The 68,495-nt window shown below is 41.6% G+C and overlaps 2 protein-coding genes across 4 annotated transcripts; both read right to left on the reverse strand.

Moving 5' to 3' along the window:
- Positions 1-19,263: 19,263 nt before the first annotated feature.
- LOC138750417 (uncharacterized) lies at positions 19,264-25,180 on the reverse strand. The gene is made up of 2 exons (XM_069912463.1): positions 19,968-25,180; positions 19,264-19,862 (listed from the first exon to the last, which is right to left on the reverse strand). The coding sequence occupies exon 1, from the start codon at positions 25,162-25,164 to the stop codon at positions 24,250-24,252; it is 915 nt and encodes a 304-aa protein (XP_069768564.1). The 5' UTR covers positions 25,165-25,180; the 3' UTR covers positions 19,264-19,862; positions 19,968-24,249.
- A 5,204-nt stretch (positions 25,181-30,384) lies between these two features.
- On the reverse strand, positions 30,385-60,509 carry LOC138750416 (microtubule-actin cross-linking factor 1-like). Of its 3 annotated transcripts, none has more exons than XM_069912461.1 (8): positions 56,604-57,495; positions 49,555-49,764; positions 45,107-45,335; positions 44,558-44,874; positions 43,529-43,696; positions 40,728-40,851; positions 39,106-39,201; positions 30,385-34,350 (listed from the first exon to the last, which is right to left on the reverse strand). In XM_069912461.1, exons 1-8 carry the CDS (start codon positions 56,742-56,744, stop codon positions 34,343-34,345), a joined length of 1,293 nt encoding a protein of 430 aa, XP_069768562.1. In that variant the 5' UTR covers positions 56,745-57,495; the 3' UTR covers positions 30,385-34,342. The 3 variants fall into 3 exon arrangements, with proteins under 3 accessions (XP_069768562.1, XP_069768563.1, XP_069768561.1); XM_069912462.1 differs by lacking the exon at positions 56,604-57,495 and adding an exon at positions 55,247-55,303; XM_069912460.1 differs by lacking the exon at positions 56,604-57,495 and adding an exon at positions 60,136-60,509 and having other exon boundaries at positions 30,387-34,350.
- Positions 60,510-68,495: the final 7,986 nt, after the last annotated feature.

Consider the following 68,495-nt stretch of genomic DNA (forward strand, 5'->3'; position numbering starts at 1 on the left):
TATTGCCAAATCAGCTTCCTGTAGAGCTTTTCAAATCCAACTGCCTGAGTCACCTGACTCCAGGTGCTGCTTTCAGATAAAATCCTTGCTGACATCTGATAAATGATTGATGTATAAAGAATTATACTGAACCAATTTATTTCTTACATTGAGATCCTTATATGGATCTGCCCATATTAGCCAATCATATACAATATTCAGATCCATTTCCCACCTTTATCTTGACTCATGAACTCCTCATTTAAAAGTTCCTACTTGTAATAAACAGGACATCAGAGAAGTAAATTTTTTAACAATTCGTCTTTATAAGGAATTTCTATTTCAGTACAACATAGTTGGTCCAAACTTATCCTTCAAATATGCTCTTTGTTGGAAATAGAAAAAAAGATTGCTATGAGTTATAGATATTTATTTCTCAATTGCTCAAAGGACATTAATTGACCCCTTTCATAACAATCTTCCACGTTTATAATCTCCTTACGAAACCAACTATCCAGAAATTGATGATCCTTTGAAAAAGAAATGAGGATTTTGAATCAAAGCTATTCTGGGTGATGTACATCCACTTACACCAATTTCATCATTTATTTTATTCAATATATTAATCAAATGTTTCAACAATGGTGTATCTTTATCACCAACCATTAATTTCAATTCCCACTTTTATATAAATTCTTCTGCTTTTCACTCTCCTATTTTATTTGATTCTATTTTAACCCTTTCAAAAAAGAACCAAGAAATCTCATTTGAGCTGCTCGATACTAATTTTTTAAATGAGGAAGCTGTAATTCTGTCAATGTAGAATTTGCATTGAGAGAAACGCAGCGGTCTTTAGCGATCTTATTGAATTGGTTAAAATGGCATAACATGAGAGCAAATATTCCGGAGGAGTGTGGGCCACGTAACATGGGATTCACTCGGAAATGGGTTCACATAACATAAAAACATGATGCAGAAGAGGTTGTCTTGGTCTTCCGCATGATATAAATCACAAGATATAGGAGCAGAAGTAGGTCCATCGAGTCTATTCCACCATTCTTCCACTCAGCCCCACTGACCAACTTTCTCCCCTTAACCCATAATTACTTGACTAATCAAATACCTGTCAATTTCTTCCTTAAATAAACCCAATGACCTCAGTTCCACAGATTCACGACCCACTGACAAAATTTGTTTTAAATCGACACCCTTTTATCCTGAAATTATGCTCTCTTGTTCTAGAATCCCCTACCATGGGAAACATCTTTGCCATATGTCCTCTGCTCAGGCCATCCAGCATTTGAAATGCCTCTGAGGTCCCCCTTATCCTTCTGTACTCCAACTAGTACAGTCAAAGAGTCAACAAATGTTCCTCATACACTAACCCTTTCATTCCTGATATCATTCCAGTAAATCATCTCTGAACCTTCCCCAACACCAGCACATCTTTTCTCAAATACGGCACCCAAAACTCTAAATCTGATTGAATGGAAAGGTAATTCTCCAACGACAAATAAACAACAATTAAATGATATTATGTCTGTTGAAATTTACAAAAAATTATTAAAGAGTCAAATAATAACTTTCAAAACATGCCGGAGCCCATTTATGGACAATTATCATAACCTGAAGCTTGGTGCTGTGTTACGAGAACAGAGGATCCCCAAACCCAGCAGCAATAGATATTCACCAAGACAAATGGTCACTTAAACAAGAGTTGATTTTAATTATCTTTAAACATGAAAACAGAATTACACTTTAACTGATCACTATTTTACTACTTGAATTTACTTTATCTAACTTAGCCCCCTTCTAATTCTAAGTGCACGTGTGTGTAATATGTCTGTAAGTTCAGAAAAGTTCTTTGGTTCACAGTTCAATCTCACTTCTCATTCCTCCAAGTTCACTGGTTGCAGGCCATTCTTATACTGTGTTCAGAATTTAACATATATAAAATTCATCAGGCTTTGGTGCTCTAAAGGTGAATGATTACCACTCGGAAGGTTCTTGTTGGTTTTCAGAGAAAGGTGTGTTGTTCAGGGAAGCATTAGTGTTTTTTTTTTGACAAAGTACCAGATTCTGACGTCCGTTATCTCTTCAGAAAAGCTCTGATAGCTTAAGAATGGAGCAGAGCTGAGCCGGGACTTTTCAGGTATTTAAGGGAGTGTGTAGGGAGGGTTTGTTCTGGACCAACAATCTCACCAAATGACTCTGCTTGAAATCAAGATTCAAACCATTTTGAGGAATACAACAGGAATGGTTCAACAAGAGCCTGGTGTTCCCTGATCAGTTTTCTTTCAATAGTGGAAATGATTTTTTTTTTAAAGCCTGTTAATTTTCCTGATACAGATCTTTGTGTTTAACTTTCAGGTTGCTATCTGTTGTTAACTTGGAGGCCTTTAATGGGGTGACTGGGTGGAATCTTTGCTTTAACCCAGCAGTTCTCTTGCAATTTTCCAGCTGTTGGATGCAGTGCAGTTGCTTGCAAGTTTAGCAAGAGGGATTATGATGTGAAACTGCAAGTCACAGCGCCATTTTTGTTTTTGAAAATGCAAATATGAAAATTTTAACTTTGGTCTCCTTGGTTTGCTTAAGTTTACAGAGGGGACGTTGGGTCAAGCTGAGAAGAGAGAGTTGGATGCCCATTTGGTGAAGCTGAACAGGCAAAAAAGAAAACACAAAACAAGGGACTGAAAAAATAATGAAGCAGACTGAAGAGCTGTTGCAACCAAACCCAAGTAAAGAATTTAATTTTGTGCAGCGTACTTTAGAGACCAAACAATTTCAGCTTTTAGTGGTGACCTATTTAAATGAACAAAATCTGATTAGAATTGAAGTTTATGGAATGTTCAGAAGTTGCCACAAAAAGAAATGAGCATATAAATTAGATATTGTAATTAAGATAAATGAACAATACAATGAGCATGGTGTCACAGTATCTTCCTCACTCTACCATACATTACCGTTAAAAGTTCTCCCCAATATGAACCGATGTCAAAGTATATACCAGAATTTATCATACATCACTGTTAAACCTTCTCCCCATTGTGAATCCGGTGTCACAGTATCTCCCTCAGTCTTCCGTACATCACCATTAAACCTCTACCCACTGTGAATCTGGTGTCACTTTATCTGCCACAGTTTATTTTTTTAATCACCATTAAACCATATTCCCACAGTAAACCTGGTTTCACAGTGTCTGCCGCAGTTTATTGTATATCATTTTTAAACCTTCTCATTACTGAAAATGCGGAGTAATAGTATTTGACTCAGTCTACCGTACATCAACGTTAAACCTTATACCCACTGTGCACCTGGTGTCACAGTATCTGACACAGAAGAGGTTGGACAGGTATATGGATGAGAAGAAGATGGAGGATTATGGGCATTGTGCAGGGAGGTGGGACTAGAAAGGGGTGTTTAGTTCAGTGTGGACTAGAAGGGCCTAATGGCCTCTTTCAGTGCTGTAATTGTAATGTTATATATGTTATGTTATGTTATATAGTTTATAGTATATCACTGTTAAACATTCTCACTACTGTAAACTCGGTGTCACAGTATCTGCCAAAGTCTACTGTACATGACCGTTAAATTTTCTCCCCACTGTGAACCTGGTGTCACAGTATCTGACACAGTTTATTTTACATCACCATTAAACCTCCTTCTTACTGTGAACCCAGTGTCACAATATCTTCCTCAGTCATCAATACATCAGCATTAAACCTCTACCCACTGTGAATCTGGTGTCACTTTATCTGCCACAGTTTATTTTTTTAATCACCATTAAACCATATTCCCACAGTAAACCTGGTTTCACAGTGTCTGCCGCAGTTTATTGTATATCATTTTTAAACCATCTCATTACTGAAAATGCGGAGTAACAGTATCTGACTCAGTCTACCGTACATCAACGTTAAACCTTATACCCACTGTGCACCTGGTGTCACAGTATCTGACACAGTTTATAGTATATCACTGTTAAACCTTCTCACTACTGTAAACTCGGTGTCACTGTATCTGCCAAAGTCTACTGTACATGAACGTTAAATTTTCTCCCCACTGTGAACCTGGTGTCACAGTATCTGACACAGTTTATCGGACATTACTGTTCAACGTTCTCACTGCTGTGAACCCAGTGTCACAATAACTGTCTCAGTCTCCCGTACATCATCGATGAACTTTCTCTAACTGTGAACATGGTGTCACTGTATCTGCCTCAGTCTTCCGTACATGACCATTAAATTTTCTCCCAACTGTGAACCTGGTGTCACTGTATCTGCCTCAGTCCTACCATACGTCACTGTTAAACCTTCTATCTTCTGTACACCTGGTGTCACATTATCTACCTCAACATACCATACATCACCGTTAAACCTTCTCCCCACTGTACTCCTGGTGTCACATTATCTACCTCAACATACCATACATCACCGTTAAACCTTATTCCCATGTGAACCTGGTGTTACAGTATCTGACACATTTCATAGTATATGACTGTTAAACCTTCCCACGAATGTAAATCCTATTATAAAATAATGCTCCCCTTCTAAATCTCGCAGTATTCTAATCCCCACCTATTTAAAATATTCCAAAAAAAAGAGAAAAATCAATCCCCAAACGAGCTACTCAAAAGTAGTAGCTCCCTAAAAATCTGGGTGTGGTAAAGTCCACAAATGGCAGGTGACTAAAGGACTCAGTGTCACCCACTCCCCCAGTCAGACTTTCACAAAGTATTGAAACAAAAACATTCAACCCAGTGATTCCAGTCCCAATGATTGTTCCGGATCTTCAATATCGAGAAGACTTTGCGTCAATTCAACTTTTTCATATTCTCTGCATATTTTCCAATCTTCCCATTTCCATTACCATTGACCCTTCTCTTCGGTGACATTGGTGACGATCGCCCATTTCCTTGTACATCTGGCAATGAATCAGCAAATAATAATGCATCATGGTCATTTTCAAAAAACTGAGATTGAAAATTCCCATAAAAAGCTTTCAATACTGCCGAGTAATGAAAAGCAAATTTATATCCCTTTCTCCACAATACTTTTTAAGCCGAATTAAATTCTCAGCATCTTCTGATAATTTCTTGACTCAGATCTGCATTAAAAAAAAACCCTATTATTTTGAACCATCGTTGGAGCCTGATTTTGCCGTGCTTTCTGCACCGCCAATTGGAATATCATCTTCCTGTCTTGATATTTAAAACAGCAAATAAAAACTGCTGGTGGTAATTGGCCTGGAAATGGTTTCTTCCTTAACACTCTATTTGCTCGATCTAATTCCAGTCCATCCGGAAAGAATTCCCAGCCCAACACTTCCGGGATCCATTTCTTAAAAAACTTCACCGGATCCGAACCTTCCATATCTTCCAGAAGACCAACTATCTTAACATTATTTATTCGACTTTGGTTTTCCAATGAGTCAAATTTCTTCAATAATTCCTTCTTCTGAATCCCCCAATCTACAAAAGGATCTTCCACTTTTTCCACTTTTTATCTATGACGCTCCACTTGACTCTTGCATTCAAGAAACCCTCCTCAATCTTTTTAAAATGATCTTGCACAGTATCCACTGATCGTGTCCATCTCGTAACATCACTCTTAACTGCATTAATATCTTCCAGAAGAGTTACTTCTTCACAAACAGAGTTCATTTTAGTTTTCATTTCCGAAAATCCTTGAGTCATCTGATGAGACATCTGCATTGACATATTTGACATATCGTCCATGAGCTGAGCAATCCCTTCCAGAATTGGAAACACAGAATCCAGTCCAGGATCGATCACCTCCCTTGAGGCCGACCTTCTTTTCCCTCAGTCCTGAGTTCTTCAAACTCTAATGAAGTTGAGCTTTCTTCTTCCTCCAAAGCAGTAGGTCCTCTTCCAGTGCGGCTGCAGGTCTGGACACCCAACGACAGTGTGCCAACCTCATCAGCTCACCGTCGCTTGGGCTCCCCCACAGGCCACACCTTCTCCAAAGGTCCGTGGACCCTTGACACATTGCGCTTGCCCGGTAGGTCTACCCATACGCAGGTGCGTCATCCCCGGACCACCAGGCAATGCTGTGGGCTCGCGGGCCTGTCATGCGCCCGGGTTCACGAATACACGATTCGAAATTGGGCAAACTCAATGCTAAACTGGCATAATACTTAGCTGGGCAGGAGTTCTCTGAGGCTTGGAGACTCCAGTCGACAATTCTGTTGCTTCAACTTGATAGGTAGGCCTCAATTCTTTAACACTTTTGTAAGGTAATTTCTTCTGTAACTGAGTTTTCGATTTTTTTCACATTTGCAGCCGTTTTGATAGTTCACTATTCCAACGTCTATGAACAGTATTTTAATCACTTTTACAACTTCAAAAATTGACCATTTTATAGTCTAACTGGGGAAGGTGGCTTTTTGTCACAGTAGCTGACACAGTTTGGAGTAAATCACTGTTAAAGCTTCACATTACTCTGAATGCTGTCTCACAGTTTCTGCCTCAGTCTACCGTTCATCAACGTTAAACCTTCTCCCCCTGTTAACTTGGTGTGAAAGTTACTTTTTTAAGTTTACCACACATCACCATTAAACCTTCTACCCACTGTGAACCTGGTGTCACAGTATCTGACATCACTGTTAAACCTTCTCACCACTGTGAAAACTTTCTCACAGTTTCTACCTCAGTTTAATGTACATCTACTTTAAACCTTCTCCCCCTGTGAAGCTGGTGTTACAGTATCTGCCTCAGTTTCCCGTAGATTACCAGTAAATCTTCTCCCCATTGTGAGACCAGTTTTACTGTATCTGCCACAGTTTATCGTACATCACTATTATACCTTCTCATTACTGTGAAATCGGTGTTACAGTGTCTGCCAAAGTCTACCGTACATCACCAGTAAACCTTCTCCCCAATGTGAGCTTGGTGTTACTGTATCTACCACAATTTCTTGTAAATCACCATTAAACATTCTCCCTTTTGTGAACCTGGTGTCACTATATTCGCCAAAGGTTATCGTACAGCTCTGTTAAACATATTCCCCACTATTAACCCGGTGTCACAGTAACTGCCTCAGTTACCCATACATCACCAATAAACCTTCTTCCCAGTCTGAGCCCAGTATCAACGTATCTACGTAGTCTCCCTTACATCACCATTAACCTCTTCCCCATTGTCAACCAGGTTTCACAGTATCTGCCACAGTTTATTGTAGATCATTTTTAAACCTTCTCACTACTGTAAACCCGGAGTCACCTTATTCTACTGTACATCTCTGTTAAACCTTCTCAGTACTGTAAACACGGTGTCACACTATCTACCAAAGTCTACGGTATATCACTGTTAAATATTCTCCCCATTGTGAACCTGGTGTCACAGAATCTGATACAGTTTTTTGAACATTACTGTTAAACCCGCCGGATAAGTTCCAGATAGCAAAAGAGTAGTTCTCGCATCTGCAGGAACTGGGGATCATTCGACGCTCCGACAGTCCTTGGGCTTCACTGCTCCACCTGGTCACGAAAGCCTCCTGTGGCTGGCATCTCTGCAGAGATTATCGATGGCTTAATGACATGACAATACCTGACCGTTACCCCATCCCTCACATTCAGGACTTTACAGCCAATCTGCATGGCGCGAGGGTATTCACCAAGGTCGACCTGGTGTGCGTGCATCATCAAATCCCATTGCACCCGAGGACATCCCCAAAATGACCATCATCACCCCCTTCGGCTTGTTCAAATTTCTACGCATGCCTTTTGGGCTCAAGAAAACCGCCCAGAGCTTCCAGCACCTCATGGATAAGGTGCACAGGGATTTTAATTTTGTGTTCATTTATCTGGATGACATTCTTGTCGCCAGCAGAGACTGGGCACAACACAAGTCTCACCTGCACACCCTCTTCTCCCGACTGCCCAAATTCGGCCTAATGGTCAACCCAGCCAAATGCCAGTTTGGAAAAGAATCCATGCAGTTCCCGGGCCATCACGACCGAAGGAGCTACACCAGCTGCTATGAAGGTCACTGTAATCAGAGAGTTTCCACGCCCAGACAACCTCAAGGAGCTACAAGAGTTTGCAGGTATGGTCAACTTCTATAACCGATTCATTCCAGCCGTTGCACACATCATGCAGCCACTCTTCGCCCTTATCGCGGCCAAGAACAAGATACGCCTGGACTCCAGAGGCGACGAAAGTTGCCCTCGTGAAGACTACCCTACTCGTCCCCCCACACACCGACCTTCCTATGTTGCTCTCCGTCGATGCCTCTGCCACCTCCGTTGGTGCCATCCTGCAGCAGCAGGTTAATGGACAGTGAAAACCACTGGAATTCTTTAGCCAACTTCATCGTCCGCCAGAACACGTATAGTGCTTTCAACCATGAGTTGCTGGGCATGTACCTTGCTGTGCCTCATTTTCACTATTTCTTGGAGAGGAGGCCTTTCACCATTTATACCCACCCCAAACCCCTCACTCAGGCTCTCGCTATGGCTAGAGATCCCTGGTCGGCCTGCCAACAGCGTCACCTGTCCTTTGTGTTGGAGTTCACCGTCAACATTTGGCACAAGGCGGGGAAAGACAATGTGGTCACTGACACGCTGCCTGACTATGACCAGCTTGCCCTGGATCAGAAGTCCGATGATGAGATGCAAGCCTTCAGGACGGCCATCACGGGCCAGCAGTTCCAGGTCCTCCCGATTCTTCTCGGTGATTATACCATCCTGTGCGATGTCTTCATGAGCACCCCATGACCAGTTGTTCCCCAGCAGTGGTGCAGGCATGTCTTCCACCATATCCACGACCTTTCCCACCGTTCCATCAGGTCCAAGGTTCATATGGTGGCAGAATGCTTCATTTGGCACGGGCTTCGAAAGCAGATTGCAGACTGGGCCAGAACCTGCACCCATTGCCAGCTTTCCAAGGTACACAGGAACACCAGAGTGCCTGTGCAGGATTTTGAACACGTCCGAGAATGGTTCAGCCACATACATGTGGACATTGTCAGCCCTTTACCCGTTTCCCGAAGTAACCGTTAACTTTTCACGGTGGTAGACTGCACCACTCATTGGCCTGAGGTTATCCAGAAGCCTCCACAGACTCCTGCTCCCGAGCACTTTTGACCGGTTGTATTGCCTGGTTCGGCATGCTGACCCACCTCACCAGCAAACGTGGCACGCAGTTCACCTCTGCACTCTGGGCACAGCTCACCAACAGACTGGGACTGGTCGAACGATTGCATTGCCACCTGAATTCGGCACTTATGGCCCGCCTCACCGGCCCCAACTGGGTGGATGACCTGCCTTGGGCATCGACTTGACACCCAAAAAGGTCTGCAGGCGTTATCGGCTGAGCTGGTCTATGGTGCACCACTAGCCCTGCCTGGTGAGTTTATCAATGCACCTCACAACTTGCAACAGGCACCGCATGGTTTACTTACCATCTCCGGGCCCAGTTGAAGTCCTTCACACCCCCACCACCGCCCAGACATGGCACACGCGCCTCTTACCAGCCCAGTGAGCTGTATTCCTCAGAGTATGTTTTTATCAGATGAGACCCTTCACAGCACCCCTTCAAAGACTGTATGAAGGGCTGTACAGAGTCATCCAGCATTCAGGATCCACCTTCACACCAGACATTAATGTAAGAGGGAACTGTTTACTGTGGACAGATTAAAGCCAGCACACCTCAACCCCAATGAGCCAGTGGTCGCGGCTCAACCCAAGAAGCGAGGCTGCCCGACAAAAAAGGCCATTGGCACCAGTTCTGGGGGGGCTGTGTGGCGGCATGCCATTAGGCATGTGATCCAGCCCCTCATGTCATGCATGCGGTGGGGCAGCCGTCCAAAATGGCACCGTCGCGGGTTTCTCCCCTACCTCGGCACCAGGCTCAGAAGCCCGTGAACTGCGGCCCACGTGACCCCCCGGTACGCTTCTCAGTCAAGTCTGGGCTGGGAGCATAAGACCAGCCATGCAAACCTGAATAAAGGAATTTTTGCTCACTGAACTCAACCTGTCTGGTTGTAGCTGCCGCTACAGTAGTATCTTAGTTTCTTTTCCTTTCTTTTCTTTTTTATATATTATCAACATATATTTGTAAGCTCTGTAACATTGTGATTTGATTTTAATTGTTATAACTTTCATATATATGTTGATTTAAATAAAATATTCAATGAAAGAAAATTCTTCAAGAATTGTGCAGAAGAAAATTTGGATGGGATGAAACTATCCCAGAATCCATCGCACAAGATTGGAGAAATTGGATTGAGTGTCTTCAAATACTTGGACGTTTGAAGTCAACAGACTTTGGATTGGCCACGTTTGCTGTTACACCATTTTGCTGATGTAGTGAAGGTGATTTTGATCCTGTCAGTTACTGAGTCCTGTGAAAACCAAGTGTGAGTACATGGTGGATTTGTAATGGGAAAAGCCAGAGTGGCTCCATTAAAGTCAGTCACCAGACCTTGAATGGAATTGACTGCTGCTACTACGGTGAGCAAAATGGACACTATGTTAAGCAGAGAATTACAGATGGAGTTAGCAGATTCTGAGTTTTGGCCTGATAGTACATCAGTGCTTAAATATATTAATAATGAAATCATGAGGTTTCATATCTTTGTGACTTACAGAGAGAATGAAAACCTGGACAACAACAAATGTCAGATTTACCACAGGCCAGAGTTTCACCTGATGAATTCCCTTTTACATACGTGGAAGTTGATTATTTTGGTCCTTTTATATCCCAAGATCTTCCCATGATCTTCCAGTTTAGAGTGTAGTGTTACCAATGAAATTGCTGGGTCTGTCAAACATATCAGGACATCATCTGCAAATAGATTAATCTCATCTTCTTCCTGGTTTATTTACCCACGATCCTTTAATGTCTGGATCTCAGTGAATATCTTCCACCAACGGTTCTCGAATCAAAATGAAGAGAGCTGGAGATAATGGGCATCCCTGCCCACTAGACCTGGTTAATGGGAATGCTGAGGACATTTGTCCATTAGGTACAACCCTAACTTTGGGCTTATAATATAATACCCTGATCTAATTTATAAAATTGGACTATTGTCTGATTATTTTAAACCCTTTTCTGTTTATTTAATAAATACATAGAAGCCCTTCAGGTCTGTAATATTTCAATATTATCTATCTATTATAAAAGCCCTCTCTGCTCAGCAAGTTTCTGCCATTAAATACTGGGCCAAAATAACAAATTAAATCTTGCTTTGGATCCTGTTTTTATCGGTTCATTTGATCCAAGATAGACCTTTGCTCCAACTATGAACTTTACGGCCTGTGTGAAGAGGGGATAACAGAGCCAGTTCCTTGTTACTAGTTGTAATTCCCCAACTTCTGCTGGGAATGTAATAAATGGAAAGAGTATAGCATTTGGATCAGGCTTGCTTTAGATAATTTTGGAAAAATCAGTGAATCGCCCTTCATGGGCCATGACAGAATTACAGTTTTCCAAAAAAGTTCTACGATATTACCATTTTCCAAATTTGACACATAATCCATGATTGAAAAACTGATTGAGAATTTTGGCCAATTTAGGAACTGTTTTGGGCTAAATGGTTTTTCATTGGGCAACCCTATGATAGATAACCATCTTTTTCCACCATCCTTGTTGGATGTAGATTTCAAGGATGGTATAGAATAGGTATTCAAAGTTTCAATGACCCCTTTATTTCAGTTAATTTTGCCACGTTCAAACAATTATCAACTAAATTTTGAACTTAGTTATCACTCTTTTTTGACATTGAAAAATTAGACATTTTCTTCAATCTAAGATTTTGGATTTTCCGTGAATTTCTAAGACTAATATTCTTCATCTATTTTTTTAAATTTACGGCTTTATGTTCATGGTGGATTAATAGCATGAATTTATAATAATGTATTGGTTTTAAAATCCAAGATTAAGAGCAGTTGTGAATGAGATTTAAATATAAAATTTCCAGAAGTAGCTTGGTATTCTATTCTCAATTGTATTAATGACTCTTCACTTTATGCTAGGCATTGATTTTTACAATTTAAGGTGGTACAGGAATACATCTGTCCAAACTGAAACTATCTCGCTTGTATGCAGATGTTGATTCACTATGTGAGAAATTTAAAAAATTCCAAGTCTCTTTAATTCCTCTGTTTTGGGAATGCCCAAACTTAGAGAAATTCAGGAAAGGCATTTTTCAAACTTTATCAATGGTTCTTAAGATCAATTTTGAACTTGTCCGTTAAATTGCTCTGTTGGGTTTTTCTCATGATCCAGATAAACCATCGTCGGCAGCTCAGAAAAAATTTTGAGCTTTTGCTACGTTAATAGCCAGATGAGCAATGTTATTGAAATGGAAAGATGATTCTTCCCCGACTCATACACAGTGATTACATGATGTTATGTCCTTTTAAGTTTAGAGAAAATCATATCTTATATTAAAGATAAAAAGTTCCAATTGATGAAATAATGGGGCACATTCCTAGAATTTTTCTACAATTGGAGGAACTAAATGTGTGGTTTGGCCATTCATCGCCTGTTCTCTGGGGGCTACCAGTGGTTCTACACTATTCTTCTTTTCTTCATTACATAAGATAACTTTGATTAGAGGGAGAGGTTGGATTAGACCTAATTTTTAGGTTTTTTTCGTTTTAGCAGTTAATTTTTTTTCTTTTTTCCTTCTATTTAATTTATTTCAGTTAATGGGTTTGACGGTGTTCTATAGATTATTTCTGATCAATTGTTTTTGAGGTTAATGAAACAGTTTGCCATTGTGTTCAAGATGGTTAAAGGAGAGAAAGAGTAAACACTCTTTATTCTGAATAAGATGGCATCTAAAAGATGACATGGTTGGTGTGGAAATTAGCACAACACCTTTACAGCACCAATGGTTGGGACCGGACCTGGGTTCGGGTCCTGCACTGTCTATAAAGAGTTTGAAAGTCTTCCCTGTATCTGCGTGGGTTTTCCTCAGGGGCTCTGGTTTCCTCCATCCATTCAAAATGTGCAGGGGGTGTAGGTCAATGGGGTGTAAATTGGGCAGCATGGCTTCAGGGCATGAGATGTTCTGCTACCGTGCTGTATGTCTAAGATAAAAATTAACCGAATATGCAATATAAACGTAACTCATTTTATGGCATCACACGCTCATGTGCCTTCTCATAACATTTACTGGGTGATCTCTAAAATTTCTTGATTGATCAAGAACAGTCTCTACTCCTTTCTGAAACCTCTCATGCCTGGGTTCATCCCGATATCCATGTGTGTGTCCTCTCACCAAATTGTTTAAGAATCAGTGACCATAACTAAATCTTTCAGGTTCACATCCTTCCTCCCAGTTTTGTAGTGGAGTCTAATTCTTTGAATTATATTGCCATTACATGTACAATATAGATGTTGTATTTAAAATATAAAACAATCCACATCAATCATCAAGCTGCCATTTACACCTACCTGAAGGATGTGAGAGGACGTCAGTACCCAGAGGAAACCCATGGAGTCAAAATTGTAAGGTTTGGAGTAGAGTGGATGAAAAACCAGAAGGCAATTGATGTGTTATGTTGTCTTCTGTTCAATGGATGAGCCTGGCTCGACATTTATCTCGATGCAGTTTTTTTGGAAGTTTATTGAAGAATTTTACAGAACCAAGAAAAAATACAAAGTTTAATCTAAAACTACCCTCTGCTACCTCCCTCCTCCCCCTTCTAATCTATCCCAGCCCCTATAACCCTCACCCCTACGAAGCTTATATTAAAAAACTCAATAGCATCGTATCATAACAGACTGTTACGGTGTGACATCCATTTACATCTTGCAACATGTATAAGGCTTTTACTTAACATCTCAACCCATACATTCCAAATACCAACTTCACATCTTTATAAAAAAAGAATAATTATTTTGCAAATTATACGTTATTTTCTCTAAGTAAATACATGATTGAATTTCATTGTGTCATCTATAAATACTCAATTCGACATCATTTTTCCAAGTTGCAGCTATACATTTTCTAGCCACTGCTAATTCTAAACGAATATATGCAATTTGAGGTTTCTCCAAGCGTAAATTTGCCATAATTGTATTCATGTATCCCAGTAATCATACCCATGGATCCACATATAAATCTATTTGAAAAGAACTCGCAAAAATTTAATCACTTTTTACCAAAAGGGCTTCAACTTTAAACATTCCCACGCTGAGTATAAAAAAAAGTACCTGTCTGATCACCACATCAAAAACACAAATCTGACCCACTAAATCCATATTTTGTCAGTTTTTCAGGAGTTCAATATAACTGATGCAGAAAGTTATAATTAACTAAACTATATTGTACATTAATTAATTTCATAACACTAACCAAACACATGTAAGACCACTCATCCACAGAAATAGGAACACATAAATCCTTCTCCCATTTATCCTTTATTTTAAGTATATCTACCTTTTTCATCTTTTCTTGTAATAACACATCATTTCGGAAAAAAATCCCTTTTTTCCCCTTATAAACAATTAATCTCTCAAATTTCATTTGACCAGGTTATATTAAAATTTCTACCAAAGCATTCTAATAATAAATCTTGTACTTGATAGTAAGCAAATAAAGTATTTTGTGATATTCCAAATTTCTCTCTGTCTATTAAACCAAGGAAGTGAATCTACTTCAAAACAGTCCTCCAATAATATCACTTCTTTTGATTCCCAATCTTTCAAATAAGAATTATTCATAGAAAATGAAATTGTCTGATTCTGATATAATGGTGTCTTAGCTGAAATCTTACCTTTCGATCCTATAAACTGATTCCATTTATACCATACTCCTATCAAATGTTTCAATACTCTCAGTTGATACTACTGCAAAAGCAGAGGATTCCATTTATATATAAAATAATGTATTGTTCTTTCTTGTATTTGATCCATCTCCACATTCACCCACATCGGAGGTTGGTCAATATCAAACAGTCTATTCATAAACTTTAATTGTGCTATTTGATAATAATTTTGAAAATGTGGAATTGATGACCTCCCAATACATACCTCCATGTCAACTTTTGCATAGAGACTCTAGACAACTTACCTTTTCATAGAAAGAAACAATCTGATTAATTCCTGAAATTAATTCCTGAAAGAACTTTCCCGGTATAACACTCAGAATAGATTGAAACAAATACTGAATGCGTGGATATATACTCATTTTAATACAATTTACCCGTGTTAACAGTGACTCCTTCCATCTATTTAAATCAAACTTAATCTTATTTAATAATGGTACATAATTTAAGCTGTATAAATTTTGATACTCTTTATCCATTATTATGCCCAAATAATTTTATTTGACCATTTAAACTTCATAAGTTGTTTACAATCTGAATAATCTCCATCTGATATTAGTAATATCTCACTTTACTTTATAGCCTGACATTACCCCGTATCTTTTCAACAAATTTTGTAATGGTTCGAAAGAATTCTTAGGTTGAGACAAATATATCAACACATCATCTGCAAACAGATTAATTTTATACTCTTGCCCACCAATTGTAATTCCCTTAATATTCATTTCTTGCCTAATTGCTTGGTTCTATAACTAATGCAAATAAGGCTAGTGACAGCGGACGACCCTGTCTAGTGGATCTAAACAAATTGAATGCCTGCGAAATCTGTCCATTTGTCACCACCCGAGCAGGAGTATTAGTATATAATGCCTTAACCCAACTGGTAAAGAGTCGTCCAAATTTATATTTTTCTAACACCTTAAATAAAAATTCCACTCCACACTGTGGAAAGCCGTTTCCACGTCTAGCGCTAATATCATTGTCTGGTTGAGTTGTCTTGAAGCATTAATTATTGTAATTAATTTAGTAATATTATCAGCTGAATACCTGTCCTTGATAAATCCTGCTTGATTCACATGTACTAATTGCGGTAAAAGGTTAGCCAATCTGTTTGCTAAAACCTCTGCTACAATTTTGTAATCTACATTCAATATTATTATTTATTAATATTAGTCTGTATGACACAACTTTTAATGGATCTCTGTATTTCTTTGGGATGAGTGTTATTAATGCCCTTGAAAACGATTCTGGAAATAAACCTGTATCAGTGGCGAGCTTCAGTACATCAGAATATTCCGGAAATAACAAATCATAAAAATTTTTCTAAAATTCCAATGTAAATCCATCTTCTCCAGGTGATTTTCCACTTGGCATAGATTGTAACGCCTCCTTAAGTTCCAAATCAGTAAATGAACCATCCAAAGTCTTAATATCCTCTTCCTCTAATAAAGGTAAATTTAAATTTGACAAAAAACAATCAATCTGCTCCATATCCGAATTCCCTTCAGATAAAGTCCCGATAAAATGTACAAAATTCATCATTAATATCCTGTGGTTTATGTTATCTCTGAATTTCTCCTAACTGCATTCTAGACACTTGTTCAGTTTCCAATTGCTAAGTTAAAACCGTATGTGCTCTCTCCCTCAACTCATAGTAGAGCTGTTTCCATCATTGAATTATTTTTTCACAATTGTATTATAACAAAGCTTCAATTTGGACATCTGTATTTTATTATCCTCAGTTGAATTTTTCTGAAATGTCTTCTCTAATGTTGCAATTTCTTTCTCTAAGTCCTGAATTTCTGCTATATATTGTTTCTTCACTTTTGCTGTGTAAGTAATAGTTTGACCTCGTAAATATCTTTTTTAAAGTATCTCATAACATAAACTTACTTTGAACTGATCCCTTATTCGTTTCTAAAAAAACCTAATCTGATCTCTTACAAGCGTAATAATTTCAGGTTTTTTTTTAACAACATTTCATTAAATCACCAACAATAACAAGTTTCCACCATCTCAGCGATACTACGTGAAATTAACAATAATGAGTGATCTGACAGAATCCTACTCTTATACTCAGCCTGTCTGATTCGACCCTGCAAATGGGCTGATACCAAAAAAAAACTATTCTTGAAACCGAATCATGACGTGCAGAATAAAAGGAAAAATCCTTTTCGGTTGGATTCCTCCGTTCCCATATTTCCACTAAATTTAAATCCCCCATCAACTCAGTTATTCTTTTCGCCATTTTGTTTTTTTTTCACAATTTTTTCGAGATTTAATCAACAATGGATCCAAACAACAATTAAAATCTTCTCCAACCATAATATTCTCATTGATTGATTCAAATATAAAAATGCATCAGGAACAAAGTGAACATCATCTTCATTCAGTCCGTAAGAATTCATCCATGTCCAAGCCTCTGAAAATAGTTTCCAATTAACCTTCAAAACCCTCTCTACATGAGCAGAAAAAGATTCTAAAAAGGCACCTTTTTATGTATCTCCCGATAGTTTTTACCTGGCCCACCAGGAGTCACTGTTTTCACTTTTGTACATGGTTTTTCATTGTTTGAGAAGATTTTATAATTTGCAATGTTTTCCTGGGAATTTTAACAGCTCTTGGCTAATATTGTGAACTCCGAGTTGCGCACATATTGAAATATGAAAATAAAGTATCTATTTTGAGGAACAGAAGGAAAGGACACTGCTGGTGACACATCTCGGAGAGCAAAGGTGCAGGAAGGGGGAACATTGCAGAGTGCGTCGAAAGAACCAAACACTTGTTGATCCAAACCAAGACTTTTATTAACTAAAAGACTGGAGCATATCATAAGTGGGTCGACCAGTCCAGAATGACCTGGTCTGGCTAGGAGAAATCCTTTAAGACCTGCCAGTAGGTGTGGCTACACTCTCAACCAATCACAGTCATCCTACACTACACTCTGGACAGATACACATTGGTGTTAGAATCTGTACTATCAGGGGGAACGACCAGAAGGCATTTGCTGATTTATGTGGCTTTCTGCAGGTGTGCAGAAATGCTGGGAAACAATTCTGGGGGCCATCTCTTTTTCTTCACCCGTTACAGAGCAGCAGGTAGCTGGGAGAAAACAGCAAGGCTGCAGAGAGACAGATACATTAGGAGAATGGAAAAAGAAGAGGCCAATGAATTACAAAGTAGGAAAATGTCTGGTCATGAACTTTGGGAGAAGGAATAAAAGGGCAGATTATTATTGGATAGGGTGAACATTCAAAATTCTGGGGGAGATGGACCTTGGCATCGCCGTGCAGGATGCCCCATAGGTTAACTTCCATGTTGGTGGTCAATCAGCTGATTGGAATGTTGGTATTCATATCGCAAATAATAGGATATAAGAGCAGGGATGTGATGTTGAGGCTTAAGAAGGCACTGGCGAGGCAGCACCTGCAGTAGCGGAGAGAGTTTGGGGCTCCTTATTGAAGAAAGGATGTGCTGGCATTGCAGAAGATTCACAAGAATGATTCCTGGAATGAAGGGATTAATATATGAGGAAGGTTTGATGGATCTTGGACTATACACCTTGGTGTTCAGAAGAATGATGAGTGGTAGGGGTCCTAAGAAGCACTTCGAATGTTGAGAAGCCTGGATACAGTAGATGTGGTAAAATTATCTCCCATGTTGGAGGAGTCAAGGATGAGAGAGCACAACTTCAGGGTTGAAGGATTCCCACTAAAAACAGAGGTGCAGAGGGATTTCTTGACACACAGACTGCAGAACCTCTTGAATTTTTTAACTGGTGGCTGCAGTGATCAAATCATTGGGTGCATTTAATGCACTTCAACTCTGTCTGCTGCAAGAGGGTGGATCTCCCAGTGGCCACCCATTTCAATGCCCTATCCCATTCCCTTGCTTACATGGCTGTCCGTGGACTCAAGCACATTTAGATTCTGATGAAAACAATTCATTAAATCAGTAAAAGTTCAACCACAGCAACTGCTGGAATATAAGTTATACAAAACTGCTGGAATATAAGTTATACAAAACTGCTGGAAAAAGCAGGTCAGGAAGCAGAGCCCGGATTTTCAGTGTCCATAGGAGATCAAGATATATTCCCAACATTTCAGTCCTGAGCCCTTCTTCAAGGAATGAGCCAGATACAGGAACTCTTAGAAAAGGCACTTTCAGGTGGCCAAATGCCCCACTTGTAAAGCCGCATATAATGGCAATATGGGCTGCCGGAAGGCCACCTGAATGCGCAGGATGCGCCTGCCAAATGAACTTGGTAACCCTCCTCCGAGAGGTATAATCGGCACAACACAGAAATGCTGTGGTGCCGGGTGGAGGTGTTTGTTGTGTTTACCATTTTTGTTTTTGTTCTGCGGTGTTCAAGTGTGGAGTGTATTTGCAATGTGATTTGTCCGTTCCATGGTTTACATCTAGTTTAAACATAATGTGAAATGTTTACATTGCTATATCGAACTCAGATATTTATGAAGCAATAAGATTTCTCAAAAAATGTTTTTTATTACATTTTTGACAAGCACACAAGTCTCATTTATATGCAACCATTACTTCACGAGAACACATAACATGCCAGGCAGTAGGCTCATGTTGTCGCATTGGGTGGGGAGGGTGGAGGGGGGAACAAGTTGTGGAGATTAGGAGGTAGGTGGCAGGGTCATACCCTTACAGGATGGACAAAATGGCAGAATGGATGGCCTGGTGCCCATGGGCTTGCTGATTGCGACAATCTGTGCTAATGGGTGCAGGACCATCTGCTTCAACCAACGTCCACTCTGACAGAAAGGCTTCCTTGTTAATCTCACATATATTGTGCAGGACACAGCGAGCAAACACAACACCTGGGACTAAGGTGGTAGAGATATCCAGACGGTTGGACAGGCACCACCGGCAGCCATTTAGACGGCAATATGCATGTTCCACCACTATCCTTGCAGAATTAAGGGCCTTGTTAAATCTTTGCTGATCCAGATCCAGTCCTTGGTGCTGTGTGAACCCCTTCATCAGCCAATTTCGTAGTGGATATGCCAGATGACCCACAAGATGCGCTGGAACCTCCACTCCATTAACATCCTTGGACACCTGCAGGCACAACAATGGAGAATGTTGTTAATTCATACACATGACCGTTGACACAATAAGCATACATAAGATTGACACATGGAGCTTTGTAGGGTGAACACTCACATCAGGTGGGAAGTGGTATCCGCCCTGGTCCTCTTCCTTTCTATACAGAGGAGAGTTGGCAAGCACTCAGGCATCATGGGTACTGCCCGGCCAACAAACACATCTGAGAAGCTGTAACGTGAATGGAAAGCACAGTGAAGTTATAGACATTGAGATGTGATGTGATAAAGACCAATAAAAGCTTAGCTCACCAGAATCTGTTGTCGACCACCGCTTGCAGAACCATTGAATGCCAGCCTTTGCGATTGTAGTAGGCTGCAGCATGCAAGCTGGGGGCAATAATGGGAATATGTGATCCATCAATGGCACCGGCACACATTGGGTATCCCCTTTGCACCAAGCTGTCATTGGTCTCCTGGAGACGTGTTCCAATGGGCAGGGGCATGAGACGTTTACCGAGGAACTTCGTCAAGGCGGCCGTCACCTCCTGCACCACCATGCACACGGTGCTGATGCCTATTCCAAAGATGGGACTGATGGATCGATACTCACAAGGGGTGGCATACCAGCGCAGAGCCACAGCTAATCGAAATCCCGGCTCCCTGGTTGCTGCGCCTGGTCTATGCGGCTTCAGGTGAGGTTCTTAGAGTTCCAGCATGAAGTGAAAGGTGCCATGCGACATACGAAAGTGTTTCCTCCATTCAGCAACATCAAATTTGGTGTGGTCATTTCTCCAGAACTCAGCGCTCTGGGATCAGTTCAACCTCCAGAGAGACCCGTGTGTCACTGACAAGCAGCATTCACCTTCGTCTGTGAACAATGGTGGGCGAAACCTCTGGGCAGAAACAATTTCAAGCTGGCACTGGAAGGTGTTGTTAAGGTTACTGAACGCTTACTGTAGCTTTTGACAATTCACATCTGATAGGTAATAGACTCAATCAGCTGTGTTTGGGCGGGAAACCAAATATGAATGGGCTGCCTTTTGGCAGCACATTGACTCGATCGGTAGTCAGTTAGCGCTATTGTGTTAAAAATATTAAGGAAGACATCACAGATTTTGGAGGTTGGGACCCTGTTGGGAAGAATTGATCATTGATCCCTGTCTGGAAGATTTGCTGGCCTAAAGACTTGTATTTTCATCGGAATTTATAGCTATCCTATAAACACAAACTTCTCCATGTCCGCCACAAGAGCGGGGATCTCCCAGTGGCCACCTGCTTCAATTCCCCATCCCATTCTCTTGCTGACAGCCTGTTCATGGTCTTGTCGTGGCTGAAAAAGGTGGTGCTACTGAAATGAAGCACCTCCACACAGCATGAAGTGAACCAATAACTGCCTTTATATGAACCTCTCGTGCTGCTTTTAGGGGACGACCTCATTCCTCTCTGGGGTGCGCTGGTCTAGGGGAGTGATGTCAGTGCGTTGCGGAGTTGCTGCAACCAGGATGTGGCGACATCTCCCAGGCAACATGTGTCACCAAACGCATGCTTCTCGTGAGAAGGGAAGGGGGGCCTATGCCATCTTGTACCAACTGACTGGGATAGCGATTCGGCCCGCCTGACCACATGGTCGCTCGGCCTGCTATGAAAAACCTCATCCCTATCACATCCAATTAACACCTTTTGTTGGGCTGGATTTGTCCCCTAACCAGAATTCTGAGCCTTTCTGAGATTTCCTGCTTCTGGGTTATTCTGTTTATTCCTTGAAGAAGGGCTCAGGCCTGAATGCTGGAAAGAATAGCTGAGTTCCTTCAGCATGTCGGTGTGTTTGTAACTATAATCACAGCGTCTGCAGACTTCTGTGTTTCACTCATCTTTATTTGTAATACAAAGAACTGATGTTGGCAGTGGTGGTGGGGAGAGAGTGGGGGGTGGGGAACCATCTGATGGCATCCTCATTAGTACCTGGACCTACCACTTTGTGTCAGCCTATCCCAACAACTGGGAGCTACAACCCTGCGACAGTTCCCATAGAATTAGAGGACTAACAGTAGATCTGTGTGGAAAGAACAACCTTAGCTGCTTCTTGCCCTTTCGTGTAAGACTTTATTCGTAATAAATGATCGACCACAAAAAACCCTGTTCCAAGTCTCTTTCAGCCCTTAGTATCATGTCCATACATTCCCATCATTGAACATTTTACATGCGCTCTCTGTTTGCACTCGGATGGTGAGTGGGAGCAGTTCCTTTGGTGCTTCAACCTTCTCCCGACCCCTGCACAGAAGCTGTTCTTCATCCTGCTGATGCTGGTTCTGATCCTCCTTTCTCTTCCTTGATGGGAGCAGCTGAGAGATGCTGTGGGCAGGGTCAAAGGGCTTCTCCAGGATTTGGCATGGCCTCTTCAGACAAGGATCCTGCTAGATCACACTGATGGGGAAGAGGGAGACTCCAGTGATCCTCTCTGTTGCTCTGAGGGTCCTGTGGATTGACTCCAATCCATTTCTCTGCAAGGACCCTCTCATCCAGTTTAGTTTGTACTTGTGTGGTGTTTCAAGGTCCCTCGGCCTGACGGAGATTGCAGATTCTATCGCATCTGCTGATTCCAAACGACCTTAGTTCCTCCGTCCTGTCGGGTCAGTCCGATTTATTGTTTCTCATCTTTTGTTTGATTTTTTAAGATTGTGTAGTGGATGTGTGTGGGGTATAAGTGCATGGGTGCTTGTGGGTGGGTATATGTGTGAGCGTGTGTAAGAAGGGGTGTGAGGGACAGTGTGTGTCTGTGTGTGTGTGTGTGTGTGTGTGTGTGTGTGTGTGTGTGTGTGTGTGTGTGAGGGAGTGGGAGTGTCTGTTGGCATTTGGATGTGTGTAGTAGTGTGTGTGTGCGTGCATGTATGTGGGGGTTTTATTTACAGTGAAAAAGTATATACAGAATATTTACAATATATACAGAATATATACAGAAGAGTGAACAAATATATACAAATATATCAACGATCAAATATATACAGAACATATGTACAAAGCACAACATCGACGTCAAATGAAAAGAACTCGACAAAATTATCTCACTTATCGAACACGTCCCTGATATAAAAGCACATCTACCAATTTGCCCCGAAATAGTTGGGGTTGTGTGTGGGATTTGGGATGTGTGTGTGGAGTTGTGTGGAATTGGGTGTGTGTTTGTGGACTGCATGTTCGGGTATTGGGGTGTTGGATGGAACGTGTGAGTGGATGTGTGTGGTGTGTGTGGGTGAGATTGTGCGGTGGATGTGTGTGGGTTATATGTGCATGGTTGCTTGTGGGTGGGAATGTGTGTGGGTGTGTGTAAGAAGGGGTGTGGGGGAGGGTGTGTGTGTGAGGGTGTGTGTGCAGATATGTGGGGCTTTTGTTTACAGTGAAAAAGTATATACAGAATATATACAATATATACAGAATATATACAGAACAGTGAACAAATATATACAAATATATCAACGATCAAATATATACAGAACATTTGCACAAAGCACAACATCGACGTCAAATGGAAGGAACTCAACAAAATTAACTCACTTATGGAACACGTCCCTGATAGAAAAGCACATCTTCCAATTTGCCCCAAAATCATTGGGATGTGTGTCTGGAGTTTTGTGGGATTGGGGTGTGTGTTTGGGGTCTGCATGTGGGGTTATGGAGGGAATGGGTGAGGGGTTGTGTGTGGGGTGTGTGGGTAGGATTGTGTGGTGGATATGTGTGGAGTGTATGTGCTTGGGTCCTTTTGGGTTGGTATGTGTGTGGGCGTGTGTAAGAAGGGGTGTGAGGGAGGTTGTGTGTATGTATGTGTGCGTGTGGGAGGGTGTGGGAGTGGGTATGTGTGCGTTTGTGCATTTCCTTCTTTCCATTTTCCATAAGTGAACAAATATATGCAGACATTTGTACAAAGCACAACATCGACGTCAAATGGAAGGAACTCAACAAAATTATCTCACTGAAAGAACATGTCGCTGATATAAAAGAACATCTTCCAATTTGCCCCGAAATAATTGGGGGGACCTATCCTGAACGATTTTCAGAACCTTTCATTCTAAAACCTGACTTCCAGACCCATATTATATTCGTCTAGGAACAAAGTCTACTTTTAATACAAGAATCTGGTTCGGAGACGGGATTAAGGGGAGAGGGAGAAAAGAGATTCTATTGGAGTGTGGATGTGTGTGTGTGGGGTCACTGTGGGAGTTGTCTGAGTGTGTGGATTGAGTGTGTGGGAAGTGGATGTGAGAGGTTTGTGTGGGGTGAGTGTTTGGTAAGTGTGGGGATGTGGGGTGTGTGTGTAAGTGGGAGTGTGCGTGGGAAGTGTGTGTAAGTATGTGGGTGTGTGGGGTGTGTGTGGGAATTGTGTGTGGTCTGTGTGTTGTGTGGAGTCAGTGTGGAAGGTGTCTGAGTGTGTGGGAAATGTGTTTGTGGGTGTGTGTGAGAGGTGAGTGTGGGGTGTGTGTAAGTGGGAGTGTGTGGGTTGTATGTGACGATGAGTGTAGGGGGCTGTGTGGGGGTGTCTGAGTCTGTGGATGGGGGGTGAGAGTGTGTGGGATGGGTGGATGGGGGTGTGGAGGGGTGTGTGTTGTGGGGTATGTGTGTGGGAGTGTGTATGAGGGGTATGTGTGTGGGTTATGTGTGGTGTGTGTTTGTGAGGGATGTGTGGTTGTGGGGGGTGGGTGTGTGTATAGTGTGTTAATGTGGTGTGTGTGTGTGTGAGGGATGGGTGGGGGAGGGGTGTGTGAGAAGTGTGTGTAGATGTGTGTTTGTGAGAATATGTGTAGGGGGCAGTGTGGGGGTGTCTGAGTGTGTGGATGTGTGGGTTGGGGGGTGAGAGTGTGTGAGATGGGTGGAGAGATGGTGTGGAGGGGTGTGTGTTGTGGGGCATGTGTGAGGGTGTGTGTATGAGGGGTGTGGGTGTGGGTTATGTGTGGTGTGTGTGAGGGGTGTGTGTGGTTGTGAGGGGTGTGAGTTTGTGGGGGATGGGTGTATGGGGAGTGTGTGAGGGGTGTGTGTGTGGTTGTGAGGGGTGTGAGTTTGTGGGGGATGGGTGTATGGGGAGTGTGTGAGGGGTGTGGGTTTGGGGTGCGTGTGGGGTTGTGTATGTGTGAGTGGGTGTGTGTGGCAGGCTGAGTGTGTGTGTCAGTGTCTGTGTGGGGCACCAACGTATATAGGACATGGCAAGCATTGCATGCGCCCCCACCCCGCTTGTCAGCGCTGCTTCCATCCCCATACTTGTCAATGACGACGTCATCTTGCACCCCTTGACACATCAGTGATGGCACCAACCTCCCTCCCTCCATCAGCGATGGCACCAACCTCCCTCCCTCCATCAGCGATGGCACCACCCCCCTCCTTCCATCAGCGATGGCACCAACCTCCCTCCCTCCATCAGCGATGGCACCAACCTCCCTCCCTCCATCAGCGATGGCACCAACCTCCCTCCCTCCATCAGCGATGGCACCACCCCCCCTCCCTCCATCAGCGATGGCACCAACCTCCCTCCCTCCATCAGCGATAGCACCACCCCCTCCCTCCATCAGCGATGGCACCAATCCCCCTCCCTCCATCAGCGACGGCACCAACCCCCCTCCCTCCATCAGCGAAGGCACCACCCCCCCTCCCTCCATCAGCGACGGCACCAACCCCCCTCCCTCCATCAGCGAAGGCACCACCCCCCCTCCCTCCATCAGCGACGGCACCAACCCCCCTCCCTCCATCAGCGACGGCACCACCCCCCTCCCTCCATCAACGATGGCACCAATGCCCTCACCCACACCTCCCCATGGGTCAGCGACGGCACCAATGCCCTCACTTCCACCATGGGCGCTATTTTGGGGTTTGTGTGTGTGGGGAATTTGGGTAAGTCTCTGATGTTTGGGGATGTGAGTATGGTGTGTATGTGTGGTGGGTTAGTGTGTGTGGTGGGTTTGAGTGTGGGGGTTGTTTGTGTTTGTGTGGTGTTTTTGTGTGTGAGTTTGTGTGTGTTAGGGGTTTTGTGCTTGTGTGGTGTTTATGAGTGGGGTTTGTGTGTGTGTGGGATTTGAATATAGAAGGTGTGTGTGTGGGTATGGGAAGTGTGGCTTGTGTGGGGTTTGCATATGGAGGGTGTGTGTGTGTGATATATACGTGGAGGGAATGTGTGTGTGTGTGAGCACATGAGTGTGGGGGAAATATGTGTGGGGTGGTGTGGGTGGGTGGATTTGCGGGTTTGTGTATGTGTGAGAGTTGTATGAGGGAGTGTGTGTGTGGGTGTATTTATGGGGTGTGTGTGTGTGTGTAGGGGTATGTGGTTCGGGATGTGTGTGTAGGGCCATGTGAGTGGGAGTGCATGTGTGAGGGACTTGTGTGGGAAGGTGTTTGTGCAGGGTCGCATTAGCGCGTGTGCATGGTGGGATTTGTCTGGCAATGTTTGTGTCAAGGGTGTGAAGGGTGTGTGTGCGGAGAAATAAGTGTGGCAGTGCATGCGAGAGAGGGAGTGTGTAGGGGGCATGATTGGGAATGGGTTTGTGTGTGGGTTGTGTGTGCAGGGGTGTGAGTGTAGGGGTTGCAAGTGTGGAGGGTGCGAGTGTGTGGATGTGAGTGCAGGGGTGTGAATGCGGTGGTGAATATGGAGGGGTGTCCATGTGCTGGGTGTGTATGTGGGGTATGTGTTTGGGGGATGGGTGGAGGTCTATGAATGGGTGTGTGTGTGATTTGTGTTGGGTGTGTGTGGGACGGGTATGTTATTGTATTTGTGGGGAAGTCTGTAGGGTTATGATTGTGTGGGGTGTGTATGTGGGGAGTGAGTGGGGGATGTCCATTGGGGCCATATTTTTTGGGGCAGATGTGTGGGGTTGTGTGCATGCGGGATGTGTGTGTGGTAAGTATTTTGGAGTGGCTGTGTGTGCATGTATTTGTGGGAGTGTATGAATGTTAAGGTATGTTCTAAGGTATGTGTGGTGGTGCATATTTGGGGATGGGAAGTATGTATGTGGATATGGGGTGTGGGTGGGTGTGTGTGTGGGGTGACTGTGTGTGTGAGGATGTGTGTAGGGGTATGTGTGTGGGAGGTTTATCTGTGTAGGGGTTGTATTGTGTGAGTGTGTGTGTATGTGTGTGTGTAGCTGGGTGTTGATTTTGTGTTGGTTGTGTGTGGGAGGTGGTCAAGTGTGAAGGTGTGTGTGTGTTTGGGGGTGTATGTGAGAGGTAAATGGGGTGTGTTTGGGTGTGTGTGTGAGAGGTATATGGGGTGTGGGTGGGTGTGTGTGTGGGGGGGACTCTGTGTGTGAGAGGATGTGTGTACGGGTATGTGTGTGGGAGGTTTATCTGTGTAGGGGTTGTATTGTGTGAGTGTGCGTGTATGTGTGTGTGTAGCTGGGTGTTGATTTTGTGTTGGTTGTGTGTGGGAGGTGGTCAAGTGTGAAGGTGTGTGTGTGTTTGGGGGTGTGTGTGAGAGGTATATGGGGTGTGGGTGGGTGTGTGTGGGGGGGACTGAGTGTGAGAGGATGTGTGTACGGGTATGTGTGTGGGAGGTTTATCTGTCTAGGGGTTGTATCGGGTGAGTGTGAGTGTGCGTTTATGTGTGGGATGTGTGGCTGGGAGTTGATTTTGTGAGTTGTGTGTGGGAGGTGGCCATGTGTGAAGGTGTGTGTGAGGGGTGTATGTGGGCGGTGTTTCTGGGTTGTGCGTCGGGGTATATGTGTAGGTGTGGTGTGTGGGAAGGGGACTGTGGGTGCATTGGGTGTTTGTGGAGTGAGGGTGTGGAAGGTGTGTATGAATGTCGGAGGGTGTTTGTGTATATCTGTCAGAGGTTGTGTGTGGGGGAGTATGTGTATGGGGGATATGTGTGTGTGTGTGTGTGTGCGCAGAGTGTATGTGTGGGAGTTTGTGAGCGTGAGGGTGTGTTCCTGGGATGTGTATGTGTGTGTGGGGTGTGCATGTGGGAGGTGTGTGATTGTGGGGGGTGTGAGTCGGGCCTTGTATGTGTGGAGTGTGTGTCTGGAGCGTGTGTGTTGGGGGTTGTGTGTAGGGTGTGTGTGTGGGAGGTGTGTGATTGTTGGGGTATGTGTCTGGGGTATGTGTCTCGAGTGTGTTGCAGTTTTTTCGGGGGGGGGGTTTAAGTGTTTTTTGTTGTTGTTTGAGGATTTTTGTTTAAGTTAATTGTGAAAGATTGGGTGCCATTGTGTAAGTTGTAATAAGTAATTTAAGTTTTACAATTGTTAATGTTAAGGGTTTAAATCACCCAATAAAAAGGCAATGTGTGATAGATTATATTAAGAAGCTAAAAGTAGGGATCGTGGCAAGATAGCGTAGAGTCTAGACATGTAATCTCGACCTCTCTGGCCAGATTTTTAAATACCTGTTTTTTAACCCTTTGTTTTCAAGTTTAAACTTTTTAAATTTTAGTTTAAAGTATCAAGGAATTATTTTGGCCACTAATGGTAAAAAGATTAAACCTCAAGTTCATAAGAATATACATTTTCAAAGTGCTGAGGATCTGGGGCCTAGACGACCTGAAACAGCCCTTGGCTCAATTTCTTCATTGCCTAGACCCCAAAGATTTCCTGTGGGGGGTGAAAAAAAATCTATTGCTACCAAATGAAGGATGGCACTGGAATTACCCATTCCCCGGAAGAAGGTGCGTGTTCCCAAGAAGTAGAAAGCCTTTTGATTTCAATGGAGGGAGCACACAGGAAAATGTCTCCATTGTTGGAAATGCATCAGGTCGACGTCGATTCAATCCAGTTAAAGAAGTTTTATGGCATAAAGGTTATAAGTCTACTTTTCGTTACCCTGCAGTGTTGAAGGTGTTTTACGGAGTCTATCAATTTTGGTTTTTTGAAACTGATTGTGAAGCAATGATTTTTGCTGACTCATGGCCAGATATAAGAGGACAAAGACATAGTCCAGCATTATCTCCTAAAGAAAACTTTGGTAGCTCTGGAAAAGGAAGAAATGGCAAAAATGGGAAAAAAACAGGAATGGAAAGAGTCTAACTTCTGAAATGGGATTTTCAAGATTGGAGTCTTTTGGGTTAAAAGAATTTTCTTATTCTATTTTTTCTTTTGTTCTTATAATATTTTGATGTTACTGACTGTTTGGCTGGGCAAGAAGAGATTTGGACTTTCTTTACTAGTCATCAGCCACTGGTGGGTGACCCACACCCAATTTTTGTTTAGGGGATTACTACCTTCTGGTAGTTTTTTTGGGGGGGGATTTTCTTTTTTTTTCCTTTTTCTTTATTTTTTAATTTTTTTTATTTTTAATTTTTTTTTAGTTTATAATTTGTGATTTTTTTTATTGGAGGGCCTATATACATTAATTTGAGTTTTTATATAAAGATATTATTGGTATTTAGTAATAATAGTAGATATGTCAAAGTTGAGGTTTGCTACTTTTAATGTTCGAGGATTAAATAGTTAGATGAAACGTAAGAGGGTCTTGGCGTATATTAAGAAAATGAAAATTGATATTGCTTTTTTACAAGAAACACATTTGAATGTGAAGGAAAGCGTGAAATTAAAAAGGGACAGGGTTGGGCATGTATATTCTTCTTCATTTAATTCTAAGGCTAAAGATGTAGCTATTTTGATACGTAAAAATGTATCTTTTGAATTACAATCAATGGAGAAAAAGGCAGAAAAAATAAAAATTTAAAGAAGCTAAAAGTAGATATTGTATTTTTGCAAAGGACTCATTTGACAGAAAAAGAACATTTGAAGTTGAAGAGAGATTGGTCAGGACATGTCATTTTGTCTTCATTAAACTCTAAAACTAGAGGCGTGGTGATATTAGTTAATAAAAAAAAACTTTTTGCTGTGGATTTTTTTTTGCTAATGTTGGAAGAGTACTGATTGTTAACTGGAAGATTTTTTTCTGAAAGTTGGACTTTAATGTATGTTTATGCACCAAATGAAGATGATCAGACATTTATTTCAGGGACATTTTTAAATACGAATCAGGCATATGGGAATGTTTTAGTCGGAGTAGATTTTAACTGTTGTTTGGATCCCTTGTTGGACAAATCTCCAAAAATTGTTGAAAAAACTAAAATGGCAAAAAGACTGTTTAAGATGATGGAGGATTTAAATTTAGTGGAAATTTGGAGGAAATTAAATCCAACTGAGAAAGATTATTCACTTTATTCAGCTCGGCATAATTCTTTCTCTAGAATAAATGTATTTTTGATTTCTGTGCATTTACAAGGTAGATTTAATTTTGCAGAATATAAGTAGGTTATTCTCATATCCTTCATTAAATGTTTAGGGACTGAATTAACTGAGACAGCTTATCGATGGAGGTTTAATGAAAAGTTATTGAGTAGATGAGAGATCAAATTATTTTTTATTTACAAATGAAAGAAAATTCAGTTCAAAGTAAATTTATTTTGTGGGATGCTTTAAAAGCATATTTGAGGGGACAAATTATTAGCTATACAACTAAGAGAGAAAAAAACTATTTATTCGTAAGTTTAAATTTGGAAAAGGAAATCGAAGGCTTGGAGTAAAAAATTTAAAAAAATTATACAGAGGATGAAAGGATAAATTTATCTAAAGTGAAATTACGTTATAATTTACAAATGTATAAATATGAGAAAATGATTTTGCAGTCTAAACAATGTTATTATCAATTGGGAGAAAGAGTGCATATGGTTTGGCATGGCAATGTAAAACTGAGCAAGTATCAAGGACAATTAATGCTATTAGGAAGAATGGAGAAATTACATAAATGAATACTGATGAATTTTTAAAATTTAATGAAAATTTATATATGTCAGAGGGTTATCAAAAAATGGATCAAATTGATTTATTTTTATCTAGTTTAAATTTGCCAGTGTTGAATGAATTTGAGGTAAAGAATTTAGATATTTTATTTACTGAATTAGAATTGAGAGAAGCTTTGCAATCGATGCCTGATGGGAAATCTCCTGGAGAGGATGGATTTAAGGTGGTGTTTTATAAAAAATTTAATGATTTATTATTTCCATTATATAAAAATGTTTTGAAACAAGCAACTAAAATGGATGTATTTCCAGAATCTTTCTCAAAAGCATTGATTACAGTTATACCTAAAAAAAGAAAGGAACTCTTTAAAAGTGTCACCTTACAGACCGATATCATTATTAAATGTTGATTATAGATTGGTGTCAAAAGTTTCAGATAATAGGTTAGTGAATTATTTGCCAAATTTTTTTACGTAACAATCAGGTAGGGTTTGTCAAAGACAATATAGTTAAATTGTCATCAGATAATATAGTTAAATTGATTTCATTAATTAATGCTAAAAACAACAAGATAATCAACCAACGGATATATCTTTGGATGCTGAGAAGGCATTTGATCGAGTTGAGTGGAAGTTTTTGTTTAAAGTATTGGAAAAATTTAATTTTGTTCCATTTTTTAGGGGTTGGGTTAGGGCTTTATATGCATAACTTACGACAAGGGTAATAACGAATGGTGAGATTTCAAAATCTTTTAATTTATCTTGTTCTACAAGACAGGGTTTTCCTCTTTCACCTGCTTTACTTGCTTTGGTGACAGAACCTTTAGCTCAGGCTGTTTGACATGATTTTGGTGTTAGAGGACTTAAAGTGAGAGAAAATGAAAATAAAATTAGCTTATTTACACATGATGTTTTTGTATATTTAACTAATCCAAAAACTTCACTAAAATTATCACAGGACTTGTTGAATAAGTATGGTAAATTATCGGGATATGAGATTAATTGGGAAAAGAGTGAGGTTTTACCAATAGCAGAAGAAGATTTTATGGATTGTAGACAAATTATTAAATTTAGATGGTCAAATAAAATTAAATATTTAGGAGTAGTTGTAAATAAAAATGATCATGAATTATTTATTTTGCATTATGTACCTTTATTAAATAAGGTTAAAATTGATTTAGATAAGTGGAAAGATTTACCACTGACCTTAATAGGAAGAGTGAATTGCATAAAGATGAACATTTATGCTCGAGTACAATACTTTTTTCAATCTATTCCTTGCATAGTTGGGTTATTCTTATGGAAAGGTAAATTATCGAGGGTTTCTTACCAAAAATGGACTTGGCATTATAAATTGGGTGGTTTGCAATTACATTGTTTTTATAATTATTATGAGGTGGCACCGATGAAGTTTATTAATTGGTTATTTGATAATGAACAATCTTCTAGGTGGGCAAAGATAAAGATGGCTCAGATTTTGGAAAATAATATTAATCATTTTATTTATAAATGGAATCCTTTATTGTTATAAGAATTTAAATTATCCGTTTTTCGACATACAATGAATATTTGGTAAAATCGCAATTTAATTCTTGATTCTATCGGAATAGTTTCGAAAAGATCACCATTATATCAGAATAAATTAATTCCCTTTTCATGATAGAATCCTTACTTAAAAGATTGGGAAATTAAAGGATTAGTGAATGTAATAGATTGTTTTGAAGCAGGGAGGTTTTGTTCATTTAAAAGGTTGGAGGAAAGATATGGTATTGCATCAAATTCTTTGTTTATTACCAACTTTGAGATTACTTAAAGAAGAATTATGGGAAGGAAATAAATTTACCAGGTCAAAAGAAATTTGAATTATTAATTGCAGATAAAGGTGAAAAAGGCTTTATTTCTGATATGTATAGGTTGTTGCAGGAGAAAATGGAAAAAGACAAATGGGAAAGAATTAAATATTATTTTGACATGGGAGGAATGGTCAAAACTGTGTGTTGACGGTGTTACCAAGTTAATTAATGTGAGGTATACTATGGTCAATTAGAATTTTTTGCATCATTTATATTCAACCCCTGAGAAATTGAAGAGATATGGATTCAGTTTAACAGATTTCTGTTTTAGATGTAGAGAGCAGAAAGTTACTTTTGTACATTCAGTTTGGTCGTGAAAGAAAATTAAGCATTTTTGGGAGGAAATTATAAAATTTTTGAGGGATTTGTTTCAAAGGGATATTTAATGGATCCAAAAATATGTTTGTTGGGTTATGTTAATGTTCCATTTGTTGATTCAAAATGCCTAAACCATATTTGGCTTTGTTAAGATTTGGGTTAGCAGTAGCGAGAAAATGTATAGCTGTCACATGGAAGAATATAAACTTGCAAAGATGGCATAACGGATTGCAGTCTTGTCTATATTTAGAAAAATTAACATATAATGTAAGTAATTACTCTTTTTTATTTATATGTGTTGTTTATATTTGAAACACATGGCTATAGAAATTAAATCAATGTTGTAATGTTGGCAGACCAATCAGGGAATATTTGATACATTTCTCTAAGGTTTTGGGGGAGGAGAGGTTGTTTTTTTTTTCTTTATTTTGGTTATTTTTTTCTTTTTTTGGTTTTTATTGTATTAGTAAGGGGGAGTGGATGTAGTTTACAGTTATTTTATGTGTATTTGATTTTCTTTATGTAATTTGAGAATATTAAATAAAATCTTTCAAAGAATCGAGTGTGTATGTGTGTGTGTGGGGGTGTGGTAGGAACTGCCGCTGATCCCCGAGTCCTCCCCACTGCCGCCGCTGATCCCCGACCCCTCCCCACTGCTGCCTGACACATCGATTCCTCCAGACGCTCGAGATTCCAGCCGGCTTCTCTGAGCCGACAGGGTGTCACGGTTGATGTAGTGGTTAGGGCAATGGCTTTACATGGCCAGTGGTCAGGACTGGACCTCAGTTTGAATACTGCGCTGTCTGTCAGAAAGTTCTCCTCCTCGTTGCTATCAAGTGGCTTCTGTGTTCAATCTTGCCTTTGAAAGTTCTTCTGCATTCAGGACAGGTTGTTCCAGATGGCAGATCAGGCTTGGGTTGCTACGGCCTCTCCTCTCATCTTCTTCTATTTCTGCACATCTGCTGGCTTTGAAGGTTGCTGTTCCCTCTCAGATGATGGTTTGCCAGACCTTTCTGTCCATGGTTCATCCACCCTTTGACAGGTCTTGTTTTTCATCCTGCAGGGTGTCTAGCCACCCTCCTCACCAGGCAAGCCTGGTGGGGGAGCCGGTTTAGTCGCCGACCACTCGACCATGCGACAGGTAGTACTGGGTTACATGGTACCAGTAGCACTCAGGCGAGTGACCTGACACGGATCCTTGTTTACTCTTCACTTCATGCAAAAAGGCTCCCAAGTACTCATGTTGACCATGACTGTGGCCAATATGCCTTTGTTGAAGAGCCTCAGGATCCGTACTTCCATTTCAGTTCATCTAATACTAGAAGGGGTGTCCTATAGTTGTTTCCTTGATGCAGAGTTAAAGGCTTTGGTGTGGGTGATGAATGACGTGTACAAAGGTTGGATCTGTTCACTACATTTTTTTTGGAGTTATCGAATTTTTAGGTGTTGGCAGAAATCTTGCTTGAACTTTGTTGAGATCCTCCAGGACTGGATGTAGAAATACCTGAACATGTTGATTGTGTTTCCAAGTGTGGCTGCCTTATTGACTGTTGGTCCTGCTACCAGCTCGACTTCCACCACAAGTTGTTGTCCTCCCTTCTGCGCTTCACGAATCTACAAGCAACGGAAACAAAAGTCATTCAAGGGAAGAGATGAACAGAGTTGAGGAAGATCACGCGAAGATGACCAATGGTCTTCAGCTCAAAATCATCTTCACTTTTTCGTAAAGATTCAGAGACAATAGAAACCCTTTAATCCCCTATCCCTCTATCCCTCCCCATTCGTCGACAACTCTTCCTCCCTCTCACTCCCTCTCCTTCCCCTCTACCTCTCACTCTCTACGAATATCCCTCCCCATCCTCAAAAACTCTCCTTTCCTCTCCCTCTCCTCCTCTTCCCCTCACCCTCTCCCAAAATCCCTATCCCTTCCTCAACAACTCTCCCTCCCTCTCCCTTTCCCCCTCCTTCCCCTCCCTCCCCTTCCCCTCTCCCTCTCCTTCTCTGCCTCACCCTCACCCTATTATTCCCCCTTCCTCGAAAACTCTCCCTCACTCTCCTTTCCTCTCCCTCTCCTTTCCCTCTCCTCCTCTTCCCCTCACCCTCAGCCTATATCGCTCCCCCTTCCTCACCAACTCTCCCTCTCTTCTTTCCTCTCCCTCTCCATCTCTTATCGCTCTCCTTCTCCTCTTACCCTCACACTCTTCCCTATATCCTTCCCCATTCCTCGACAAGTCTCCCTCCCTCTCCATCTCCTTCCTCTCTCCCTCTCTTTCTTCTCACCCTCCCACTATCCCTCCCCTTCCTCGACAACTCTCCCTCCCTCTCCCATTCCTTCCACTCTCCATCTTCTTCTCCTCCCCCACTCTCTCCCTATATCCCTCCCCCTTCCTCGATAACTCTCCCTCCCTCCCTCTCCTTCCCTTCCCCTCACAATCTCCCTATAACCCTCTGCCTTCCTTGACAACTATCCCTCATCCTCTTTCCCTTCTCCTTCTCCTTCTCCTCACCCTCTCCCTATATTCCTTACCCTTCCTCGACAACTCTCCTTCCCTCTCCTTTCCTCTCCCTCTCCTCCTCTTCCCCTCACCCTCTCCCAAAATCCTTATCCCTTCCTCGACAACTCTCCCTCCCTCTTCTTTCCTCTTTCTCTCCTTCCCCTATCCATCTACTTCTCCTCTTCCCCACACCCACTCCCCCAATCCCTTCCCTTCTTTGACAACTCTCCCTGCCTCTCCCTCTCCTCTTCCCCTCTAACCCACCCCCTTCTTCGACAACTCTACCTCCCACTCCGTTCTTCTCTCTCTCCTTCCCCTCTCTTATGCCCCTCACCCTCTCCCTATATTCCTCCCCCTTCCTTTACAACTCTCCCTCCCTATCCTTTTCTCTCCCTCTCCTTCTTCACTTCCTCTCCTTCTCCTCAAACTCTCCCTGTATCCTTCCCCCCTTCCTCGACATTTCTTCCTCTCTCTCCTTCCCCTTTCCCTCTCCTCCTCTTCCACTCACCCTCTCTCCCTCTATCCCACCACCTTCCTTGACAACTCTCCCTCCCTCTCCTTCCCCACTCTCTCTCTTTTTCCTCTTCCCTTCACCCTCTCACTATATCCCTCCCCCTTCCTCGACAACACTCCCTCCCTCTCTTTTCCTCTCCATCTCCTTCCCCTCTCCCTGCTCTTCCCCTCTCCCTCCCCTGAGTGAGGTGCTGGATTTGGGAGGGGTGAGGTCAAATGCAAGGGAAAGTCTACAATATATCCTTTCTAGCATTGATGGAGAGAAGGATTTTGAGCTGAACGCTCTCTGCTCCCTGAAAGAGACAACATGGTGGAGAGGATGGTAAAGAAACATCCAGCCTGCTGGATTTCATGATTTGGGGCACTGAGTTTAAAAGTTGGTGAGTCAAGTTACAGCTGTATAAAATTTTGGTTCGCCGCATTTGGAATATTACGTAGTGTTCTGGTCCCTGAATTCACGGGAGGATGTCGAAGATCTTGTAGACCTCTATCACGTCTCCTCTAATCCTTCTACACTCCAGCTCTGCGAACCTTGCCTCATGAGAATTGTTTCCCAATCCAGGCAGCATCCTGGTAAATCTCCTCTGTCCCCTCTCCTTCCTATAATGAGGTGACCAGAACTGAACATAATATTCTAAGTGAGTCATACCAAAGATTTATAGATTTGTAACATGACCACTCTACTCCTGAATTCAAACCCCCTATGAAGGAATCTCAGCACACCATAATCCTTGTTCACTCTCCTATCAAACTGTGCGGCAACCTTGAGAAATGTGTAGATTTGCAACCCAAGGTTCCTCTGTTCATCCACACTCTTAAGTAACCGACCATTAACTCTGGACTCAGCCTTCTGGTTTGTCCTTCCAAAATGCATCAACTCTCACTTAACTGGATTGAAATCCATCTACCACTTTTCTGCCTAACTCTGCATCCCACCTTCATCATTTTGTAACCTTTAACAGCCTTCATCTCCATCCACAACTCCTCCAAACCAACCTCCGTGACATCCGCAAACTTACTGACCTATCCATCCGCCTCTTCATCCAGGTGACATGAAAATCACAAAGAGCAGGGTTCGCAGAACAGATCCCTGCGGCACCAACCTCCAGGCAGAATACTTTCTTTCCACTACGACTCTCTGCTTTCTTCCGACATGACAGCTTTTATTTCATGCAGGTAATTTTTCGCTCATCCCATGACTCAGGACTTTCTGAAGGAGTCTCCTGTGACTGACCTTGTCAGATGCCTTGCTAAAATCCTCGTAGACCACATCTATCACCCTACCCTCATTAATTTCTTTTGTAACCTCCTCCAAAGACTGAGTTAGATTTGTGAGGCCAAAGCTTGCCTTCACAAAGACATGCTGACTATCCTTGAGTAGAGTGTATTTCTCCAGATCTTCATAGATCCCATCCTTAAGAATCCCTTCCATTAGTTTACTCACCAATAATGTAAGACTAACCCTAATTCCCAAGATTCTCCCTATTACCTTTTTTAAACAAGGGGACTCCATTTACCATTCTCCAATCCACCCGAGTCAAACTGCCGTCTATCACTCTCCTTTCCCACGTGAGTGGTGCTGCTGTCTCACCCCCCCCCCCCCACACATCTGGGTCACGCTGCTGCCTCTCCAACCCACCCCCCCACCCCTTCACCAAGGGTCGATATCGAACACTTTGGAGATCCCTAATATGTAATTTAAAGTAACTTAATGTCACTTTATTTGATTCAGCAGAGAGTGAGGCAGGGAGGCAAGGTTAGGGGGGCTTTACTAAAGCTCAGCCTGGAGTGGTAGTTAATCCGCCACAGTTGACATGGTGTTGCAGTCGTGCTCCAATCTTCAAATATGCCTGGATGTAGCAGGCATGGATAATTGCCGTTGATTTGCCACAACCCATTTTTTATACACTTGTGGATGCATGAAACTATGCACCAGCTTTGATCTTTTTCAAACTTCGAACATGCGAGGCAGGAGCTTCAATTGTAAGAACCCATTTACTTGTTTCAGATGGTGAAGAGAATCAACATCCACGTCATTCTGTGCATTTCTAAATGGCACATTGGGGAAGTAGTGAAATCAAATTGCATGAGTGGATGCAATTGGTTTGGATGAGACCTTAAACCACATCCTATATGGTTTTTAAAGAACATACAAGATTCTATCGTACAATAAATTCTGTTCTTTACCCGGCCTCGGGCCTAGTCGGTTCGAGCAGCGAGTCGGAGGAGACGGAGACCAGAGTTTGGGCAGTGTTCGGAGGAGGAGCGAGTTGAGAGTGACAGGTTTAATTGGTCAAGGCCAATAAAAGGAGGAAAAGGCAAAGGAGAAGCCAGAGAGGAGTGGCCCAATGAGAGAGTGGCCTGGTGAAAGAGTGGGGCTTCGAGGCTTTGGCTCGAGAGGCTTCACCGTATAGGGGCTGAGGTCGAGTATCTAGATTAAGGTAAGACTATATTTTTTTGTTATTTTCTCTTTCTAAGGTGAGGGGGAGAGAGAAGGGTTGAGTGTGAGAGCAGTTTGCTCTTTTCAGTGTCAGATGTGAAAGGTCCTGGAGTCTTCGACCTCCTGGACATCCACGATTGCACTAGGTGTACTGAGCTGCAGTGTCTCAGGGACCGTGTTAGGGAATTGGAGCTGCAGCTCAATGACCTCGACCTGGTCATTGAGAGTGAGGCCGTCATAGATAGGAGCTATAGCCAGGTGGTCTCAACAGGGCCACAGGAGGAGGATCAGTGGATTACATTTAGGAGAGGGAAAAGGGAAGAGACAGATACAGGAGGGGGCCCCTGTGACTGAAGCACTCAACAAATTGTACTCCTCCTTGAGGAGCATTCAGGCTGGGGAAGCAATCAATGGCTGTATCTCTGGCATAAGGTCGGCCTCTGTTGCCCAAAAGGGTAGGGAAAGGAAGAGGAGGGTAATAGTTATAGGGGATTCGATGGTCAGGAGGACAAATTGGGGATTCTGTGGATACGAATAAGGAAACAGATTGGTAGTTTGTCTCCCTGGTGCCAGGGTCTGGGATGTAACTTCTTGTGTCATTTCAGAACAAGTTGGATAGCTGCATGGATGTGAGGGGATTGGAGGGATACGGACAGGGAGCGGGTAAGTGGGGCTAGAGGAGCTCACTTAAATCGGTGTGGACTCGAGGGGCCGAGAAGTCCTGTATCCGGACTGTAATTGTCCCAGCCAAGATTTATCTTGCAATCAACATCATTAGGTCATTCCTGCATTGCTATTAGGGACCAGTTATGTGTGCAAAATAGCAATGTTTCTCAACTAGGTCAACGACCCTGCTTCATCAATCCAGAAATAAAACATTTCCAAAATCGCAGTGGTGAGAAGTGCCAGGTAAAAGTAAACCTTCGAGATCTTCCACTTGGACATTTGTCCGTTCCAACGTCCTCTTCTGCTCTGATGTTTCCTCACGCAAACGCTGGAATCTCTGTTCGATGGTAGCTAAAATGAACACAAGGTTCTGTTACACATACATTTAAAAGTTTCTTCAAAGGTTTACCACAAGGTTCCGGTGTTTTCATCCCAACAAACACATTTTTTGTTTTCGAGAAAGGAGAACTGTGGGTTTAGTAATATTTAAAGCAATGCAGAACAGAAGATGACGAGCAAAAAGTAGGGGCAAAAATGTGAGCAAGGAATCAAAAAAGTTTGGAGGGAATCAGCGTGAAATAGCAGACGAGTGAAATGAGGAACAGTGAAAAGGAAGGGACATTTGCAAAAGGAAATGGAGAGAGAAAGAGAGGGACAGTTGTGCAACTCTTTGTTGAAAACATGTTGAATTCAAGGCCTTTTACTCATCGAGAGGAGCAGGTGAAGTGGGGGGGAGCTGGGGCCAGGGAGGAGCAGGAACAACAATCAAAGCTGAATAGAGAAGACTCTGAGAGCAGCTGCAACCGTTCTCACCAGAACTGTATCCCGCCCTTCAGGTGCTCAGATGCATGGATCTTCAGTGCCCTCCCAGCACAGCACGAGAAATCCCCTCTCATTGGTGGTCTTTGAGCCATCACAGCCCTAAACACTTCCTTGGCTGCATGTTTGCCAGATGTTCCTACTTGGTAAATGGCCGCTGCTTAACCTTCTACCATTTCTACATACCCTCTATTTCTATTAATAACTGATCAACAAGACAAACACACTCTTCAGAAAATATAGAATTTCTGAGATTTAGGAAAGAAAACAAAAATGTATAAAAATAAATGAGCTGATAGAGCATCTGGAAAAAAGAAAAGCAACATTAACATTTCGATGGAGCTCGTGACTTCACTGCCTTGCTGGCATATTTTAACATTTGTTTCCTATTTCCAGTCTTGTTTCTATGATTGGAAGTTGTCTGGTTTCCAATCATTCAATCTCCTCTTCAATTGATGAGCCACGGACAAGTATGCATGACTGGAGCCTGGCTGCTTTATTAAATAATCGCAGAGCATCACTTTCAACGAATTCACTGCAAGAATTCCCATTTGCCGCCATTTTCATTACCAATGCTCCAAGTATGGTTCTTAATTCAGTACCTTCAATGCAACAATTTTATAAGACCCAACACTTCTAAGATGCACCACTCGAGCAGAAATTTCATTCAATAAACACACATTTTGCAATACTATTGTGATTCTGGCCTACGAGTCTGAATCACTGACCACAATTCACTGGAGAAAGTTCTATTGAACTTTCTTAAATACTGCATTTTATTCAAACATTTATTGAAGTGTGCACAGTTCTTTAGTTAATGGTCATTTTCAGAGCTGTTTATGAAATGATAGCCTATTTATGACGTGCTAGGTAAAGATGATTCAACATTTGAAATCCAATCAATTGCAAGAAATATTTTAGAATAGTTCAAAGAGGTTGGTGGGTCCCCACTGGTAATTTGCACATTTTGAAAATGTCTAATTTTCCAGCTGGAAGCATCACTTGTATTTGTTTAGAGAACCATTTTTTGATCTAAGGAGCAAATGTTGAAATGGTACCTGTGGTCTTTCGAAGCTGGAGTACATTTGGAACAACGTCAATGCTCAAGGACAGCAGGCACTTTGCTGCCTCCTGTAACTTTTCGACACCATCTTCATGTTCAGAAATTTCTCCCTGAAGGACCTGTGATTTCAAAATGACACAATGACTCATTCACAATAAAATTAATATTTCTTTCTGTATATCTTAGATTTGCCGATACTTTGGTTAATTTCGATATTGTCTTTGGGTCAAGGAGATAAACAGCCTGTGAAGACGATTCTATAAATTATCATAAATACCAACAACTCTCTGGCCTGCTTTGGGGTGAGGAGGCAAACATTTTCAAGGACCCAATAACCACAGGATATTGGAATTTTCTCAAACAACCAGATCAAACTTTCTATTGATCATTACTCATTACTCATTAATACTTCGAGGTATTTAATACGCCTGATGTTTGAGCATTTTCTGATGCTGTTGAGCTCATCATCTTTATCTTGTCTACATCTCTTGACCGGCCCTGAAGTCCCCTTGCAAACCATCAAGGTCACAAGAAAATATTTAAAAATGTTCTGATGCTTAGATTTACATCAGCATTGATAAAATAATGCTGAAGAACTCATTTGGCTTTTCACCACTAATGGACATAGATTTGGCTGCAGAGGGTTATTCTGCATTATCGTTTTTCGGCCCGTCCGTCCACTTTTACTCCGGATGACCCCTCTCCTCAATCCATCATCCTTCAAAAGTAAATATGTGTTCTCCCTCAGCAATCTGACCCGTTTGCAACTGCTATTCCCACGAGCACTTAATGGACCACAGCTTTTCTCCATGACCATCAATCCCAGGCCATTTACTGCAATAAATGGTCCGACTTTTCTCTGACTGCATGAGCAGAAAAGCCCTCCACTTCAGAAAAGCAAAACTGGAACTAGTGATTTGTCTTTCTGATTCAAATTCCAATTCCTCAAACATCAACTCCAGTCAACATGATGCCATTAGTTTAGTTAATGATGGAGAAGGATAGGTCTGGGACTCGGGTTGAGGTTCTAAATTGCAGAAAGGCCAATTTTGAGGAAATGAGAAAGGATTGAGAAGGTGTTGACCTGGAAAAGTATGTGCGGGGTCAGTGGAAGACCTACAAAGGTGAAATTTGGAAAGTACAGACTTTGCATGTTCCTGTCAAGATTAACAGGCTTAGGAATCATTTGGAAGTAGAGAGGTGTGCAGCAGGTATAGACATCACAGAGCAAATGAGGTGCTTGAAGAGTATAGAAAATGCAAGAAAAAACCTCAGTGAAGTTATCCTCAATGAAGATAGCAAGGCTATCTGGTTGATAATGCGGTAAATTGGATCAGCAAGTTTGCAGGTGACACTAGGATAGGAGGTGTTGTGAACAGCAAAGAAGATTTTCAAAGCTTGCAGAGGGATCTGGACCTGTTGGAAACATGGGCTGAAAAATGGAAGATAGAATTTAATGCAGATGAGTGTGAGGTTTTGCATTTTGAAGGACAAGCCAAGAAAGGACATACATGGTAACCAGTAGGGCAGTGAGGAGTACGATAGAACAGAGGGATCTGGGAATACAGATACCTCATTCTCTGAAAATGGTGTCACATGTGGATAGGGTTGAAAAGAGAACTTTTTGCACATTGACCTTGATAAATCAAAGTATAAAGTATAATTGACATTGGTGAGACCCAATTTGGATTATTGTGTGCAGTTTTGATCACCTAACTGCAGGAAGGATGGCAATTGTGCAGAGATTGACTTGGATGTAGCCTGGACTTCAGGAGTAGAGTTGTAGGAAAAGGTTAAACAGGTTATGATTTTATTCCCTGGAGTGTAGAATGAGGGAAGATTTGAGAGAGATATTTAAAACGATATGGAGGACAGAGTAAATATAGGTAGGCTTGTTCCACTGAGAGCAGGTGAAATACAAACCAGAGGACATAGGATAAGGGTGAAGGGGATAAATGTAGGGGGAAGGTGAGGGAGAACGTCTTCACACAGAGTGAAGAGGTGGGAGAGTGGAGCAAGATGTCCGTTGAAGTGGTAACTGTGGGCTCAATTTTTAATTTGAAAAGAATTTGGACTGGTACATGGATGGGAGAGGTATGGAGGGCTATGGACTGGGTGTGTCAGAGGGCCTCGGCAGAAAAAGGGTTCGGAACAGACAAGAAGGGCCAAAGGGGCCTGTTTCTGTTCTGTAATATTGTAAGGTTCTATGGTTCGAATACTTCTTTGAAATAAATCAATCTCTGCCACTTTGCAAACAAATCTTACCTCCAAATGTGCTCCAAGTCACCACTTGCCTCCCACCTCCCTTCACCTGTTCCTGAAACCCCCATCTATGGAGTTATCGTCTCTGCACCTGATGATTCCATTAATGATTTGCTGAGATTTTTTGCTCTGCTGTTATAATCTTGGAGGTCGTCCAAAATTCTGCCACCATTCCCTTAGTCACCAGGCCCCCATTAAACATGGATAAGGTCTGAGGAAACCCATACTGAAAATAGACACACAATGAGAGCAGAACTGTTTGGCTTCTTTGTTACAGTTTCCAATCTTGCCCCCACCATCTGGAAGCAAATTGGCTGTTGGATCTTCATCAGGCTCCCATTAAAACCTGACCAAGGTGGAATGAATGGAGCTCAACTTCCTATTTCAGGTGCCAAACTTACAACCTCCCATGTGGCCTTCACCACTGTTATTGGATGTGCACATTAACATTATTTCAAAGCATTCATTATTCTACTCGTAAATTAGAATAAGCAACATTACACAGTGATTTATGAAATAACAACTTTAATTTACCATGATATTTTCAAGTTCTTGCTGCAAGATTTCTGGATTAGAGATGGCCTCCAGCTGAACCATTCGTCTTTCTGTTTCAATTCTCTCTAGCCACAAACGCAGCTCATCTGCCTTCTCTTGCCATTGTTCAAACAACTTTTTGCCAAGACGGGATCCAAGTCCAATGCACTATAGAGTGAAAGAAATGAATGAGTATGTGGATTTTTAAAATGTACGATTTTGTGATGCTATCAAATATCGAGTGTCCAATCGATCCAAAATGGGTCAAGCGATACATTACTGGTCCATTACTTATGCCAACTATCATTTTTTTGTTCCCTGCATCAAGTTTTTTGAGGGTCACAGACAAAAAGGCAATGTTCACTTCTCACCAAAGGTGAAATGCCTGTTACCCTGCCGTACTGTTCCATTTTCTTATTATGTCAATAATTCTTTTAATTAATATTTTGAGTTTGCTTTCAAAATAAACTGATTGTCAGGAATATATCAGAAGCATTGAAAACCTTCACAAATTTAGTGTGTCAGTGAAGATTAGACAGAAATTTTTTTGGGGCTGGGCTTGTTCCAGCCGAACACGCTGCATTTCTGTTATGCCATTCAAGCCTCACCGTTGAGTTTAGGAATATTGAACCAGCGATGTGACCTTTGTGGATTCGACACATTACACCTTGTTCAGTGACAAATACACGTGGGAGGCCAGTCTGGAAAATCTTCACCAGTTATGATCTGTTCGACATTTGATTTTATTAAAAGGAAATGAGATCACGACTTATTTTCTGCAATGGTCTCCGTCCAACTTGAGTGAGTTCGGCCACCAAGAGAGCTCCACAATACTGGAAAGATTTGATCATTGTTCCTGTTCTTCATGGGTATTATTAATAACAGCCGCAAACCTTTTCCAGAGCCACCCTTCTAAGACTAAAACTTACACAAGTTGCTCAGTCTATCAAAATGCTCTCAAGTTACTGATCTTAAGTAAAATTGGAGTTTAAATGCTATTAATCTAAAAAAAATGAAGATATGTCATACTTCTGATCGAAGTGTGTTGAAGCGAGCATCGGCGCTCTCAACCGTCTCCTCCACATGTTGGCTTATGGCATCAGGATCAATTTGGATCTTGTAGCTTTCAATTGCATTCCTGATTTCAAAGTGAAAGGCAGCATCAAAGACACTTTTCCAAGATCGTCTGAGGTGTCTTAGATCCCCTTTGTGAAATTGAAGATCTTTGAAGAGGAATTGCTGCTTCTTAAGTTTGAATGTCAATGACGTGGAGTCAAATTCCCCAGCTTTAATCTTTGTTAGTTCCTTCTCCAAATGAATCATGAATGTTTCAAATTCATCGTGATCTGTTTAAAGGAATATAATGGTCAAATATTTAAATGTTTTAAAGCATTCAGAATGGTCAAAAAATACCAGATTATCTAGACTTTGACACATTGACAGGATCCTGTAATAATTACAAGTTGGGGTTATTCCAAACCACATGTAGCTTTCTGTTGTCTTACTTAGAATTCTTTTCAACTCTCAGTAAATAGTATTTTATAGTAATCTGGAAAATAAATGAATACTTTCCCTCACATTTTCGGAACTTCTGCAATTCTAGATGCAGATCCTCAATCACATTTAATTGAGAATCTGCACTTGATAAAGCGGATTCGTACTCCTCCATCAAGACATTCAAGTTCTCCTGCAGTGCAACTTCCTCGTCTCGCAAAGGGTCCTGGACATTTTGTTCCAGGAAAGTCTGAGCTGCCTCTGTGGCCAAAACCAACTCTTGCTCTTTCCGGGACAACTTTTGGCGATGTTCCTAGAAAAGAAACAATCCTAGGTTCATTTTTATTGCTCCAAGTTGTGTTGGGGGAGGTAAGATTTCTATTTATTGCATTTGCAATTGAAATAAAATATTCAGGTTTCCCAATTTATTAAAAATCAGGGTACCAAAACACCCTTAAATACACACAGGAAACGTATTTCAAGTCTAGAAACCTAAACGGTTTTATCCTTTCGGAGGTTTAATCAACTACCTTGATCTACAATTCTTTGCTTGTGTCAAAGGATGAATCCTGCTGAGATGGAATAGAATATATTCCATATTTAATTTGACTGACAAGAAAATAAATCCTCTCCTTCAGTATTTGTACACAGTCCCTTCCCCATCAAACAGACTTACTTTAAACTTAAGCACATTAAACTTTTGTAATTTGAATGATCTCATCCTTATCTTTCTATTCAGGGATTTAATATTGTTTCATGATGTAAAAGAGAACACGTGAAATCTAACTAGAGTTGACTGTGATCTAGTCAGGAGAATGTGAACTAGTTTGTAACTGTGTAAGAATACACCCTTCTGACTGTAGTAACTGTCGTGCACCACTGTGGGGTGGGTGTCTATGTATATGAGTGTGTGAACAGTTTCAAGAGATGGTGGATCTTCTTGTCTTTTTTTCTTCACTGGTATCACTGTTTCCTTCACCCCAGACTTGCACATCTTCGCCCAGTGGTTTGCTATGCCGTAGGCTCCACATTCAGAACCATATGCGGGACAATCATTTTGGTCACGGAGGTGTGTTGTCTGCTGCCCTTCCTACAGGTCCTGGGGGTGGCACTTTTCTGATTGTATTTTTTATAGCATCAACCCTTCCTTCTCTTTGCTGTGGGTAGGTCTGCATTGATAGGGATTTCATTTGTGTCCTCGTGGATTCGAAGACTCTGCCTGTTTCTATATCTTTGGCCAGTTTCAAGCTATCCTTCCCTATAAGAGACTTTTGCATTCAGGATGGGCATATTAGTGGATCAGCTAATCTTTCCTCTATATCCTTCCATCTGCATTTTGCAGCATTAATTTTTGGTGTAGTAAGGAAGTTAGTAACAGTCTCATCAGTCTCTTACACAAAACCTTGAAATTCATTGCATTCAAGTCTAGGATTAGAGCTGAGTTCAAGGTGAGAAACAACCTTTGCAAATATCTGCTCTGGATCATTTTTCTCCACCCCGTAAGCTCTCAGCTTTTAAATAAGTCACGGCCTGGCTCCCCTGTCCAGACATGTATAGAACTAACCTTCTCCTCGCTGTTGCAATTTTAAAATAGCTTTTCACTACTAAATTGTACATCTGCTGAAACGTTTTGAACGATTCAACAATGTCTTCAGCCTCCCGTCCATCACTGGGTGAACTGCTGTTGCACCAGCCATTCATTTCCAGGTGTACTTTTTCTCTTCTTCCCCTTCAGATTTCAGTCACTTCCAATCAATTTTATAGTTTTATTCTTGTTCTCTTTACCGACCACTGCCAACATGTTCTGTCTCCGTGTTACCTGGGAGGATTCTTAAATAACTTAAAGATGCAAGATTCAAATAACAGAAGGGAGTTTACTTACTGATGCCTTCCACCATCTCAGGAAACTGTTCACACTCATACTCATGTATAGGTGCCCCCCAGTAGTGCACGACGGTTACCACAGTGAGAAGGGTGTATTCCTAGGAAGTTACAAAAGAGTTCACATGATCCTGACGAGATAACACACCCATCTCACTGTCGTAAATGTCGTGCACCAATGTGGGGTGCATGTCTATGTGAGTATGAACATTTCCTGGCATGGTGGAAGGCATCAATAAGTAAAATCTCTTCTGCTATTTGAATCTTGCATCTCTAAGTTATTTAAGAAGCCTCCCACACAGAGACATAACGGTGACTTTATTGTATTTATCTTTACCATTTTGTTCAACATCCTTTGGACTTGACAAGACTTTATTCAAGTCGCCTTATTCCAAAACAAACCAGGCTGTCAAGCACACACAGGGCAATAATTTGCATATATGTTAAGCAATGCTTTACGAAAAGAAGATAACACCAATTGGTAAATGTTTAAAGATCTTTGCTCTTTTTTAACGATGAAAATCTGACTTGAGCACTGCATATTAAGGAATGACAAACATGAAAATCTATCCCCATTTTAGTGAAAACATTCTGGGTTATTATCATTTTCACATTAGTACTTCAAGATGCAGGTGTCCCTGCCAGGGCCCAAACTGATTAGTTCTGCCTCACTGCCGGCAATATCATCATGGACCACCTTCTTGAATAGCTGTCATGCTACTTGTCAAGGTCTTTCTACAAAGTTGTAAGGTTGGGAGTTCTGAATTTAGCCCCTGAGAAGGGATAGGAGTGTAAAGGGGAATCAGCAGGTAGTAATGTTCCTACAGACCTACCGCACGTCCCTGTCCATGTCAGGTGGCACCTCTTTGGACATATTCTTGGAGTCGAGTAGATGTCGTTCACTCCGTTGATAGGATACAGGACCACCTCAGTGGAGAGAATGAATGGAGGGCCAATCAAGCCAACTGCTTTGCTCTGCTGTTGAGGTCCTTGGGCCCTTTGGGAATTGTGCTCATCCAGTCAAGTGCGGAGCAAAGGTTCGCCACCTACTGCTTGACAGGTAGCCTCTGATCTGCTTTGGTTATTACAGTACTCAAAATGGCTGGTCCATGTTAGGACCACAGTGAGAAGGAGACCTGGAGTCATGTGACAACACCCAAATGAAGTACCATTATGCAGGTTATTGGTGAACAATGCCACTTTATGTCACAGTGTGTGGGCCACACTTTCCATCGGGCAGCTGATTATTAAAGTATGGCTGTGTCTGCTTTTGGTAGATGGACCAGATACCAGAAGAATTTGCCACTTTGTCAGAAAGATGTCAGTGCATCAACTGTGACAAGAGGTGCAAAAAAATCTGGACTGAACTTCTTCAGTCTAGTCCTATTTGCACTTGGTGTTCCAAAGTAAAATAAATGGGGTGAAAGTGATTTCTGTGATGGTGTCGGAAGAACCTGATGGAACATGCTAGAAAGTGTCTTAACCCCAACTTTGTTATTCAGAAGCTGAGGCCTACCTCCACTGAGAATGAGGTGACCCTTGGTCCCTCTTTTCCTGTTTACTGTTCATGATCCAGCTGGAATGACGACAGAGCTCAAATTTCATCAGCGGTTAATTCTGTCTTTGGAATGTTATTTTTTTTTCTGCATTGCCTGCCCACTGTCCAATGTTGTAAGATTATCAGTCTGGCACCTCATGTGCATCTGAATTCCCCATTAAACCATGGTGATGACTTGTCTTGGTTGTAATGGGAGAACTAACGATGGTAAGTAACACTTTCCTGCTGCAAATGTTAAAGGCCCATCGTACCTTTTGGCCACTGTGATTCCAGCTGTCAATTTATTCTGAATCTATCCCATTTAGCACAATGGTGCTACCACACATCAGAATTGAGGGAGCCCCTGGAGAAACATGGGATGGATCTTTCTGCTCCTGCTGTCACCAACAGTTGCTTCAACAACAGGAAAATTGTGGTAGTGAGGGGGTGTAGCCTTACTCACTCTCTTTTCCAAACCAATCCCTAGATCTGCACAAGGATCTGGCCTGGTTGAGTGGACGAACAGTGACGTTGCTACGCCAGAATTCATTCCGGTGGTGTATGCTTCCTCAACCCTTTTTGGTTGTGAATAGCTTGCATGGCCCATTCAATGGGTTATAAAGAGTTAATCACATGAGTGGGTGCTGGAGTTATCAAAATAGGGGAGGAGGTTCTTCCCTTTACAACATCAATATCCACATTATATGTGAATACAGCATTACTGAGGTGAAGAGTTTTTGTTAAGAAGCTGCCATGGTGAGATTGTTAGTGAAGGGTCTCTGTGACCATCGTCAATCACTGCCCCTTCACAAGTAAGTTAATCATATTCCCGTCATCTCTCATCACTTGCGTGACTGGGCCAGAACAAAGAACAGTAAGTAGGACTGAGTTAGAAAGAGGATCTGCTAGATCTTTGAATAGGATTGGGAGAAGATCGTCAAAATTCAATTCAACATTATTTGGAAATTGTGTTAGTCATTATTTAAGTGAAATTTATTTAGTCGCCTTTCATCAAATCTGTACTGATCAGAGGTTCTGATGAAAAGTCCAATCCAAAATATTTTTTCAATTGTTCGAATATACACTTATCCAAAACACCTGGAAGTGTTCATACCTTCAGGCCTTGCTGGTGGTCATTCAGTCTTTCGCCCATCTCAGCAAATGACCCCATCGCATCGTCCTCTTCCTCCATCTGGAAACCATCACCTAATGCGTAGAATTCGTCTTCGGTGATATGAACTCCATAGTGACCCTCGACTGCCAACCATTTCAGAAGATCACCTACTGTCTTCTTATGTTTTTGTAGGTGATCTTCTGTTGTTTCCTACAAATTGCAAAATCCTGTTAGTTTGAAGACGTGTTGTACTTTCCTGGCAGCAATTCCATATTCCCTCATCTATTTGCAAACCCTTGGGATTGAGGAGGATGTGAAACCACTTGAGTGGAAGATGCCTGTTTATAAACAGGGGCCATTCCACACCATTTCATCGGAATATGCACATGGGCAACACGTGGTCTTGCCCAGTCTTGGATCAATACGAAAAGGATGGAAAATACTAAAGACCAGCCTCCTATACACACACACGGGCATCGACGGAATTCCGCTTCATCATTTCCCTGCTCATGTCTCCCTAACACTGCCTTCATTTCTCGGGCCCCTTCGTCTAATCCCTCCCCTTTCATTTCAAAGGCCTTCTCTGCGTCTAAAGCAACTGCTACTGTTGGCGCTTTACTCCCTTCTACTGCATGAATTAAGTTAATAAATTTACAAATATTGTCTGTTGTGCGTCTTTTTTTAATAAATCCAGTTTGGTCTAGATTTACCATTTTAGGTACATAATCTGCTAATCTGTTTGCTAATAGTTTAGCTATTATCTTATAATCTGTGTTAAGTAATGATATTGGTCTATATGATGCTGGTGGATCTTTCCCTTGCTTTGGTATTACTGTAATTATTGCTGTTTTACATGAATCTGGTAAGCTTTGTGTTTTGTCAATCTGGTTGATTACTTCCAGGAGGGGAGGAATTAATAAATCTTTAAATGTTTTATAGAATTCTATTGGGAATTCATCCTCTCCTGGTGTTTTATTATTTGGTAGTTTTTTTTTATTATCTCTTGTATTTCTACTATTTCAAATGGTTCTGTTAATTTATTTTATTCCTCTATTTGTGATTTTGGTAGTTCAATTTTAGTTAAAAATTCATCTATTTTGCCTTCTTTCCCTTCGTTTTTAGTTTGGTATAATTGTTCATAGAATTCTCTAAAGTTTTCATTGATCTCCGTTGGATTATATGTGATTTGTTTGTCTTTTTTCCTTGATGCCAATACCATTTTCTTAGCTTGTTCTGTCTTAAGCTGCTATGCTAGGATTTTGTGCGTTTTTTCCCTTAGTTCATAATATTTCTGTTTTGTCTTCATTATGTTCTTCTCCACCTTATATGTTTGTAGTGTTTCATATTTTATTTTTTGATCTGCCAATTCTCTTCTTTTAGTTGTATCTTCCTTCATTGCTAATTCTTTTTCTATATTTACTATTTTCCTTTCCAACTGCTCTGTTTCCTAATTATAGTCCTTCTTCATCTTGGTTACATAACTTATTATTTGCCCTCTAATGAACGCTTTCATTGCATCCCATAGTATAAACTTATCTTTCACTGATTCGTATTTATTTCAAAGTACATTTTAATTTGTCTTTCAATGAATTCTCTAAAATCCTGCCTTTTAAGTAGCATGGAGTTTAATTTCCATCTATACATTCTTGGAGGGATGTCCTCTAACTCTGTTGTCAATATCAAGGGTGAATGGTCCAATAATATTCTAGCTTTATATTCTGTTTTTCTTACTCTATCTTGCTTACGAGCTGATAACAGAAATAGGTCTATTCTTGAGTATGTTTTATGTCTACCCGAATAATATGAATATTCCTTTTCCTTTGGGTGTTGTTTCCTCCATATATCCAAAAGTTGCATTTCTTGCATCGATTTAATTATAAATTTGGTTACTTTGTTCTTTCTGTTAATTTTTTTCCCAGTTTTATCCATATTTGAATCCAAATTAAGGTTGAAATCCCCTCCTATTAATATGTTCCCTTGCGTATCTGCTATCTTCAAAAAAATATCTTGCATAAACTTTTGATCTTCTTCGTTAGGTGAATATACATTGAGTAGATACCAAAACTCCAAATATATCTGACATTTTATCATTACATATCTCCCTGCTGGATCTATTATTTCCTCTTCTATTTTAATTGGTACATTTTTACTGATTAATATAGCTACTCCTCTTGCTTTTGAATTATACGACGCTGCTGTTACATGTCCTACCCAATCTCTCTTTAATTTCGTGTGCTCCAATTCAGTTAAATGTGTTTCTTGCACAAATGTTATATCAATTTTTTCTTTTTTCAGTAAATTTAGCAGTTTCTTCCTTTTGATTTGGTTATGTATTCCGTTAATATTTAAAGTCATATAGTTCAACGTAGCCATTTCATACTTTGTTTATCTTCCCTTTCCGTTTCTCCATCATCATCTTTCCTTCTTATCCATTTCTGTTTTCTTGTTTTGAACACTTTATAAGACAACATTTCTAAAACATCAAACATTTTCCTTATTCTCCTATTTAAAACTTCTTTAACCCCATTCTCCCCTCCCCCTCCTGAGTTGCCCTTTATCTCTTGTTGGGCAAACACATCTCCCCTCTCCATTTGGATTTGCGAATTCACTCGCAAATGTCAACTGATTTTGCAGTGACCATAACTCATCCCCACCCAGCCCCCCACCGGAAAAGATTTCAATTTTCATATGTAACAAAGGTCACTCTTTTAATTCCCTCCTTATTCCCTCTATTCCCTTTCATTCCCTTATTAATTCTTATCTATACTCTATATATTTTCCTCTAAATACGTATACATTCATGTATACACACACATACATACACATCTACATATATATATATATATAATAAATATATATTAATATATATATATATATATAAAATATATATATATTATATATATATATAATATATACATACATATACCCATATACACACATACATATAGTTCGTGGTCATTTTTACTCTCATTACATGTCTTCATCTCTCTGCTTGTTTTGTAGTTGTTCTGCAAATTTTCGTGCTTCCTCTGGATCCGAGAATAGTCTGTTTTGTTGCCCTGGAATAACTATTTTAAGTACCGCTGGGTACTTTAACATAAATTTATATCCGTTTTTCCATAAGATCGTTTTTGCTGTATTGAACTCCTTCCTCTTCTTCAGGAGATCAAAACTTATGTCTGGATAGAAAAAAAATTTTTGACCTTTGTATTCCAGTGGCTTTTTGTCTTCTCTTATTTTCTTCATTGCTTTCTCCAATATATTTTCTCTTGTTGTATATCTTAAAAATTTTACTAAAATGGACCTTGGTTTTTGCTGCGGTTGTGGTTTCGGGGCTAATGTTCTATGTGCCCTCTCTATTTCCATTTCTTCCTGTAATTCTGGTCTTCCTAGGACCCTGGGGATCCAATCTTTTATAAATTCTCTCATATTCTTGCCTTCTTCATCTTCCTTAAGGCCCACAATCTTTATATTATTTCTTCTAATGTAGTTTTCCATTATATCTGTCTTCTGAGCTTACAGCTCATGTGCCTCTTTAACTTTTTTATTAGATTCTTCTAATTTCTCTTTTGTCCTCTACTTCCATTTCTACGATTATTTCTCGTTCTTCCACATTCTCCACTCTTTTTCCTATCTCTGATATGACCATTTCTATTTTATTCAATTTTCTTCTGCATTCTTAATTCTTCTTTTTATCTCATTAAATTCTTGTAATTGCCATTCTTTCACTGATTCCATATATTCTTTGAAAAAAGATACATCCATTGTCTTCCACTTCTTTCTGTTCTTCTTCTTCTTCTTCCTCTGGATTGACTATCTGTTGTTTCCTTCTTTTCTTTTTACCTTCTTCTTTCTTGTTGTCGTTATTGTCTCTGTTCTGCACCAGCTGCTGTGCTGCAGGTGTCTCTCTCAGCTGTGGAGATGGACTCCACAGCTGTTTCCCCCTCCCGTCAGTGTGTTTTTTTTCTTGCGCGGTTGCGCACTTTTACTCGGCTCTGTGAGCCATTTTTGTAGTCCCGAGCCCGGGACTTCCACTGACCTGAGGGAGCGGGCTTCTCTCTCCGCGGCGGGCCTCCTCGGACAGGTAAGGCCTTCACCTTCTTCTTCCGACGTTCTTTCTTCTTCTCTTCTTCCCGTTGTTTTCGACTTTTCTCTCTTCGCTGCCATTTTCTTCTCACCTTTATTTTTACTTTGTTTTAAATTTTAATCTTGTACCTTTGTGTTTTGTGCGTTTTTTTTAAACTTTTCCGGAGAGGGCTGGAATTCCCTGACCGGCCACTACTCCATCACGTGACTCCCCCAACTGGATCATCTTCAGCTGTCATCATTTTCTTAGTCACAGACCTAGTTACCGCACATGCAGGATATATCTCACCATCCTCTCTAACCACATCCTTACTAGGCCAATTTGTCAATCTTAAAACTGACCCAACTTTATTCTCTGACAAATCATTCCCCAGCAAAAACGAGACACCTTGCATGGGTAACTCCTACTACAACAGTTCCTTTGACTAATTCTGAATTTAGCACAACCTTGTGAAGCAATATTGACCCTACCTCATCTCCAACACCTTTAATCAAAGTTGTCTCCTCTGTGTCTGTCCTTTGATCCACAGTTAAAACGGTTTCTAACAACAATGACTGAGCAGCCTCAGTATCTCTAAGAATGTTAACTGGAACCTGTGGTTCTCCCTCCTTTATTGAGACAAAGCCCTCTGACACAAAAGGCTTGAAAACATCCATGACCTACTGATCAGGTTATGCACCTCTGCTCTCCTTAAATTCCACTGTTTCTGTATACATGGTTCTGGTTAAACCTGTTTTTACCTTTTCTGTTTCAAGACTAGACAGTCACACGACCAGCTTTCTTACACAAATGGCATATAAATACAGAAGTTCTGTCCTTTCCTACCTTTCCTTCATCTTTTTTCTGAACATTTTCTCCAGACTTTATTTCAGCCCTACTATCCTGCTCCATCCTAACCTTATGAACAGGTTTATTAATCTGGTCCACATGAGCTCTCTGAAAATGCCTATTATTCTGGAATGTCCTTTTGTGAGTCTTCCTCAACAAATTTTCCTTCACATGTAATATTTCACTATTATAATCCTCTACGTTTGTACTTTTCTCATCCAATGTTTAACTTCAACAATTTTCAATGCCTCAGAAATAGCCATCAGTTCCTATTTTCTCACCTTCTGCAGTTCTGCAGGTGATGGTTGTAACAAAAATGTATCAACATCCATTGCTGCAGTTTTTCCAGACGCAAGCTTTCTGTTAGCTTGTAAAAATAGCCTGCAAAAACATCCCAATCAACTAATAAATCATGAAACTGCAATGTTCAAATCCTAAAGGATGAGCCCCCATAAAATGTTACGGAGTCCAGATGACCCCAAAAACCAGTAGCAATAGATATGCACGACAACACAGGGTTATTTAAACAAAAGTAGTTTAGAATTTTATTTGAACATGAAAACAGAATTGAACTTTAACTTATTACTTAACCTACCTAACCCACTTAATCCGCCCTCAAATACTAAGTGCAGGTGAGTGTAATGTGTATTGAAGATTAGAAAAGTTTTTTGGATCACAGTCCAATCTCACTGGTTGCAGGCAATTCTTGCAACAGTGCTCATACATTAGCATTAACAAAGTTCACCAAGCTTTGGTGTTTAACAGACAAATGGTTACCACTCAGAAGGGCTCTTGCTGGTTTTCAGAGAGAGAGATTCCATTTCCAGAGCATCTGCAACTGATTTCTTCTTAATTAGTCTTTCTGACAGATCTTGCCCCCTTCAAGGTTCTCCGGATGATCCTTTTTCTTTCAGGTCATCTTTCAGACCACCAGTCTTCTCCTTTGACCAGGCAGCCTTCCAAAGTTTGGCAGCTTGTCCCTCTGGAACAGATTTCTCTGACTCCTTCTCTCTCACTCCCTCCCTCTCTGAGAGCAAAGCTGTTCTAACTCTGCCTGCTAACGCCACATGCTCTCCTAGGCAAGCTGTATGTGGATACTTTGTTGCTCCTTTGCAAAAAGCAGGATGCAATAATCCTGCTAAAATTCTGGCTTTTCAAATGTGTGTGTGTGGAAGCTGCTCGAGTAATTCATTCCAAGCTACCTCTAAAACTCTTGTCACACTGCACATTCAGAGATCTGAGAAGAACCCTTGGCCGAGCCAACTTTGCTTGAAAGTAAACAACAATCACTAGCGATCTGTGGTCGTCTCAGCCTTCCTTAAGATAGGTTGCAGACACCACTTTATCAATTAGTGCATTGGATCAGGTAGTGCCGGAAATACACAGAGAAGCCGCTGTGTGGAGATTTCACAGAAATACAGTTTAGAAGCAGGAAAGGATCAGATGTTATTGAACAACAATGAAAGGAACTATTAGCATGTGGTCTACAAAGTAACCTTCTTTTTGTATACTTTATTTAAAATCAAATTCAAAATCCACAATAAAATACATCATATTAACATACAAAAATTTCCCCCATATATACCCCCCTCCCACCCCCTCTCTTAGCTCCCTCCCATCCTCTACAACCTCAAACTAAAGAAACAAACCATCATAGTCGGGTTTGATGTCACCAATCAACCATGACATATTTAGACCCATACATTTCACAGAGGGACCCGCACATTAACAAAAATGGTAGACGCATGGCGTAAATTGTAAGTTATCTTTTCCAATGGAATACATGATTGCAAGTCCATGTGCCATCTCTGAATACTTAATTCAATTTAATCTTTCCAGGTTATAGCTTTACATTTTCTCGCTACTGCCTATTCCAACTGAATAAATGCAATTTGAAATGTATCCAATTTCATTTCCAAACTCCATTTTACTTCATATGTCCCAATAAAAATTCCATAATTCCATTCAGAAAGGGTTTCACCTGATCACCTAACCATACTGAATGTAAAAAAGACCCTATCTATTCCCCACATTGAAAACACATATCCAAAGAGATAAATCTATACCTCTTCAACTTCTCAGGTGTTAAGTAAAGTTGATGAATAAAATTATAATGAACGAATCTTTATCTTACGTTTACTGGCTTAGTCACACTGTCCTCACATAATGTCATCCAATCATCCTGAGAAATTAAAACCGACAGATCCTTCTTCCTTTTACTTCTCACTTTATAAATATCCGACTTAGGCATCTTATTTTGTAATAAAGCATACATTTGTGTAATCAATCCCCTTTCCCCTCCTTCAATAATTGAACATTCAAATCTCTTCCTTCGAGGTAATCTCAAACTGTGTCCAAAATTATCTAGTAACAAAGTTGGTAACTAAGCATGGACCTGATCCATATTTTTCATTCCATCATTGATATGAAACAAAATTTCCAGCTTCATAACAATCTTCGGCCAAGATAATACCTTTCTTTTCCCAAATATTCAGGAATACGTGATTTATTTTTATACAAAGCTTATTTTAATACAAAGGGTTTTAGCCGAAATTTTGCCCTCAGCACCAATAGCAACGTTGGTCCGATACCATATTTCCATGAAATGTTTTAACACCGGTAAAGGATAATTTTGGAAAAGTTGAGCATTCCATTTATAAATAAACTGTATCATTCTTTGTTCATGAAGCTGAGCCATTTGGATTTTAGCCCAACGTAAACATTGTTGTGATCCAACCATTCTATTAATAAACTTGAATTGTGCCGCTTCATAATAATCCTGAAAATGTGGTAATTATAAAACTCCAAGTCAATTTTTGTATAGATACTCTTGCCAATTTACCTTTTCATAATAAAGATCTTCCCAGCACATGGAAATCCTTAAAACCTTTTAGGAATCCCACATGTAATTGATTGACAAAAATACTGAATACGGGGGAAAACATTCATTTTAAAACACTGTCGTGATGGACACAACCAAGAAAGACTCAGCCACCACATTGAAAGCCATTAATGACGTTTTTATTCAAATTCAGCCCACGCCCGCTTAAGGGCAGCCTAAGCTCAGTCACCTCGTGCATTGTGATATCAGAATCGCTGCCCCAGGCGTGCGCTGGGCAGGTGACTTGAGGCAGGGAGAAAACCTTGACAGCGCCATCTTCCCATGGCTGCTCCGCCATGTGGCGTTATACACCATGGGAGACTGCGCCGCCACATCGCCCTATTAAAGTTATCAGTAAATCTTTCCACCTATTTAAATCTAATTTAATTTTATGCTATAATAGTCTATAATTCAACTCATATAAATGATTATAATTATCATCTACATTTATCCCAAAATACTTAATTTTATCCAACCGCTTAAATGTAACAATATCTGCAGTTTGCAAAATACATTCTTGTCAAAGGCATCATTTCACTCTTATTCCAATTAACCTTATATCCTGATAATGCACCACACTGTTCCAACCTTGCATGTAACCTTCCTAACGACTGCGTAGGATTTGTTAAATATATCAAAGCATCATCGGCAAATAAATTCATTTTATACTCTTCCTCATTCGCCTTAATATCTTTAATATCACTATCTTGTCTAATCATTCGCGCTAACGGTTCAATAACCAAAGCAAATAAAGCCGGTGACAAAGGACACCCTGTCAAGTTGATCTAGATAATATAAAAGAAGAAGATACTTGTCCATTTGTCACCACTCTAGCCAATGGATTTTTATATAAGGCCTTCACCCAACCAATAAAGAGTGGCCCAAATTTAAATTTTTCCAATACCTTAAACAAAAATCCCCATTTTACTCTGTCTGCAAGGTAACCTTGATTAGAGAGAGGCATTAGATTAGATGTATTTTTTAGATTTAATTTTTCGAGTTGTTTTCTTTTTCTTTTTATTCTTTTGTTTTGTACAATTTATTTCAATAAATGGGTTCACCATATAGATTATTTCTTATTACATTACAACTCCGATTATCTGAAAGGGCTGTGACCAACCGGCTGCTGCCGAGAGGCCGCTCTCCTGGACGACGGCAGGACAAGGAATTCTTCCAACCACTTGCTGGGAGTGAGTGGTGTGCAGTTTGATGGGAGAGTTGGAGAGAAAAGTCAATAGGGGAAGGTAAAGAAGGAATAGAAAAAGAGAGGGGAGGGAGTTACCTGAAACGAGAACAATCGATGTTCTAATTTCACGTGCAATAATTTTTTTTTCAACCTGAGAGGTTAGTTTGTCTCTGAAAAATATTTCAGATAAATGAAGATTCCTGATTTGTTTTGGATATCTTCATTTATTTGAATTTTTGTAAACTTTTGGATAAATGAGGATTTCAGCGAATCTGATTTTGGATGATTGGAGTTGGAGTGTAATTGTTTTGGAGGTTAACAAGTCATCCTGAATGTAGTTTCATTAACTTTGTTTTCTTCGCGTGTCCTTACTCGTAATGGAATGAATTGTCACGTGGTTTTCAGATTTCTGTATGTATGCTTATATGTTAAACTCAATAAAAACATTTTACCAAGAACAAGCATGTGGTCTTGCAGGTAAAAGTCACAGTTAAAACTTAATGACTATTTTCAAATCCACTGCAAAGCATTATCTTCATCATGTGAACCATGGCAGTGAACAAAACAAAAGTATCTGGAAAAAGCAAGGCAAAACACCTTTCAGGATTGGCCCAATGAACATTGGTTCAAGGGTTGCTGAAGGCATTGCAACTGAACACATGGCACAGGGTCAATCCCCAGAGACATTCAGATTTTACACCTATACACTCAAGGCTGAGGTTTCTGACTTGAATTTGATGAAAGGCAAACCACAGATTCTTGGTGCATCTTTACGAAGAACACTCTTGTTTTGATTTCAGCCAGAAAACCAGGACTCCAGTCTTTCATCAGTCTTTCTTCCAGGGCAGAAACCAAAGGAAAGGGTACATTCTTCTGGGGGTCCTTGGTTAATATTTACTCTTAAATCACCATGGCAGAAACACAGAACATAGAACACTGCAGCATAGTACAGGCCCTTCAGCCCTTGATGTTGTGCCAACCCATATATTCCTTCCTAAAAAAAGCACTAAACTCTCCCTACTCCAAAACAATAAAGAGAATTTAATTCCTGCCTTTGACAGCCAATTGTTCCCAGAAGAAATATTAAAAATAATTATACTTCAAATGTAACAACAGAAAATGTTGGAAATAGTCAGCAGGTTGGTCACCTCCTGACTTGCTGGGAGTTTCCAGCCTTTTCTGTTCTTATTGAAATATCCAGTAATTCCAGTTTTATCATTTACACTTTAAAGCTTGGGGATCCTTTGTGCTGTGAAAGGAAAGAGAATGTTTTTCATTTTAATTTACAAAAATAAGACTATCTTGACCCATTTATTAAGTAGGAATGTATAAATTCCAAGTAGGATTCACTTGTTGATGACCTTGTTTAAGTTTCAGAATAAATGAAGCACCCAATCTGTAGATGCTTTGGAAAAAGATAAGACAAAGCATAACTGATTTACCAACACTGAATTGGAGATAATTAGCTGCGAAACACCAAACTCTCCTTATAGGATGAGTGTCTGATGTTTACGTGAGTAATGAACCTTGTGCACACAGTACAACTTATGTTCATTTCGACATTGCCTCATAGAAGGTTTCACACGTGACCGAGAGTACCTGCTGCGTGTTTTCTTCCCTGCGGTCGACATTGAAGTCTGACGATTCCTCCGCAGCAACTCGGGAATGAAACCACCTGCCTCTGATCTTCTTGCAGCAGTTGCACGTCATTCTTTTCCGAGGAGTGAGGGATCTCCTACTCTGCTCCTCTTCCCCAGCCACTCGTGCCACTCGTAGACAGCACAAGGCATTGCCCATTCTCCTGCAAGTCACACGCGAGGTGTTTCCAGTGACGTGTGATGTAGTAATTCAAATACGTCACCACCGTGAGCCTCACTTGGCCAAAAAGCCCTGGTATTCGGCAAAGACTGTGCCACGCGCTCGCACCACGTTCAACCCTCACAATGAACACGACTGCAGTCTCAGCAACTGGGTTTGCTGGCTGTGTGATGTCATCAATGGGTTTATTGTTACACAATAATACAGAAAGACAAGTGAAACCATGGTAATCTCCCAATATTTACTCTCTCGCTATGATGTCACAATGAGACCCCAACCCCCCCACATTCTCGGAATGAATGTACTCAAGGGGCAGTTTATATTTGAGGGTCTCCCGCCAACCATTGTTGTCGGGGCAGCCAGGTGGACTCCTCTTGTCATTGCCCCTCCCTCCCAGGTAGTCTGCACCCACCTGGATCGGGTGCCAGGGGGCTATAAGGAGATCGGGGAAGTGATTGATACCCTCCTCTATGAGGGGGTGTGATAAGACAGCCCAATCTGGCCTGTCTGTAAGAAAAATGACACGTGGTGAATGTTTTCGCAAATTGGACAAATTCACTCCCCCGCCCCAACTCACTCTGGCTGTGGTCATTTCTGATGTGGTTGAACCACTTCATTGGATTCCAGATGATGGAATGTTTATTTTACACCATTACATCTCCCAAAATCATTAAACTGCTCTGGGAGGGGAAAAAAAGTTTGGTATCAGACATGATTTACTCTGGGAGAACATGGCACCATAGAGTGACCCAACTTCTCTAAGGCTTGTTTCATGGAGCTAGGATCCCAGATGTTTTATTCACATTACTTAGATCAACAGGGGTTAGGAAATGGCCTTGTCTTTGTCACATTATGAAGGCTCCAAACCCCAGAAGATTCCCTAACTAAAGTCACTTTTGGCAACAGTGCATTGGAAAGGTTTCTTTTGCCATGTCCAGACGTGTAAAACATCTGACATTTCCGATTTCGGATTTCAGATTTTTTGTCAGAGTTCATACATGACGTCACATCGATCCCTGAAATAGTTTTTGCTGCGGGCCATGCAGAATTAACCTTCTTGGCAATGCCATATAAAACTGACTCAACGTTGAGATGTAAACAAATAAAGAAATTTAAACAAACCGACTGTACGATACAGAGAGAAAAACATCAATGAAGTGTAAAAGTACCCTCCTTACATAAGTCCCTGACTGAGTTTGTTGTTGAGGAGTCTGATGGTAGCAGCTGTTCCTGAAACTTATGGTGTGGGTCTTGTGGCTACCTCTTTCCTGAGCGTGTGCTGGGTGGTGTGGATTCTTGAAGATTGCTGTTGCTTTCCGATGGCAGAGTTCCAGATATTCTCGTTGGTGAGGAGGGTTTTGCCTGTGATGTCTTGGGCTGTGTCCACTTCCTTTCAGAGGGTTTTTCAGTCAAAGGTATTGATGTGCCTATACCCAACTGGGATGGAGCCGATCAGCACACTTTCTACCACACCTCCGTAGAAATTTGCCAGGGTTTCTGATGTCGTACCAAACCTCCGCAAATCCCTGAGGAAGTACAGGTGTCGATGTCTTTTCTTCACAATGGCATTTGTGTGTTGGGTCCAAGATAATGACTCTCAAGATCTGAAATTTGCTCACCTTCTCCACCACTAATCCCCTGATGATCACTGAACCATACAACTCTGGATTTCCCTTCCTGACGTCCACAATCAGCTCCTTGGTTTTGGTGGCATTGAGTGGGAGTTGGGTGTTCGTGCACCATTCAGCCAAGTTTTCATTCTCCCTCCTGTATGCTGTCTCATCGCCCCATTATATATAATCCACTACCATGGTAGCATCAGTTGCATTGGCTTTGTTGTACTGAGCCACGCAGTCATAAGTTTATAGAGAGAAAGCAGGGACTAAGAACACAGCCCTCTGGTACTGGTGGAGATTGTAGAGGAGATGTTCTTACTGATCCTCACTGATTGTGGACAGGAGGAGAGGGAAATTCAGCATCCAATTACACAGTGGGGTGTTGAGTCCCAAGGTCTTGGAGTTTGCTGATCAATTTTGAGGGAATGATGGTGTTAAATGGCAAACTGTTGTCGATAAAAAGCATCCTGAAGTATGCATCTTTGCTGTCCAGGAGTTCCAGGGCTTTGTGTAGTGCCAGTGAGATGGCATCCACCATAGACCTACTGCTACGATTGCAAATTGGAACCGATCCATTTCACCGCTCATAGAGGAGCTGATAGGCTTCAGCACCCAGCCTTTCCAAACAGCTCCTCACTTCTGACTGAGGTTCAAGGTTCAAGACTCCTTTTATTTTAGGCAGACGGAGAGTCACCACTTTGTCCAGCTCCCCTTGCAGAAATGAGGCCCCAGCAAGGAATGGTTGACAAGGCCAGTGCTCTAAGCACTGAGCTATTGGAGTAGAAAGGGAATCAAAACAATCTCTGTTCAGAGCCACGGTCTGTGAATTCTCCTCCTATGCTCCCTCAGCCTCTGCGGCTGCACAGTCTCCTGTTCAATTCATTGACAACATCGTGGCCCATCCCTTCGCAAGTGAACATGAACACGGTGTCTTGTCGCTCTTCTGCCCTCACGGAACTTTTTGTAGTCGTTGGCACATTGTGATGTTCCACTGCGAATCGCAGAATGCCATGCAGTGCGATTTTTTCGGCGAGGTCCCCCCAGTCAGTATGGTTGACATGGAATGACTGGAGATTGCACTTGATTACGTCTTTGTAGTGAAAACGTGGGCGGCCAACATTGCGGGGAGCATCTGGTAGCCCACCGTAGAGGACATCTTTGGGCAATCGGCCATCCTGCATACAGACAATGTGGCTAGCCCACCGCAGGCAGTGAGCGCGAATGATTGAGTAGAGGTCCGTACCTCCAGTCTTCTCCAGGACTTGGACGTTTGTGACTCTGTCGTGCCATGAGTAGCCTAGGATGGATCTGAGGCAGCAGAAATGGAATGCGTTAGGCAGTGTTCATGCTTTATGTATGTGACCCAGGATTCAAGGCTGTAGAGAAGCATACTCAGCACGCAGGCCTCGTAGACTCGGATTTTCAACTTGGTGGAGAGGTGGCAGTTTTCCCACACATGGGCACGGAGACAGTGGATGCTTTTCCCAGGCTTGTGTCCAGTTCTGCATCAAGTGAGTTCGTTGTTGTCACAGTGAAGCCTCAGTAGCAGAATTTGTCTATGTTGGCGAGCACTGACCCATTGATCGTAACTGATGGAGTGTCGTGGGTTTGTTGGCTAAAGATGCCCGTCTTGCCCAGGCTCATTTTCCGACCAAATTCAGTGCAGGCAGATGCAAATGCATCACACAATACTTGCAGCTCTGGCTGGGAGTGAACCATGAAGGCAGCATCATCTGCATAGAGCAGTTCTCAAATCATAACTCTTCTGATTTATGTCCTGGCCCGGAGCCGTGACAGATTAAAAAGTTTTCTGGAGCTCCTTGTGTGCAGCGCTGTGCCTGAAGCTTCTGGAAAGGCATGGCGCAGAAGAGCAGAGATGAAAATGTCAAACAGAACTGGAGCGAGTACTGTTGGAATCTAGGGGTTAAAACAGTATGAAATAAATGATTAATCAATAAGTTTATTTGTACTGCATGAGTCAGGGAAAGAGGAATGTGGCTAAGTGGCTGTCACAGCATGGAGCAAAGTTGGCTGAACAAAATTGGCTGCTCCCAAGATACAGGGAGAGGATATGCATAAAACGATTTAGGAGGAATGCTCAACTGAAGGAGGTGGGAAGTAGCACAGGAGACACAGGCCAGATCAGAACAAAGAATGGCGCGCAAGAATCAAAGGGAATGGAAAACCAGTCTAGGAGGAAGATTAAGGCACGAGGAGGTGTTAAAGAGAACAGCAGAAATTGGCCAGACAGGGACCGAATGGTGATTAGAAATATCTGGGGATGAATTAATTTCAGATCTAAACAACAGGATAGTCTGGCCTGGAGGATTAACATGGGAATGCTACACCCCAGAAATCTGCAAAACAGGAGATGACTTGTGATAACCCTTATGCAAAAAGATCTAGCAGGGAAAACAACTTTTGTTCTGTGTGATAAGATTGACCTATATAAACTGTGCCAACTGGACAATAGGGGTCAGTCTCGGGGAGTAGCTCACTGGCAGGTGACCTATGAACTAACAGACTGACCCAGAGCTCTGTTAAGTTTTATTCTTGTGCTGTGCTGTGCTGTGTGGTGTAATAGACTGACTGTTGAACCGAATACCTTCTCCTATCACTTCATTCAACGAACGCGCTGGACTCAGTTCACACATAGACTAAATTAAGAGTAAATAAATTAAAGCCAGAGTCCAACAATTTGGTGACCCCGACGTGATGAAGATGGAGAAGTGACGGAAGAAAAGATACGAAACACCGGTCGATTGTGGTGTGATGATAACAACAAGTGACCATTCAACAGAGTGAGGTAAGCAGACGCCTGTTCAAACGAAGTTCTGCTATTGGCAAAGATAAAATTGTGTGTTGTCACTACTCTGCAAAAGACCTAGTTAAAGACAAGAATAAAACAAAAGGAGGTTGGAATCCCTCTACGGAGGTTGAGGTCCCTCTAGGAAAAGGAGGTTGGAATCCCTCTACGGAGGTTGAGGTCCCTCTAGGAAAAGGAGGTTGGAATCCCTCTACGGAGGTTGAGGTCCCTCAAGGAAAAGGAGGTTGGAATCCCTCTACGGAGGTTGAGGTCCCTCTAGGAAAAGGAGGTTGGAATCCCTCTACGGAGGTTGAGGTCCCTCGAGGAAAAGGAGGTTGGAATCCCTCTACGGAGGTTGAGGTCCCTCTAGGAAAAGGAGGTTGGAATCCCTCTACGGAGGTTGAGGTCCCTCTAGGAAAAGGAGGTTGGAATCCCTCTACGGAGGTTGAGGTCCCTCTAGGAAAAGGTTGGAATCCCTCTAAGGAGGTTGAGGTCCGGTTGGAATCCCTCTAAGGAGGTTGAGGTCCCTCTAGTAGAACGGGGTTGGAGCCCCTTGTAGCAATCTCGAGAGGTAGATTTAGACACTTGGCCAAGTAGTATAAGGTGTATGGGGTGATAGTTATTTGTTTCTATAGTGTGTAATAAGTATTTGTTTAAGAATCGTGTACCATAGTAGTGTATAATAAGTATCCGTATAAGGTGTATTGTGTTATAGTTATTTGTTTCTATAGTGTGTAATAAGTATTTGTTTAAGAATCGTGTACCATAGTAGTGTATAATAAGTATCCGTATAAGGTGTATTGTGTTATAGTTATTTGTTTCTATAGTGTGTAATAAGTATTTGTTTAAGAATCGTGTACCATAGTAGTGTATAATAAGTATCCGTATAAGGTGTATTGTGTTATAGTTATTTGTTTCTATAGTGTGTAATAAGTATTTGTTTAAGAATCGTGTACCATAATAGTAATAAGTATCTGTATAAGGTGTTCGGCATTTAACTGTTTTTTCATGCACGCTGGTATTGTTGCTGTGTATATCACTGTATTACTCTCGATGTTTTAAGTACTTCTGAAAAAGGGGTAGCAGAGGTTACAGATTGTACTGTTTTACAGGGTAGAGAGGGCATAGAGGCAAGGTATTTAGAATACGGATCAGGGAAACACAGTGGGGATAGGCAGTCACACAGTGAGGCATCAGTGTACTAACAAGCTAACCGCAAAACAAACAATAGACACTTCACACAACCACGAGACACATAATCCCCCAGCTGGCTCTCTCTCTGATCATCCCTGAAGGGGAACACCTGTTTTCAGGGAGCTGCTGGTCATCTGGTGGTTATATAACGTGGAAAGGGGCGAAGTAGAGTGCAGGGTGTCAAAATCCTACCAGGAGAGAGAGCCAGGGAGTACGAGGTCTAAAGGGATAAAAATCGGAACAGAGATGGAAGGAGTAATAAGGGATGTAGGGCAAGAGTTCGGGGAAGACAGAGGAGTTCCCCCATCTGTAGACAGACAGTGGGAAAATACAAGGAATCAATTACTGGGAGGATGACCGAAGGGAGAGGAAGGACAGGCTAGGGAACGGTACGAACAGATTTGGAAAGAGCTGCAGAGTCAGGGGAAGGTACCACGAGGGTTTGAAAAAATCCGGCTGTTACTGTACTTAGGAGAAGCAGAGAGGGAAGCATGATCACACACAGAAGACAGGGTCAGGAGAACCCTCGCTTCCCTTTGGGATATGCGTTGCGGGAAAGGGGGGAAGTACGGCTTCCAGAAAGATATAGACAGATGCCGCTAATTTATGAGGGTCCGCAAATTGGGGAAAGGTATCAACCCTTCTCATTCACTGACATGAATTGTATTTTGGACAAAATGCCACCTCCGACTGAGGGAGGTGGAGCGTGGATGGGAAAGTTCTGCCAATTTACGATGGGACATAAGATAGCCATAGGGGATTGGAGAGCATTATTGGGGAAACAGCTTGGGCTGTGGGAGATTCAGCAGGTAGAAATGATCGCAGGAATCACTAGGTGCCTCGATGCTGAGCCATTTGCCAACCATGCTACGGCAATAGGAAGGGCAATGCGGGATAAGTTTCCCGTTCCCCCCGGTGTCATGCAGTCCCTGACTTTTTCCATAAAGGATGATGAGGAGATCTCTACTTTTTTGAGTCAGTGTAAGGAGAATTGGACCAATAAAGCAGGAGTACACCCGGCCGCAGATCCCTTGCAGACTACTCTCTTTAGGGCTGCAGTAACAAGCGGACTGCCAGCTGTTGTGAGGGAGACGTTAGATAATAACCCTGATATTCCTGGCTGCTCGAATGAGCAATGGGAAAAATATTTGACCCATCACCTGAAACGTTACAGGGCTAAGCAAAAGGAGGACAAACAAACTACGGAGTCTGGCAACTCCTTAAGCTTCAATTGGCAGAGGCTAGGCAAAAGGCAAATGAGGAAAAAAAGATTTCCTCAAAGGGTGCGAACCAGATGATTCAGCAGCCACCGCAGCCACCACAAGGGAATGATACTAATTGGCACCCGGCCCCATATTGGGCACCGGGTCCCACCGATGGGGGCAGAATGGGAGGTCCAATGGGGGGATTCCGAGTAAGAGGGAGAGTTCGGAGTGCTCCACGAAGGCAGCCAGCCATATGTTTTGGATGCGGTCAGCCAGGACACTTGAAGAGAGACTGTCCCCTAGTTTGGGAGCCTCGGGACCCGGGGGCAAGGGGCTATGGACCACCACAACAGGAGCCTTGGGTCCAGCCCCAGAGATCGTCAGTGCCACCCCCGGTACATCAGGCACCCTATGCGGCTCTAGCTCCGAGGAGACAATTCCCTTTGCTGACAGAGGAGGAGCAATATTGCCCACAGTGACGGAGCCCGAGTACCCACGAGCAGGCTAGGTTGGCAGACCCTTTCCTGCAGATGAAAGTCATGGACATGAAAGTATCGTTTTTAGTGGATACAGGAGCCAGGTTTTCAACACTCACTGGCGCTGAGTTTCAAGATAAAACATCATCCTCTAGCGTCCAGCTGATAGGGTTCTCGGGTACACCAGAACATCTGCCGTTTTCTACACCACTAGTCACTTCTGTGGCAGGACAGACTTTTACACATCAGTACATTTTGTCAGCCAGGTGCCCTACCAATCTCTTGGGCAGAGACCTGTTGGTCAAGTGCGGAGCATCGATCCTTTGTGGACCCAGCGGAATAGAGGTCACCTTTCCAAATGGATATTCTATGAACTGTTCAGTAACTACACTGCATTCCGGTTCTCAGATGTTGTTGGCGGCAGCTGGAGGATCCGCATCGGAGGGACTATGGGCTGACATTTACTGGGGGCTGTTGCAACCAGAGAACCCACAGAAGGGAGGGCTGTTAAAGCTTTATAATCAATGGAAGCCGTGGATCCAGACGTTACACCCGTATACCCCTCCCTCGGACCCTCCCCATATGACCCTCTTTTACGATAGGGATGGGGATGAAATGTATCAGCATGCCTTTTATGAAGAGGTAGAGGGCAGGCAATTGGAAATTAATTCGGACTACATAGTGATAGGAAAGGAGGGAGTGGCCGCTGCGGTGGCACTGACATCTGAACAGCTGGAATGGTATGAGATGGCAGGTGAGGCCATTCCTCATGTCACCCTTGCAATTGGCACTACTCATCAGGCAAAAGATTTGGGACCGATGTGTCGGAACTTGAAGTCCCTAA

Source organism: Narcine bancroftii, unplaced genomic scaffold (assembly GCF_036971445.1).
Source record: "Narcine bancroftii isolate sNarBan1 unplaced genomic scaffold, sNarBan1.hap1 Scaffold_135, whole genome shotgun sequence".
Taxonomy (NCBI): domain Eukaryota; kingdom Metazoa; phylum Chordata; class Chondrichthyes; order Torpediniformes; family Narcinidae; genus Narcine; species Narcine bancroftii.

Bases quoted from the DNA above. Each gene is read 5' to 3' on its own strand.
- LOC138750417 (XM_069912463.1), bottom strand. From the start codon at position 25,164: ATGGAGGGAGGGAGGTTGGTGCCATCACTGATGTGTCAAGGGGTGCAA.
- LOC138750416 (XM_069912460.1), bottom strand. From the start codon at position 60,333: ATGGGCAATGCCTTGTGCTGTCTACGAGTGGCACGAGTGGCTGGGGAA. The intron at 44,875-45,106 runs GTGAGGGAAAGT...TCCTTTAAACAG, and splicing joins ATTGCAGAAGTTCCGAAAAT to ATCACGATGAATTTGAAACA. The intron at 40,852-43,528 runs GTAAATTAAAGT...TTGAAATCACAG, and splicing joins AAGAACTTGAAAATATCATG to GTCCTTCAGGGAGAAATTTC.